The sequence below is a fragment of the Carcharhinus amblyrhynchos genome, chromosome 7 (genome assembly GCF_965287045.1).
Source record: "Carcharhinus amblyrhynchos chromosome 7, sCarAmb.v2.hapA, whole genome shotgun sequence".
Taxonomy (NCBI): Eukaryota; Metazoa; Chordata; class Chondrichthyes; order Carcharhiniformes; family Carcharhinidae; genus Carcharhinus; species Carcharhinus amblyrhynchos.
The window spans coordinates 4663995-4736083 of NC_137330.1; the positions used below are offsets into that span (position 1 = coordinate 4663995).

At 41.5% G+C, this 72089-nt stretch overlaps 3 protein-coding genes across 5 annotated transcripts in view; 1 reads left to right on the plus strand and 2 right to left on the minus strand.

Moving 5' to 3' along the window:
- Nucleotides 1-413: 413 nt before the first annotated feature.
- Nucleotides 414-12008, minus strand: LOC145344732 (uncharacterized). Of its 3 annotated transcripts, none has more exons than XR_013886969.1 (3): nucleotides 11940-12008; nucleotides 5255-7703; nucleotides 414-3542 (listed from the first exon to the last, which is right to left on the minus strand). XR_013886969.1 is itself a non-coding variant. In XM_080191839.1 (2 exons), exon 2 carries the CDS (start codon nucleotides 7398-7400, stop codon nucleotides 6162-6164), a length of 1239 nt encoding a protein of 412 aa, XP_080047965.1. In that variant the 5' UTR covers nucleotides 7401-7703; nucleotides 11940-12008; the 3' UTR covers nucleotides 5019-6161. The 3 variants fall into 3 exon arrangements, 1 of the variants encoding a protein (XP_080047965.1); XR_013886970.1 differs by having other exon boundaries at nucleotides 5255-7657; nucleotides 11940-12002; XM_080191839.1 differs by lacking the exon at nucleotides 414-3542 and having other exon boundaries at nucleotides 5019-7703.
- Nucleotides 12009-22170: 10162 nt separating this feature from the next.
- Nucleotides 22171-23572, minus strand: LOC145345334 (putative G-protein coupled receptor 139). The gene is made up of 2 exons (XM_080193149.1): nucleotides 23503-23572; nucleotides 22171-23081 (listed from the first exon to the last, which is right to left on the minus strand). The coding sequence occupies exons 1-2, from the start codon at nucleotides 23570-23572 to the stop codon at nucleotides 22171-22173; spliced, it is 981 nt and encodes a 326-aa protein (XP_080049275.1).
- Nucleotides 23573-72080: 48508 nt separating this feature from the next.
- Nucleotides 72081-72089, plus strand: part of LOC145345335 (putative G-protein coupled receptor 139) — a 6279-nt gene continuing 6270 nt past the window's right edge. The window contains exon 1 of the mRNA XM_080193150.1: nucleotides 72081-72089. This exon is cut by the window's right edge and continues 61 nt beyond it. Within this exon, the coding sequence (XP_080049276.1) occupies nucleotides 72081-72089 (9 nt within the window).

Sequence of the window (72089 nt, forward strand, 5' to 3'; positions counted from 1 at the left end):
TAGCTCTGCATTCAAAATATTCAAAGGTTTTGCTTGACCTACATTTTGGGGACAAGAGCTCCTGAGACTCGTGACACAAATTTCTCCTCATCTGCGTCTGAAATGAATTTCAGACGCAGATTACGTTTTAAACAGTGACTCCCTAGTTCCAAAATCTTCAACAAGAGGAGACATCCACTCCACAGACACTCTCTCAAGAACCAGCCAGGATCATATATGTTTCAATCAAGTTACCTCTTACTGTTTTAACTCCAATAGATACAAGCCGTGCTTAAGGAGTCATGAGAGTCCCTTTCAGAGTCTCAGGTTGGAATTCATTTTCTGGATGTAACAGGAATGAGTGACTTTGACACGTATTGTTATAAGTATCACTTTTATTGAATACTGAATAACAATTATAATGATAATGGTAACATCACAATAAAAATTGATCATATGTGTATAGCAATATACAAGAAAGAGAGTCTTAAAGTTTTGCAGAACTGAAATAGGCCCTTCAGCCCATCACTTCTGTGCAAGCACCTATCTATTGTAATCCCAATTTCGTGCACTTGGTGTGTAGCCTTGTATGCTGGCATTTGAAGTGCTCACATATAAACTTCCCCAATATTGTGAGGGTTCACACGTATACCACCCTTTCAGGCAGTGAAACCCAGATACCCAGCACCTTCTGGGTGAAAAAACCTTTCCTCAAATCTGCTTTAAATCTATGCCCCCTGATAATTGACCCTTCCATGAAGGGAAATAGGGGATATTCCTAACTACTCTATGTCCTTTATAATTTTGTACACCTCGATAAGGTCACCCCTCAGCCTGCTCTGCAATAAGAAAACAACAGCAGTCTAACCAGCCTCTCTTCATAGCTGAATGCCCCAGCCCAGGCAATATCCCAGTGAATGTCCCCTGCACTCTTTCTAGTGCACTCACATCCTTCCTATAGTGTGGTGACCAGAACTACACACAATTCCCTAGCTGTGACCTGATGAGCTTCTTGTATTGCTCCAGCATAACCTGCCAAATCGACAATAACATTCAATTTAGGCCGTAGCATGACAATTCCTCCAAGGATGGTCGACCCATAACCCTTCGCATCAGTATATAAATTATTAAATGATGATTGTGTAACCCCAATAGGTGCCCACTACAGTCAGTCACTCCATTTCTGACCCTTCCTTCCCTGGTCTGTGACTGACTATTCCACCGTGGCTGCAGCGCTGACAAGAAGTAATGGCTCTTTATTCTGGATTCCTGGCTCTGTTTTAGTCTCTTAAATCCACAAATATTTTTCCCCCAAAACAAATCACAGCTCTTATCAGATTTTCGCATAGGATATGATGTTCTTGAGGATTTCGTATCATGTACCACATTCAGATGTTATATACATTGACTAAACATCGCTTTCTGAAGTTTCACATGAGAACAGCAGACAGGATTACACTGTGACTTGGTCTGCTGTCCTAGATTCACATAATGCCATAGCACAGCACTTCTGATAAACAAAATATAACTTAAATTAGTGTTCTAAGCTTGTCAAAATGGGGAACCACAACTTAATCTAAACAACTATTGTGCAGAACAATGCAAAGAGAAAACAAGAACTAGAAAAAAAGTTCACTGCTGCTTATTATTAATTAAAGCACAATCAAGCTGAATTCCATCAGTTTCTAATAGGTGGAAAACTACAAAATTACTTTCAATATTAAGAATCAAAACAAAGCAGAAATAAAATGCAAAATTCAGAAGAGTAAACATTAGTGGCTGCACTCATCAGTCCTAGATTAGCCTGGCAATGTTTCCTCATAAAACAACCCATCCATTTCTGATACTGGCCTGGTTAAACCTTCTCTGAACTGTTTCCAACTTAGAAATGAGAAGACAAATACTCACTGGTACCCTGTATAACTAAAGCAGATCTCGCCACTTTTGTAATCAATTCTCCTCAAAATAAGCACTAACATTTGATTAGCTTTCCAGATTACTTGCTGCATCTATATAGTAGTCATTTATGATTCATGCACCAGCACATTCAGATCCCCAGTCCAATGCTGGCAGCCCCACATCATTCAATCTGTCACCAAATGCACAGGGCGTCAGAGATACAGCAACCCCGAGTCTGGCATGGGAATTTTGAAGAAATGTTGCAGAAGTGTCTAAAGTGACAAAGTGTCTGTAAGTGACAACATTGCCTCTTTATTCATTAAACTTCATTGTAAAATGCAACAAAGGTATAGGAGTCAAACTAGTTAACTTCAGCAGTTTATTTCAACGTATTTAGTGTGTTGCTCTGCAGTGCAGAGGTGCTCACACTATGGTTTGTTAGGGAGTTCCAGAGGTTCTTCTGTGCACCATTAACAAGATTCTGTGGAAGCAAGTGGCATACGACGTGGTGGGGGAACAGAATTCTGACAAAGATGGTGGACTACATGCGGCAATTGAGTTAGACACAGAATTTAAACTCCTATCCTGAACCCTAACCACACTTCTGGCTGTTACTCTAATCAGTTTGCAGTGGTATTTGCAGAATTAAGGAGGATGGGTTAGTGATAGAATTTAACAATCTTCTTTGGACGCTTTTCCTGAAACATTTCTTCACAATTCCCATGTCAGACACGGGGTTGCTGTGTCTCTGACCCCTGTGTATCTTATCCATGGTGACAGAATGAATGATGTGAAGATGCTGACATTGGACTGGAGTAAGGACAGTAAGATGTCTCACAACACCAGGTTAAAGTCCAACAGGTTTATTTGGTAGCACAAGCTTTCTGAGTCATTTCTTCTTCAGGTGAGCGAGGAGCGTATTCACAAATAGGGCATATATAGACACAAACTCAATTTACAAGATAATGGTTGAAATGCAAGTCTTTACGGTTAATCAAGTCTTAAAGGAAGAGACAATGTGAGTGGAGAGACCGTTAAGCACAGGTTAAAGAGATGTGTGTTGTCTCCAGCCAGGACAGTTAGTGTGATTTTGCAAGCCCAGATAAGTTGTGGGAGTTACAGATAGTGTAACATGAACCCATGATCCCGGTTGAGGGCATCCTCATGTGCGGAACTTGGCTATCAATTTCTGCTCAGCCATTCTGTGTTGTCGTGTGTCATGAAGGCCGCCTTGGAAAACGCTTACCCAAAGATCAGAGGCTGAAAGTCTTTGACGACAGAAGTGTTCCTCGACAGGAAGCAAACTGTCCTGCCTGGTGATTGTCAAACAGTGTTCATTCATCTGTCGTCGTAACATCTGCATGGTCTTTCCAATGTAACATACCTCGAAGCATCCTCTCCTGCAGCGTATCAGGCAGACAACGTTGGACTGAATGACATAATTCTCCCAGGAAACATCAGCCAGATTTTTGTTAATCTGGTATATATTTATGACCATATGTCTGATTCTGCCTTCAGATTAAAATGCTTCAGAAGGTCTCATGAAAATAATTGGCTCCCAGGTATTCCCATGTCTTTGAGGAGAAATATATGACAATAAATGATCGCTGAACATTGGATCATGGCACTGGGGATGAAGCTGGTGATGTTGAACTTTATTAGATCTGTAATGAATGGTAGGTCTGTCAATGTTACACACTGTACACACAGACAATCACTGGGCACAGATCATTATCCGGAACCCATACTGATTAATCATAGTAAAAAAAAACTGGATCACTTGGCACTAACCACTATGGGGAACCCATACTGCTCGATCACAACAAAAAGTGGATCACTGATTACAGATGATTATCAGGCATACAGACTGATTGATTTCACTAACTAGAAGATCACTGGTTGCCGATCACTGCCATAAATCCAGACTGATTGATCACACTAACTTGTGGATCACTGGATATAGATCACTAGATATAGATCACTATCAGGAACCCAGACTGATTAATAACACTGACACATACCACTGTGTTTAATTCATCCATGATCGAATGTCTGGTTTATATGGAGTTGATGTCAGTGCCTTGACGATTTGAAGTGTTGTCTTCTCACCCCGCTGTTCACATTAACTACTCCATGTTACTCTGCTGTTCAGTAGCTAAGCATGTCTGGAACCCTGCTTCCAGTGCAGCTTAAGTATGCATTTCAGCATGTTAGCATTTCATATATAACAAATCACATCTAAACACGCACACCAACATCCCACTATCACGCACCACCTTCTACTGTCAGGTGACCTGAGCAAAATATAAAATCGGTTGTCAATCTGAAGATCATTGCTTACTCCCTCTGCCCATTCAAAATGCCTCAGGTAGTGACAAGAAAATCAAATGCAGTTTTCTTAAAAGTTCATCGGCAAGGATAGAAACATCTCCAGGAGAAAGCAAGGAAGTGACTAATCTCATCTACAAATACTTAAATTTCACCGCAATGTGCATGGATATCAGATTGATTTTTGCCATTAAATCATATGCAGGGATAGTTATTCCAATTCCTATTTGGTGATTTGATTTTCTCTATCTTTTTTTCTGAATGGAGCATCCCATTATTTCCGGTTCTATCTCACTCATCACCTCGGGAGTAATCTAAACATCCAAATTAATATTCTTACAATATCATAGTTCAGGTGAGAGACAGAAGTACTCACAGTCATTGAAACATAGGAAATAGTGTCAGGAGTAGCCTATTCGACCCTTTGAGCTTGCTCTGTCATTGAACTCGATCATGTTGATCCTCTGTCTCAACAACATACTCTCATATTTTCCCCATGCCCCTGCACACCTTCTGAAAAATCTGTTTCCTTCATAACTATATTCAGCAAGTTGGCCTCCACAGCCTTTTGTGATAGAAAATTTTTCAGCTTCACAACCCTTTGAGTGAAGAAGCATCTCTTCAGCTCTACCCTAAAAGGCATCCCCCGTATCTCGAGACTGTGACCACTTTTTTTAGGCCTCCTAGACAGAGGAAACATCCTCTCTACATCCTTTCTGCCCAGCGTTGCCAAGGATTCAGGCAAAATCCCTCTCAAATCTACTTCAACAGAGTGGCGACTGTGTCTAAACAAGGGAGAAATGCCACCCCCCCCACAATCCCCCAAAACACCCTGTTCATCTCAACTTTCAAACAGTCAGAATTTCAAGGGAAGAACAAATTTGAACATTTAAAAGGCACTCAAACTCTCCTTGAAGATCAGTGACTGTAATGAATGTGGGGAGTTGGCTACCAGTCATTCTGAACCTGTTCATCAAGCTGAATCTCGTTCTGAGCCCTAACGCCTTTTCAACGATGACGAGATGAAAGAGCATGAAGTAAATCTCACCTTGCAGATTGTTCTGTCCCAAATACTCAAAGATCTGTTGTGATTCAGCTGTTCAGTCACATGAAGAACCATGACAGAAACTCAATACCTTGAATAGATGCCCTCCAACAAAGCAGCAGATCATGAAGGTGTGGCAGCAAATGCAATATTATGTATGCTTAAGACGTTTGGCTGTAACTTCATCCTTGTTGGGCATTTTTCTGCCTGTGAAGGAATGCATGGCCTTTGCAAGCTCAGCTGATGGGGGCTCCTTGACCCACTCAAGTGTGACAGGAAGCTGTGAGACAGAGTAAAGTAGAAATTGGGAAGTATCACTCTTGATAATCAGTGAAACTTTTCAAACACTGATTTGTAGATTTTGCACCAAAATCAATTTAGGATTAAAGTAAAAGTCCATCATTTGATGGGAATAAATTCCTGTTGAAAGTTCTTGAGTGAAGGGTAAAGATCACACATGGTGCTTCAGAAACTGCAACACAGACATTAGTAACATAGCCACAACGCTAAACTCCAGGCAATTAGAGGATTGCTAACAGCAGCAAATATTATCAGACTATCAATCCTGAATGGGAATGCACATCAGCAAAAACAGCAAAATCCAACATTGACACTCACTTAGGCCATTGTTTATATGTCCCTCGCTAGAGTGAGTGTGCAGTTCACGAGAGATAAGGAGGAATTTCTTCTCTCTGAGGGGAGTGAATCTGTGGAATTCTTTGCCACAGACAGCTCTGGAGGCTGGGTTGTTAACGATGTTCAAGGCAGATTTTTACTCAGTAAGGGAATCTCGGGATAAGTTTGGAAAGTTGAGTTGGGGATTATCCCATTAGATCAATCATGATCGAATTGAATGATGGAGCAGACTGATGGGCTGAATGGTCTTTCTCAGCTCCTTTCTCCTGCGGCCTCAGAGGGTATCAGGACTCAGCGAAAGCTGTTCCACACCCACAGTGGGTGAACAGTCTTCTTGAGGATGAGTGCGTTGGTGTAACTGCAAGCTGCCGGACTGAGTGAATCCTTTCCCACACAATGAGCAGGTGAACGGTCTCTCCCCAGTGTGAGTGCGTTGGTGCATCAGCAGGTTGGCCGATTGAGTGAAAGCCTTCCCACACACCAAGCAGGTAAAGGGCCTCTCGCCAGTGTGAACGCGCTGGTGAGCGGTGAGGGTAGAGGACTGCCTGAAACTCTTCCCACAGTAAGTGCAGCTGAACGGCTTCTCCTTCGTGTGGATGCGCTGGTGGGACAGAAGGTTGGATGAGTGAGTGAATCCCTTCCCACATACAGAGCAGCTGAAGGGTCTCTCCCCAGTGTGAACCCGCTGGTGGGCACCTAGGGCAGTTGAATGCTTGAACCTCTTCCCACAAGAGGAGCAGATGAAGGGTTTCTCCTCGGTGTGAATTCTCTGGTGTGACTGGAGGCCGGATGAATAAGTGAATCCCTTCCCACACACAGAGCAGGTGAATGGCCTCTCCCCAGTGTGAATGCGCTGGTGAGCGATAAGGGTGGATGACTGTCTGAAACTCTTCCCACAGGCCTTGCAGCTGAATGGTTTCTCCTCGGTGTGAATTCTCTGGTGTGACTGGAGACCTGATGCCCCAGTGAATCCCTTCCCACACACAGAACAGGTGAACGGCCTCTCCCCAGTGTGAACCCGCTGGTGCGCAATGAGGGTGGACGCCTGCTTAAAGCTCTTCCCACAGGACGTGCAGCTGTATGGCCTCTCCTCACTGTGGGTCTGGCGGTGTTTCAGCAGGTCAGAGGATCCTGTGAAGCCCTTCCCACACACGGAGCAGATGAATGGCCTCTCCGCAGAGTGAACCCGTTGGTGTCCGCTGAGGTTGGCCGAACAACTGAACCTCTTCCCACAGGTAGAGCAACAGAACGGTCTCTCCTCAGTGTGAATGCGTTGGTGCAACATAAGGTTGGCAGACTGAGTGAACGCCTTGTCACACACCGAGCAAGTGAACGGCCTCTCGCCTGTGTGATTACGTCGATGGTATTCCAGCAGATATCGATGATTGAATCCTTTACCACAATCATCACATTTCCATGGCCTCTCGCCAGTGTGAATGCGTCGATGGTATTCTAGGCGGGAGTGGCAACTGAATTCTTTACCACAGTGCTCACATTTCCACGGATTCTCCATAGCACTGATGTCCTTGTGTGTTTTCAATCAATTGAAACCTTAACCACACACACAACTGGGTATACTTTCTCCCCACGCGATGATGTAATGAGGCCTTGCAACTGGTTAAAAACTTGTCCACAATCAATGTACTGGACAGTTCGCGTTCAGGTCCGTGTACGTGCCTCAATGCTTTTCCAGTCACGATGGTGATAGAAATCTTTTCTCAAAGAGAACAATCTGTCCATTTCAAAGGCAAATGAATCGACGTGTTAGATCTTGAGATGAAGTTTGGTTTGAGATTCCAGATTGGTAAATCCTCACCTTCAACACACAGGAAAATGGGTTTACATTGTAAGTACAGGGAAGAAATTCAGAAAACATAACTCTCATTAGTATGGATATTTTATCCCTTATTTCCAAAAAACTGCAAATCTCTCCACACTCACTTTCCCCCCTTACACTGAATTCCAAACACATCACACAATTTCCAACATTACTTTATGCTACTCCCAATTTTCTCCCTCTCTCTGCTCTGGCTAGGATTGCCAACTCTGATTGGGTCTATTCCTGGAGGGTTCATTACATGATCCGCTGTTTCCAAATACTACTGCCCCTGCCGCCGAATCACTCCTCACCCATCTATTTGGTGGCTCGCCTTCCCACAGTGATTCAGAAAGTGCACAAGTTTTTAAAATCAGTCGTTTGGCAGATACACAAGTGTCAAACAGATCCATCCCAGCTCCAATATTTTCATGTCTAATTAACTATAGAGGCGGGTAGAATTTTGTCTTTTAAAAAGTATTTGTACAGTTATATGTATAAGGTAGGTATAGAGAGATATGGGTGTGGCAGGATAGAATTTTAACATGCTGAATGATCTTCAATCAAGCAAACCTGATTATTTGTTTAATTTTTTTTCACCATGCTGGGATTTCTTGTAAGAAGTCTCACAACACCAGGTTAAAGTCAAACGGGTTCATTTGGTAGCAAACACCACTAGCTTTCAGGGCTCCAAAAGTCCAAAAGCTAGTAGCGCTTGCTACCAAATAAACCTGTTGGACTTTAACCTGATGTTGTGAGACTTCTTACTGTGTTTACCCCAGTCTAATACCAGCATCTCCACATCGGGATTTTTTTGTGGCCAACGAAACTTGTCAAAGGACAGAAAGTGTCAGACTTTTGGAGCCAGTGTTCCTTATCTAGGCATTGGAATGTAAACAGTATGCATGTAAGGGGTGTCGGTATGATGGGGTCTGGAGTGATACAATTACTCTGGCCATATTTGATTGGCCTAACCAAATGGGGTTTCTGACCAATTCATTGGCTGGTTACCAAGGTACTTTTGGAGTTTTAACTTTGCTAACGCAAAAGAGTTTGTTCAGAAAGGCAGTGTGAAGAACCCAGGAAACAAGCTCAGGAGGCAAGACAACATCTGGAAGAACAGGACCATGAACTGATTCCATGTGGCAACAAAATCCGGGCCAGGTTTTAACTGCAAGTAGAAATCAACCATAAATTAAGTCATAGAACAGATAGTGAGTGTTTGCTTTATGCATTGCAAGTTTTTACTGTTGTTTCAGTAGCTGCAGAATAATGGAAATTATGTTTAAGTATTTAATGTCGACTTTGTGTTTTTATTCGCTTCAGAGTTTAAAACACACAGGTTTGAACAACATGGACCAAGTGAGAGCAACTGGGACTAATTTAGTGGTAAAACTGGGCAGCATGTTCAAGTTGTGCCAAAAGGCCTGTTTTCATATTGTGAAGACCAAAGCATTCAAGGACATTTTTTTTTAAAAAAAGACACAATCTTCCTTAATGCCTCAATGGCTTTTGTATCTGGCCATATGCTGGATACGATACAAAGATAGCTGGAGGAACAGGTGGTATCGAGGAAGCAGGGAGATTGCAGAAGGACGTGGACAAGTTAAGAGAGTGAGCAAAGTGGTAGATAGAACACATTGTGTCTTTATTATTCTTACCAAAGTGCCTCACCTCACAATTTCCCACCGACAATTTTTTAAACGGAGAGATGATTCAGAAATCGGAAACAGAAAGGGACTTGGCAATCCTAGTTCAGCTACTAGTCCGACCAAAGTGCATGTACTTCTGAGGTTTCACAACACTCTGGTCAGGCCACACTTGAAATACTGTGAGCAATTTTAGGTTCTGTAACTAAGGAAGGATGTGGAAAGGCTACAGAGGAGGTGCACAGTAATGATCTCGGGAATGACACGCTTGACATACGAGAAGCGTTTGAGAATGCTGGGTCTGTACTTGATGGAGTTTACAAGGATGAGGAGGGATGTCGTTGAAACTTCAGAATACTAAAAGGTTTGGATGGACTGGACGTATGAAAGAAATTTCCATGTGTGGAAGCGAGATGGCAGAGCTTCAGAGTAAAAGGACAACCTTTTAGAATGGAGATGAGAAATTTCTTCAGCCAGATCACTGAGAGTTTTTAAGACAGAAATAGGTTCTTGATTAGTAAGGAGATCAAAGGTAATGGGGGAAGAATGGCAGAATGGGTTTGAGAAGCCATAATAGAATGGAGGAGCAGACTTGCTAGGCCAAGTGGCTTAATTTTGCTCCTGTATCTTATGGTCTTATGGAGATGAGTTTATGCCCTAGTCACTCCAAACTTCCTAGAGAAGGTTTAAATTAACCCAAGCTTACTGCCACATAAGAACCTTACCAAATATCTGCTACTTACCTTCCAACTCACTGGCCTATAAGGCTAAATGCACCATGCCCTATGTCCAGCAGCCAGAGGAAATGGGCAAGGTATTAAATGAGTACCTTGCGTCAGTATTCACCAAAGAGAAGGACTTGCTGGATAATGAGTCTGGGAAAGGGTATGTAGATAGTTTGAGTCGTGGCAAGATCAAAAAGTAGTACTGGGGTTCTTGAGAAACATCAAGGTAGACAAATCTTCATGGCCTGTTGGGATACATCCCAGAATACTGACAGAGGAAGTTGCTGGGGCCTTGAGAGAAATCTTTGTATCTTCATTAGCTATAGGGGAGGTCATGATGTGGAGATGCCGGCGTTAGACTGGGGTAAGCACAGTAAGGAGTCTCATTGCACCAGATTAAAATCCAACAGGTTTATTTGGTAGCACAACTCACAAGCTTTCAGGGTGCAGCTCCTTCATCAGGTGAGTGATCTAGTACAAATAAGGAATAAATGACAGAACCCTTAAGAGAATTGCAAAGGGATCTGGGTGTACAGGTATATAGGTCACTGAAAGTAGCAATGCAGGTAGAAAAGGTAGTCAAGAAGGCATACTGCATGCTTGCCTTCATCGGCCAGGGTATTGAGTTTAAAAATTGGCAAATGAAGTGGCAGTTTTATAGAACCTCAGTTAGGCCACATTTTCGAATAGTGTTCATTTCGCCACACTACCAGAACGATATGGAGGCTTTGGAGAGGATACAGGAAAGATTTACCAGGATGTCACCTGGTATGGAGGGCATTAGCTATGAGAGGTTGGAGAAACTTAGTTTGTTCTCACTGGAATGACAGAGGATATAAGTCTACAAGATTATGAAAGACATAGATAATCAGAAGCTTTTTTCCTTGGTGGAAGAGTCAATTACTGCGGGGCACAGGTTTGGGGTGCAAGGGGCAAGTTGTAAAGGAGATGTATGAGGCAGATTTGTTACACAGAGGGTGGTGGGTGCCTGCAACTTGTTGCCGGGGGAGGTAGTGGATACAGTAGTGTTTTTGAAGGGGCGTCTTGACAAATACATGAATAGGATGGGAATAGTGGGATATGATCCCTCGAAGGATAGAGCGTTTTAGATAATTCAGGCAGCATGGTCGGTGTAGGCTTAGAGGGCTGAAAGGCCTGTTCCTTTGCTGGAAGTTTCTTTGTTCGTGATCTTTTGAATGGGGGGGGGGGTGTCGCACGCGCATGTGCTGGGGGGGGGTCACACACGCAAGCGCTGGGGGGGGGATCGCACACGTGTGTATGTGTGCTGGGATTTTGTGTAGTTATGGGATGTGTGTGTGCACGTGTTTATGTGTGCGTGTGTGTGTGTCTGCACGCTGGGTGTGGGCACGCGTGCACTGGGGGTATGTGTGCTGTGGGGGCGTTGTGTGCTGTGGAGGGTGGTGTGTGCTGGGGGGTGGTGTGTGTGCTGGGGGGTGGTGTGTGTGTTATTGCTTAGGATGAGGGGGGGTGTGTGTGCTGGGGGGGTATATGTGTGTGTGCTGGGGGGTGGTGTGTGTGTTATTGCTTAGGATGAGGGGGGGGGTGTGTGCTGGGGGGTGGTGTGTGTGTTATTGCTTAGGATGAGGGTGGTGTGTGTGCTGGGGGGGTATATGTGTGTGTGCTGGGGGGTGGTGTGTGTGTTATTGCTTAGGATGAGGGGGGTGTGTATGTGCTTGCGGGGGGGAGGTGTGTGCTGGAGGAGGGGTGTGCTGGGTGGGCGGTGGTGCGTGTGCGTGCTTAGGGTGAGGGGGTGTGTGTGTGTGTGTGTGTGCTAGGGCGGGGGGGTGGTGGTGGAAGCAGGATTTGCGTCTTTCCCAATGCCCCGGGAATCCCTTCCTTACCGGGGCTCCGCAGCGGCCGCTTCCTCCCAGGACTCTCTCTCGGACTCTGTAAACGTCCGCTAGCGCCAGCGCTCATTCAGTCACTGCGCATGCTCCCATTCTGGGGCGGCCCTGCGATTGCGCGCTGCCGCCCTGTTTTGCGGATAGAGGGCATCCCCAGGCGCGACGACCGCCGGGTAAAAACTCCACCATTGCCCATCCCAAATCCTGTTCCTTCTTGTATTTGTTCTCCGCTCTACAGTGGGAATATAATTAAATGAAACATTGTCTGTATTTCATTCTCGGGATTTGGGTCTCTATAGCTAGGTCAGCGTTCGTTGCATATCCTTACTAATCTCTTGAAAATAATGTGATGAACTGTTTTCTTGAACCATTGCAGTACCTGTGGTTTTTGAAGTTTATTTATTTGTATTACAAGTAAGTTTACATCAATACTGCAATGAACTTGTCAAGAAAATCCCCTCCTTGCCAAACTCTGGAGCTTGTCTGTATACCATGAAGGAGAATTTAGCATGGCCAATGCATGTATTTCAGACTGTGGGAAGAAATCAGAGGACCTGGTGGAAACCCACGCGGACACGGAGAGAACGTGCCGAATCCACACAAATAGTGCCCCAAGCTAGGAATGAAACCCACGTCCCAGGTGTTGTGATACAACACTGCTGACCACTGTGCCACCATATCGCCCGTTGTAAGTCCACCCACAATGCTGCTAAGGAGGAAGTTCCAGCATTTTAATCCAGTGACATTGAAAGGATGGCTGTTGTATTCCCCATTCAAGGTGATGGGTGACTTTGAGCAGATTTTCCATCTGCTGCCCTTGTTCTTCTACATGGTAGTGGTCTTGGGTTTGGATGTGTTGTGAAAAGAGGCATGGAGAGTTCTTGTGGTACATCTTGTAGTTCTTTTTGGTAGAGTTCTTGTGGTACATCTTGTAGTTCTTCTTTTTGGTAGAGTTCTTGTGGTACATCTTGTAATTGGTTCACATGGCTTAGAAAAGAACAAAATACTGATAATACTGGTGCTGTGATGGAAATGACACTCAGCAAGTAACCTTGCATTCCTTGATCATAGAGGTGCTTTGCTGACAATGACACTGAGAAAGTCACCAAGCTTACTTCCAAATTTGCATGCAGTGATCATACTGCTGGTGTGATGGCGACGTTAGTGGACTATGAACCACATGTCTGCACTCAAATGTTCTTCCACTGATGATAGTCTTGCTGTGATGGAAATGACACTCAACTGTTAACCACCAGCCTTGATTTCTCTGATCATAGTGGGCTAAAAACAGAACGCCCATGTAAATCTTGCTTTGCATGACCTCAATGGTGCTGCAATGGTGATCATACTGAGCTGGTATCAAAAAGGCCCATAATCAACCTTTCTTTACCTCATGATATAAATGTTGTGATGGAGATGTTCCTTACTTTGTAATCAGTGGCCCACATTAAATTTGCTTTCCCTTATCATGATAGTGCCAAGATGTTAATGTTGTTGATTTATTGATGTCATCATTGAAATTAGAAAATCCACAGTGAAGTTTTATGAAGACAGTCTGAATCATAACCTTTGCATCTTGAATTTGGCTCGGATAAGCCTGATCAGTTCCACTTCAAGTGAGGTTCAAAAGGCCACTCAGGATCTTTTATCAAACAAAGTTTATTTAAGAACATAGTTAACATGTATGGAAAGAAAATTAGCACAACTTCCAAGAACTACAAGCAAAAAAACCCCACAACAATATATAGCTTTTAATGAATATATAAGAGTTGTCCCAATCAAACCAGCCTCCATAAACAATTATTGAAACTGGTTCAAGGCTCATGTGATAGTGGGATTGAGGTCTTTAGTTAAATTCTGCAGTCAAATGTTCCTGACACTCAGAACAATTTGCAGACAAGACAATTCCCCAAAACACCAGAGACTCAGGTCCAGTCCCCAGCAACAGCAGGTGTTCAGTCTTCAGGAAAACAAGATCTTATTTTCAGCTAATCAATGTAATTTTGAAACCAACAGGGAGGGAGGGAAAGCACTTCTTTTTAGCTTGCTGTTCCTTCTAAAACTAAAAACGGAAACCTGCAGCTCCAAATTTAAACTGAAAACAAAATCCTTGACACCTAACCTACCCACAGTTTCATTTTTCTCCTCAAACAATGACCTAAGTCTGTGAGCATGAATTAAAAAAAACCTCTTAAAGATACATTAACATCACAGTAACCCAATGCCAATATTCAAACTTGCATTCCTTTATCAAAGCAATGCTGCTATGGCAACATTACTGGGATGGTAACCAAAGACTTACGTTCAAGATTACTTCCTCTCATCATAGTGGTGTTATGATGGCAATGTTACTGAGCTAATATCAAAAAAAACTTACAACCAACTTTGCTTTACCTAATTGAAGCAATGTTGTATTAGAGATGCTACTGACCTAATAAGCAAAGGCCTAAATTCAGCTTTGCTTCCGCTGATTATCTAAGCACTGTGAGGGTGATGTTACTTAGCTAAGGACCAAAGGCTAACATTTCACCTTGCTGCCCTGGAACATTATGTTGCAATGATGATGCTGAGGTCGATGTGTAAGTGATAAAAGTCCTACATTCAAAAAGGTCTGCATCCTTCTGGTCAAATTTTGGAAGTGCTTGTATGAATTTAAACATTTTGCCGTCATGGTTATGTATACAATTTCCTGTCTCCACCTGCTTTGATCTGCCTGTTCCCAGTGGTCACATTTGCAATTGAACTTCTATCTTCTCTTACACTCTCTGCCATTACTAAAATTTGTATTCCCAATACCTTGTAAAAAGGTGTCTGTTTTTTCTTTCCTTCTATTTTTCATTTCCTGCATTTTAGTATGGTGCAGTGGCACAATAGTTTGCACTATTATCAGAGCACCAAGGATGGGGTTCAATTCCTGACTCGGGTCACAGTCTGCACATTGTCCCACTGTCTGCATAAAGTTTCGGACAGTAAAATGCTTGAGTCTCCCTCTTTCAATGTTTGCCTCACCAACATTTTCCCTCATTAGTGAAATGGGTGGGAAGAGAGAGATAGGAAGGAGAGATTTATGGAAAACAGAAGAGAATAGTATTGTGGCAGCATGATGGCACAGTATTTATCACTGCTGCCTTACAGCACCAGGGACCCAGGTTCAATTCCAGTTTTGGGTCACTGTCTTTGTTGAGTTTGCACGTTCTCCCCATGCCTGTGTGCGTTCCCTCCGGGTGTTCTGGTTTCTTCTCACAGCCCAAAGTGCGGATTGAGTTGATTGGTAATGCTGAATTGACCCTAGTGTCAGGGGATTAGTAGAGTGAATATGTCGGGATACGGGAATAGGGCCTGGGTGGATAGAGGTTGGTGCAGATTCGAGAGCCAAATGGCCTCCTTCTGCATGGTAGGGATTCTATAGGTTCTATGAAGTAACTGTTATTTGTCTGTCTCTGTGTGACAGATGAAGCATGGATAGGGAAGCCAGATAAGGGGATCATCAATGTTGTGTCAGTCCCCAGCCACTAGTCTCTGGTAAAAAAATATTAAGTGAATTCTGAGCTGGGCTTGTGCAGGAGATGAAGAAATCTCAGTTTCACTAGAAGCAACAATGTTGTCATTTATTGTTTATTTCTCCTCAGACCCATCATTGCAATGTTCAAGTTGAGTGCATTGTAGAATATTAACCTTAAAGCTCTCTACCACACATCACATTCACCCATTCCTCCCCACCGCTCCCCCCCCCCCCCCCACTCCCTCGGGAGCTCAAGGGATTAAAATCACTGAATGCAATACCATTCCCTGTTAATTTAGTACAGCACAGAGAAACTGTTCTGATTATTTCGGCTGAAGTCAAAACAGCTGAAGATGCATTTATATTTCTGCAGAAATTTGGAACTTAAAAAAAATGTTTTGAATTGACAAATATATTCAAATGAATTAACCCATTGTGCTCCACACAAAATGCATCATGTATATGTTGCTTTACAGATAAGTGGAACTGGAGCAAAATTCACATTAGCTCCAATAACATGAGGAATGCATTTATAGACTTTCACTAATTCAGCAATGTCCAATCCGATCCGAAAACTAGTGAATTGGTTGGGGCGCAGCCATGCACTGAAGAGTAGCAACAGACCGAATGGATGGAGACATTTGCGTATTCACAAACCTTAAATAACTCTTCAGAACAACAACATTATGGGGACTTCCAGATTTAACTTACCCATTTTGAATGTACTGTCATAATAATGGAACTTACTGCACTACCATAGGGATCCCACAACATGGGGATCATAAGCGACTTAGGGCCTAGCACTCTAAAGGCAATCAACCTGACGTATTCAATCTTTCGAATGTACACTGTTGGCTTTTAAAGTAACTGGACCAATGACACTGTTTGGGGAGGTGATTCAACACACAGAGCAAACCCTCATACATGATTCTAAACATGGGAAAATTGAAAACGGTTTCAGACACTGAAAGGGCCCAATTGGAAATCCTGCTTCTCCTAATAAATGTGCAGATTAATATAGCTTGAGATGAGTAGAAATAACTCAGGAAATACCTGACCATTGAGGGAATGGGCCTTGTATGTAATTGTAATAATTTTACCGAGGTTATTTTCCCAGTTCGAGAAACAACATCGGGGATGCTTGACCATTGAAAGAACGAACGCTGTTTTTAATTATAGTCGTCTTACCGACACCCGTCTTCCGTCATAAATCACTCCCTATTTACACTGTGATCAAAATGTGTTCGGTGGCCACAGAGTGTAGGTTAGCCCTGAATCTTTCGGCAGACAGCGTGAGTGAAGTCAGCTGGTTTTACACCCGCTGCTACTCCTTCCCTTTTGGGCATGCCTCCACTTGGACTAATCGGGGAGCTTGTATTCTAGGAGATGACCAGAAGATTTGTTAACGGTCCCCCGTGACCAGCATGACAGTGACGGACAAGTGTGAGGTGAGGAAATGAATACGTCTAGAAAGGAGTAATTAAAGAAGGCCAAAGTAAACTTTTTTTTTGTCAATGGATTATGGCAGATTGAAAGGTGAGCCATGTATAGGATGGGCGATGTTTGAACAAGATGGGATAAAATTAATCTCAAAATCTATTTATTGGATTGCAATGCCCACTTTGATGATTAAAAAAGGGATTTAAAAAAAACACACACAGAGTGTGTTGGTGTATGAGTCACGTTTCCTTTGAAGAAGGGAGTCAATAACATTTATTGAAATCTTACAGCCCAATAACACTCTTGTTTTGAATTTGGACAATTCTGAAATTTGAAAATTGCGCTGAGAGCAAATTACATTTACATATGATATAAATTAGTACAAAGAAAAAACCATCGAGACAACACGTTATTGTCTAAAATCAATTTGCAATATTTATTTCTGTTTAGTGTTATTTCTGTTTAGAATATATTACTCAATTGCAATATTTATCAAGGACACGTGACTGCGATAGGATAATGAGTGGCTGCATCAAATTAGATAGAGTTAACTGAGGATAGAAGATGGAGACTGGAAATCAAAGCAACAAAGGTGATAATGGATGAAATTCAATGAAATATTTGAATCTGTTATTGATATATATTCTAGCATAAAGAAAGAACAGAAAACACTCGTAACTCGGCAGTTTTCACTTTTGTTATTTATATCCTTGACCATGTTTTAAGGTGAAAGAAAATAATGCTCTGGCTGCCACGTGAGGTATATCAATAACTAATATAGAGATAAGTAATAACTTTGTGATATTTTGATAAGGTCATGAAAATTAAGAACATGTAGCACGGCATGATAAGCTAAATGTGAAGTATCCAATATGCAGAGAAATCAAAGTGTTCAACGTACTTGCTGTAATTGCGTTGAAGAGCAGATCTCAGACTTGCAGACTAATTGACAAACAACATGGCATGAAATGGTTAATGGTGCCAATAAGGTGCAACCACAGTGCTAAATAAAGAAAAGAGTAATGCATACAACAAAACAAAGACTGGTTTTAAAACAATTGATTTGGAAGTAAACATGCCAATGCTTATCAAAATACACAAAATTAAAGTGAAATGATAAATAATTGTGGCTTGGAACAATCAAGGGCATAGTGGCAAGTCAATCTGGTGAGGATACAAGATTGATACAGATGAATGGAGAGTTGGAGAATATTTTGAGACTAAATCTGGTGTTATTTTGAAATGATATGGCATGAGATGCTCTAAGACTGTCAGGAAGAAAAAAAAATCTATCTGTGGTGACACGATCCAAAGATCACATTCAACTTAAAACAGAGCATGTAATATAATGGAATGTAACTTGGTGCACAAATCCCCAGTCAATGGCTAGGGAACACAAAGAAGTTCAGTAATAATCAAAAGACAAGGAGAACCTCAACTTTCAACAATGATACATTTTATACATGGCTCACAAGTTGAAATTGCATTCAATCCACAAATGAATTTATGAATATGATGAACAACATAGCAAAGGTCAAATTTTGTATTTTACAAATTATAGTAGCATAACTAATCGGTTTAGGAGTTACAGTGATACTGGTGAAGCTGGTCTAGTATGAAATCTTATAGAAGAAAACACAATGCTATTAATTTGACAGATAGCAGTTCAGCTATTATGAGGGACATTACGTGCCCAGGTAATCTTAGTCTTAAGTTAGGGTAAGCAAAGAGGGAAAGAAAAAATAGCAGTGACATTCAAACAGACTGTCCAATAGAGCTAATGATAAGGATCTTATTTAATATCAATTAAATTAGGTTTTGGGCGACATGCTCAATATATCAATTATAGGCACATGAACACCAGGCAATGGAAAATAACAAAACCTGCTTCTAAGCAAGAAGTAAATGAAATTAAAATAAGATAGTTAGTTTCAAACATAAGTCATATCTTAGAAAGTCAGCTGGGGGAACTGTGGGTCCCTGAGTTGCAAACAGGGGACTGTGGGAAATGATATCAATAGCTAACCATTATCCTGGAAAAATAAATTCGAAATCAATCATGCCCACTGGCTAATTACAAAATAACCTTGCCTCATTTAGGCCTATTTGAATGCAATCAATCATTACTAGTATCAAAGTCAATTGGTAGCCATTGCTGTTGAGTGTGAGAGGAACAAGGGGAGACAAATTTTCAAGTGCTCATTTGGTCAGTTTTTGGAAAGCCAGAAGACAACGCAGGACACTGAAGGACTCAAAATAATTGAAAGCAATAGAGTATCCTTGGGAATCAAGTACAACGTGATTCCCTGGCAAACAGTGGTGAGGATGCTTCAGTTCATTTCCCACGCTTACCAAAGGACACTACAAACAATCTGAAAAAGGAACATTGGGCGAGAACTCTAAGAGCCATGAACCATAATAATAGGATATTTGCGTTGTGTAAAGATGCAGGCATCTTTCGTTTAGAATCAATCATTATAATCAGATGAGTATATACAGGCTATAACTCATTAACTATATTCACCTGATAGAAATGAAGTTATCAGATCAAGGAGTACTAATTGGATATCAATCACTTGAGAATGAATGAATACTTGCGTTTGATATATGCGACTTACTTTTAAGATAAACAAACATATAACTATGCATGCCATGTATCACTGACCAAATCTGTATGCCACCTGATGGAGGCAGACTTGCTTGCAAGAGCATGAGTAAAAGGCCAATCTAGTGACACAGAGGCAAAGTTGTTGCCACTGCAGCTTCATAGCTCCAAGGACCCAAGTTCAATTCCGGCTTCGTTTGTGCATTGTTTCCTGTTTGTGTGGGTTTCCCCCAGATGCTTCGGTTTCCTCCCAGAGTCCAAAGATGAGTAGGTTAAGTGGATCATCCATACTGAATTGCTCTTTAGTGTGCCATGATGTGTATATTAGGGAGATTAGGCATGGTAAATGTGTGGTATCATGGGGATAGGGTAGTAGAGGGCCTGGGTAATATATTCCATCAGATAGTCACTGCAGACTCAATAGGCTAAATGGCTTCCTTCTGCATTGCAGAGATTTTATGATTCCAAAGCTCTAAATGTCTTGATTGACTACTGAGAGTCTGAGGTATATGCTTCACTGATAGCGACATATTTGAATGTGGGTTGACGGGAGAATGAGAGGAGTTTAAAGCTTTTTGATGGTGGACTACAGAAAAAAAACATGCTCAACCGCACTTTAATGTTTCACTCCGTCTGTATAGAAAGTAAAGAGTTAACATAGTTGCAAGCCAACTCAGAAATATATATGCTGTGGGAATCTAAGGCAGTTGTGTTTTGAACGAATTTGGCACCATATGAATAATCACTACGATAACAAGCTGATAGTGATCTTCGTGTATTGTGTCCAAACCTGTGTTTGGAACAAATCTCACGTACAATTATTTGCGCCACACAAATGATTCTACCACATTTGTGGTGGGTAATTCAATTCGAGTAAGTTGGACTTCTCCTTGGACCTGGATCTTGAATGTTTCTCATGGTGACTTTTTTCATTGCCGCTGATTTTTAAGAGAACAAAATTTGCTAATCTGACCACCACCCGAGGCATATGAAACGTAAGTGGAGAGAAGAGCAAAGCCTTCAAGATATTTGGATAAAATCACCAGAGAGGCAAGAATGTGTTGGCATGATATTGAGATATGGCAGAAGTGTGCAGATGAGTTACGCATGAAGCAACTAATTTGCAGGAAACACTCCATAATCACTCATTCAAAGGTCTGAACGTGCTTGCAATGAAACGTTGATACTCAGATCTCAGCATACTACTTCAAAAACAACATGACATAAAATGGTTAATGGACCAGTGGAGTCAAAAAAGCCATTAGATGATTGAGGCACTTAAACATACTACATAATTAAATCGATTTCAGAACAAGTGGGAGAGAATTAAACATACCAGTGCCTGGGACCAAGTGATAACATTAAAGTAGAAGGATAAATAATATGGATTGAAACTAATCAAGGGCGTGGTAGCAAGTAAATCTAATGAGAAATATCCATAAAATATTGATGGAAGAGCATGGAAGGTAGGATGCCCGAGGCAGTGGGAAGTGTACGCAGAGTCAATGAATGGGTAGTATAGTTGTCAGCTCTGCTACCTCACAGCACCAAGGACCCGGTTTGAATCCTGGCTTGGGTCACTTTCTGTGCAGAGTCTGCACATTCAGCCTGTGCCTGTGTGAGTTTCCTCCGGATGTTCCAGTTTCTTTCCACAGTCCAAAGGACATTTTGGTTAAGTGCATTGGCCATGGTAGGTTCTCCCTCAGTAAAACTAAACAGGCGTCAGAGTGTGGCAACTAGGGAATGTTCACAGTAATTCCATTGCAGTATTAATGTAAATCTACTTGTGACACTAATGAATAAACTTTAAAGTGGATGGGAGCCTGTCTTGTAGGATGGACTGGGGTACCTTCAAGACCCTTTGGACTTTCCCTGTGGTCTTTGTCAGAGCAGGGGCCATACCAAGCTCTGATACATCCAGAAAGGAAGCTTTCTATATTGCAAAAAATGGTAAGAGTCATAGTGGAAATGCCGAATTTCCTTAGCCTTCGCAGAAAGTAGGAGGTTGGTGACCATCCTTATCCACAAGATCAGCGTAGAGGGTTCAGGGCTGATTGTTGATGATCTGACAACCAGGAAACTTGAAGGTCTCAATAATTTCTGCTTTATCACCATTGATGTAGACAGATTCGTGTCCTCTGTTACGTTCCCTCAAGTCAATGATTATCTCTTTCATTTCAATGACACTGGGAAAGAATGATAGAATCTCTACACTACAGAGGAAGGCCAGTCGGCCCACCGAGTCTGCACCAAACATAATCCCACCCAGGCCCAATTCCCACAACTCTCATTTACCTTGCTAATCCCTGATACTATTGTCAAATTAGAATGGCCATTCAACCTAATCCACAAATCTTTGGACTGTGTGAGAAATCCAGAGCACCTGGACGAAATCCAACAGACAAGGGAGAATGTGCAAACTCCACTCAGACAGTGACCAGAGGTTAGAATTGAACCTGGGTCCCTGGCACTGTAAGGCAGCAGTGCTAATCACTGTGCCACCATGCCGCCATGATGCACCTTTTTACCATATTCTCCATATTTTACCTTAACTTAGTCACATTATTGGTTAAGAGGCGACACATTACAATACTGCCATGTGCAAACTTGAAAATGGAGCTACTTAATTATGTATCTCACGTTTGCAATAAAATGTACATTGCAAAATGACGGCGCTAAATTCATCCTAATTTCCTCGATAATCTCATTAATAGAGTCCACGGAATTTTGACCATATTTATCAGCTGTTCTCGAAACCTCCTCTGTGTCGCTGTATAAATGCACGGATTTTGCAGACAACTTAAAAACTTCAGGATAGTTCCAGTTTCAGTAGCGATATATGCAGGTTTTGTGCGGTCTCCTCGATAATAAGCAATGTTTGTTATCCTGCTGGCTGCAAAGCTCACGGCAGCTGTCAGCCACAGCACTATAAACATAGCTGATATAGAGAAGAGTAAAATGATGGATTTCCTTCTGCCCTCCATCTCTGTATCGTGGTGATCTTCACCTCTCTGAACCTGCAATCTCCGGCGGGCTTTATTGGCCATGAAAATACGACAGACGGTTAAAGAATTAAATAAAAGAATGAGAGTAAAAGGAAGCCAAACGACCCAGGCGCTGTGAAACCAGACGAAGGCTGTGCCCAGTGGTGAAGTGAAAAATCTGACACTAGGCTGGCACCCCCAATGCACCCTGTTAATTATTTGCTGATTTTCATATGCGAACAGAAAGATAATATCCTTGAAAAAGCTATAAACAGAGAAAGCTGTTATAACTATTACTGCATTTCTCTGGGTGCAATATCTTGTCTTAATACTCCGACAACAGAGAGCAACAAAACGGTCAAATGTGAAGGAGACGGTGAACCAAACCGACAAGTCGAAGGTGACAGCAGTTATATATATAATGAACTTGCAGACCGATGTGAGACTTAGCAATGAATGTGGAAAATAATAGCTGAAAATCTGATAGATAAGTACATTGAGGATCATGACCAGTAGATCTGCTGTTGCCATGCTCACCATATAGACAGTAATGCACTTTGAAAGGCCGCAGTTTCCTCGAGAAAGGATCACAATTGTTAACAGGTTCACTGTAAGGAGATAGGTAATGTTGCAGTGTCAGTTGCAAATAAATATAAAGGTATGAGCATATGTCACTCTATTCTTTTTCAGATGAATTATCAATACAGAACTCTGTGAGAAAATGAATAACATTGGAGCCTTAATCGGGAAATCAATTTAACATTTCACAAATGGCTGCAACAGGATGATAGTCTATCAGATAATGTGATGGAACCCTTTCACTGGAGACTCAGAGAACATTGAAACAAAAATAAAGATCATGGATTAATGGGAATGAGAAAAGTGTGAACACCTGACTCAACAGTTTGTTTCGTTAAGTAGCAAATCTGTCATGTCGGCACCAGCAGAACATGGTATTTTATTTGCCATGCAGTTTGATGGTGAAACTAGTTAACAGTGATCAACAATGAAGAAATTGCAATGGCTTACCGAGGACACCAACAGCTGAGAGAATTGGGTAATAAATCTCTCGAACTAGGAGAATAACTGGTCGCTTCATTTCTTTTTCGAGCCAGACAAGATATATCAGACTGAAACACTGGTGTGAGAAAATGGAAGGGAGCTTACATTTATACTCACATCACTTCTCCAGGGAGTTAATCAGATTTAAGCATTATTGGCACCTGTTGCAATCATTAACACATATGTGTTGTGGATCACGTTGGGAAGCTCAGTTGCTACTGGCACGATGTCGCAATGGTTAGCACTGCTGCCTCACAGCGCCAGGAACCTAGGTTCAATCCCTAGCTTGGGTCACGGTCTGTGTGGAGTTTGCACATTCTCCCCGTGTCCGCGTGGGTTTCCTCCAGGTGCCCCGGTTTCTTCCCACAGTCCAAAGATGTGCAGGTTGGTTGCAATGGCCATGTTGAATTCTCCCTCAGTATACATGAATGGCGCCAGTTAGTGACGACTAGGGGATGTTCACAGTAACTTTATTACAATGTTATTGTAAGCTTACTTATGACTTAATAATAAACGTTACTCTTCTCTTTCCTGTGACAATTTGGGTTTTTAAATTCCTGTTGCTGTCAGGAGTTTACCTTCAATTATGGCAGGAGGTTCAACTCCATTTCCATCAGATTGATGAGCAGAAATTGCTGTCACTATGTATGTATGTATATTTGCACCTTCTTTGAGTGTTTTGAAAGCTTTGTGGGGTGATAGTCAATCTTGCTAGGCAGCAATATGAATGTGCCTTTCAAATAGTGCCCCACTCCAGCTTTATTCCCTACTGCCCACAACACCTCGTAAAATAAACACACTCTAGGAAGCTGTCTTCCTTTTTGTGGTCTGATGCATCAGTTTAAGAGAAAAGGTTGACATGGAAATTAGAAACATTTAAGATGAAAAGAAAAACAAATAAATCATTGTTCGCAAGTCAAAAGTGAAATATCCCTGAAGAATGGGTAAAAAAAAACTTCCAGTTACTTATCATCCTGCCTAGCCCTTGACTCACTGCTTGTGTCTCAATTCCGTCACGTGAAACTGTGGAAGGAATGCGTGTGATACCCTTGGAACTGCATTGTTGGAGATGATGACTCTTTAAATACTAATGTGATTGCTGCACTTAAGGCAAAGGTGAGAAATGTCCTTAGTATTCACCTCTGGTGTGAGTTGTTGTATTGTTGGAGAAGTCAAAGCTCTCTTCAACTGCCAATAATGCAAATATACATTTATTGCATTTTTATAACTTTAACTAAAAACAAATTCGAGTCTGTCAGTGCAATAAAATCACACATGTAAATGTGTGCAGTATCTGGGCAGTTATCTTTCAAAAATATAGATAATTGTTCTGTGCTATTCCAGAGAAATAATGTTTGTTTAAAATTCAGTGCTGTTCTTGAGCCCAGATTTGAATTTGATCAACCCCTGGGTGTCTTGAAGTTTCGAATATCAAGCACCATCACAATCAACAACAATGCTTTTGAACCGAGGCCTCAGAAACATTGGATTACAAATCAAATTGGTACATACAGTATACAATTGGTACATGTGGGCGGCATGGTAGCACAGTGGTTAGCACTGCTGCTCCACAGCTCCAAAAACCTGGGTTCGATTCTCGACTTGGGTCACTGCCTGTGTGGAGATTGCACATTCTCCTCGTGTCTCTGTGGGTTTCCTCCGGGTGCTCCGGTTTCCTCCCACAGTCCAAAGATGTGCGGGTTAGGTTGATTGGCCATGCTAAAATCGCCCCTTAGTGTCCTCAGATGCTTAGGTTAGCGGTATTAGCGGGTAAATATGGAGGGATATGGGGGTAGGGCCTGGGTGGGATTGTGGTTGGTGCAGACTCGATGGGCCGAAGGGCCTCTTTCTGCACTGTAAATTCTATGATTCTATGTTCTTCAGCCTTCGGCATGACCCCAGTCTTGTTGCGACCTACACAGAGGCAATTGGACAACAAACCAAATCCAATTAATATTCACTGAATTGAGACATTCTTCAGGGGAGTAAACTGCACCACTGTACAACTGGATCAACATTGAGGTGATCACAACCAACGACATCTAGGCTTCTGTTTTATTTCCCCATTTCAGTCATTTTGGAGTGATTTGCCTTCAAAGGTACCCCAGTCAATGATATCTTTTGATTTTCAGTGCATATTACCCAGTAAATTAAGGCTGACAGGAAGATGTGTACCAGTAATGAACAGATTGCTAATGCATAGAGTACACCTAGATTTGATGACACCCACTCAAAATTACAGCTTGCTCTTTCCCATCACTGCTATTCGCTTAATGATATAATCACTTTTCTTTCAAAAAGCTTTAAATTTAAAGCCTTTCCCATTTCCCGCATTTTTCCTAACGAAGGGGGAGATCAAACCTGCTGGGGACACTGACAAAATAGTAGACCCGTCTTTTCTAATTTGGCATTTGAACCTGTTCTCATTGTTACGAGATGGAAAGAGGAAAACTCTTCAAAGTTATGTCGAGTAAATTGAGGACCACTCACCTTAACAAGTGCATGGGCGGCCAGGAAGAAACGTTACCCTGTCCCACTTGTACTTTGAGTGTGATCAATGTATATACACAGCAGTTGACGATGTCTGCTCACTTTAAATTAGCTTTGGGAAGGAGGAAAACAAATCAAACCGTGTTTTTGGGGGTTGAAAATGATATTGCACCGTTTAATTGCTGACACAAATAACATCAAATTCAGGAGCTGCTGAACGGTACTATGCTTTCCGACATATTACCCAAATACACGTTGGGAGAAGCAGCGATAAATGACGGTGCTTATTGTGTGTGTTTCTGCACAGAGAAACGCAATTAGACCAGATTTCACACAAATTGCTTAAGTCTTGTTTAATGGGACATGTTTAAACCGTTTTGTAGCCAATGGAGTGATATGGATACTAGTATACACATTATGTGTATGAGAAAGAGCGATCAATTGATAGGCATATATGTATGCGAGGGAGAGTTGCGCGCATGTGTGGGGGATATTAGAGTATGGGAGCGACTGAGTGAGTGCAACACAGCTCAGCTGATTGAGCTCTACGTCTGTACAAATATTTCATCAAATTATGGAACGACTTTTTTAATACATGGTCATATTCCGAGCCAACAGCACTATTGCCCGTTTAACAATTTGATTAGAAAATGGGAGGTATTGCAAGATCCATTACTTGGCGGCGAAAGTAGAAAGTGGTCTGGTTCAAAATGTTCCATGAGGTCATGCTGGCTTTCAATTTAATCTGGTTTTTCTTGATCCTATATTTTTTTTTCAATTTAATTTGCAAGATTTTTTAAAGATTGCATTGACTGTCAAAGCCAAAATGCGCCTTAGTGCGAAGGCGAGTAGAAACCGTGCAAAATTGTCCTCTTTCAAGTAGCTCTTGTCCTCTTTCAAGACCGTGCAACATTGCATTTTAGCTGAGCTGTCTGCATTGTGTTTTTCGGGGATTAGTGCTTGCACCATTGAAGAATGAAGCATGAGGGAGCTCTTTGTGCCAACCTCATTACTTTCAAGTCACGTTGGGTAATTAACTTTACCTTGTGGTTTCATTGTTTTCCGGTTTATTTCAAACTGACTCTCGTAATATTATTGCTGTTAATTATGAAACTGAGCCGAAAATGTCATGAAATGCCAAGTTAGCAGAAAGAAAAGGAAGGGCGAGTTTGGAGCCACCTGCAGGCTGAACTTTGGGTGGGATCACGAGCTCATTATAAACAAGTGTTTACTGTCTAATGAATGGGATATGTTTCATAAATGTTGCTTCGTTTAAAGAAAAGCAAAAAAAACCTTCATCGAGGGAATATCCTGACTTTTCCTTTACTATTATGGCAGAATTTGTTCACACCAGGGGTGAACATTGACGAGACTGGCGTGACATCATTGGGACGAGACATCATATCATTGCGGATGACGCGGGATGCATCAGAAATTAAGGCGAGCAAAGAGCCCCAAGTTGTGTGATTCCACCACTGTGTCTGAGGAAAATTTATTCTCCGACCTGCATAGTTAGTTGACGTATCTAGGCACCATAACACGAAAACCTTTTAACATCCAGAGTTTTGCCAGTGAACAGATCTAATATTGGACTCACTCCAAGAGACAATGTGGTGCCTATTGTTGATGTCCATCTCTACATGTTTAGAACAATGCTGGTCGATATTCCAGAGACAAAAAAGAACGTTTCCACAAGTACTTAACATACTGTCCATCCTTAGCAAACTCGGAGATGAGGAATAAAGAATGCAACCAACTACAGAGAGGGAGATTGGACCTGAGGCCCCGGAGCAATGTTGCACGAATCACATCAGGGAATCACATCAATGTAACTGGTGCTGAATATCAACCGACCGTTTGTGGAAATTCTGCACTATAATTGCCAGTGAATTCGATGGAAATCAGCATGATGCAAACATGGGAAGTAAACCTCCCTCTTTGTTAGAACTGAAATCAAATGTTTAATAAATTCCTCACTGTGATGTGATTTGACGTGCCAGGGAAGAAATGGGGTGTAATGAATGTTTAGATTGGATGCCACATCGTGCATACATGAGATGGCAGTGCGGAATTTTAAATATCTTCATGTAAAATCGAGAGCCGTGTCTTCTAACGGACTGCAAATACAAATAATCAGGATCAGGTTGAACGTTTGCCCCTCAGCACGGTGGCACAAGTGTGGCATAGTGTCACAGGGGGTGGTATAGTGGCACAGTGGTTAACACAGCCGCTTCACAGTGCCAGGGACCCAGGCACAATTCGGCCTTGAGTGACTGTGTGGACTTTGTACGTTCTCTCCATGTCTGCGTTGGTTTCTTTTTGTTGCTCCCGCTTCCTCCCAAACTCTAAAGAGGTGGAGATTGGGTTGATTCGCCATGCTAAATTGTCCCTTAATGTCAATTTTTATAATTCAGGTCAGAAACTCCAATGTGATTCATGGAGTCTGCCTGGTTCATATGCTTTGCAATCAGAGGTTCGCCTGGTTAAGCATGAAATATTTCACTTCAGGTATGATTCAAATGACCAACTAAGGAGAATTTATCAAACAAAGTTTATTTAAGAATACAAGTAACATATATAGAAAGAAACTTAGTAATACAATTTAACAATAAAAACAAGAAAAAAACAATGTTATAGTAAACTTTAACAGCAAAATACTATTCGAACCAAACATATTTCAATAACCCCTGCCACAAGTTTAGCACAGAAATAGAAGTGCTTACGTGATGGAGGATCTTGGTCATTTGGTTGAATGCTACAATTATTTTGATGGATGCACAAGCAAGCTTGAAGTCAGGACATCTTCCCAAAACACCAGGGAGAGAAAAAAAGAGGCTGTGTGCATTAACCAGCAAACAACCAGCAGCAGAATGTTCACTGTACGAAGGCCAGGAGACCTAATTCCAGCTATCCAGCAGAATTTACAAACCAGGGCGTGAGAGAGAGAGATCTGTCTGCCACTTGACAACTGGGATAGCGTCTGGCTAAAATAGCAGCTAGCAGCCAAACTGAAATTGAACCTTTGAATTCACAATGAAAAATAACTATGCAAAACACAATACCTGGCACCCAGTCTTCCCTCGAACAAAGCAGGACACAAAACAAATCCCCAAAAGTGCCAGAGGCCGAGAGTGAAAATAAACAAAAAAACTAAGCTCTTAAAGCAGCAAAGACAGGACTTTAACAGACAGCTGGTGTCACAATGAAACCAAAAGGCCTGCTAACAACTGCAAACAACATGACTTTACAAAAAAAAATAAAAGTACACAAACCTCTAACCATCACACGCGGAATTAGCGGAGTAAATACGTGGGGTACAGGAACAGGGCTTGGTTGCGTTTTTTGTCCGTGCAGACTCGATGGTTCGAATGGCCATTTTCTGATCGGTAGGAATTCTACGATTCATTAAGGGCATGTAAATACAGAGTTATCTCTGCAATTGAAGCATTGCATCCGCAGTCAAACAAAACGGCCATTGATAACAGTGCAGTGCAAAGTACGGCATTCAAAATAAAGAAACTCAGCAATTCTAGAGGAGAGGCAATATCAACTCTGGTTTGCATGCAGCGTATCTGAGTTTAGTCTGTGTTCAATGTTGCTATTGGTAGTTGAAGAGCACATTGACTTTTTCCGGCAGTGTCGAAACTCAGACTAGAGGAGGATGGTCATCTTTAATCAAAGTGTAGTAGTCATGTTAATGATGACGGAATACTCAGCTTCAACAATGCAATTCTATGGTCACCACAGTTTTTTTTCACAGTCTTACCTGAAGGAGTTCAAGCACTGGCAGTGAGTTAAGAGTCGGGTAGAATGATTAGTAACTGGAAAGACCACCATTATCCGTTCTGTGGGAATATAGTCAGCACATTTTACTTTAGACTTGCAAACAATGCTTTATTTATCTTTTACGTCTGAGATGTACTAATCTCCATTTGAACGTTTTCTCCTAAAGTGACACATCAGAAAACAAAAAGGAAGACAACTCCCTAGGATTTCTTTAATAAGGTCTTGTGGACAGAGCAAGAATCTCAGGGTGTTAATTCAATTCAGACATGATGACTATGGAACTTGCAATCATATTTCTGCCAAGAAGATTAAATATCACCCTATAATATTACCCATGCGCTCTCAGGATACGTGCAACAAAGATAACATCATGTCAAAGATTCCTGCTTAGCCATTTGATAGAAACACAGTTGGACCCGCTGCGATCACTGCTTGAAAGTTCCTGACTGCAACATAAACGTAAAAAACTTGATTTGTAAGAGCAACTGAGCCTCTCATAGTTAACCACAACACATATTTGTTTAATGTCTGTAACTAATGCTAACAATGATTTATTCTGGTTGACTGCCTGGAGGAGTGATGTGTGTATACATGTACGTTCCCTCCCACTGTCTCATTTAGATGACAGCCTTGCAGTTCTGATGAAACTTACCTGTCCTTGAAAAAAGGGGGCGACCAGGTAGGAGGAGAAATTTATTATCCAATGTTTGGGGTTTGTGGTATCCTCGGGTAAAGTACTGCAATCGATTTATTATTAATTGCTGTTAACTTGTTTCCCCGTTAATCTCCATGGCGGATAACGCAACATGTTCCTCTGATGTCAACATTGGTTAGTATCTAGGCAGCATATATACACACTCTTCTCATTCTTCTGAATCTTAGGGACTTAATGATGTCGCAATGTTCTTTAAGTCTTCAGCACAAGGATTTTACCTGATTGCCTTATCACTTTATCATCCTTCTTCAGCCATCCATATAATTGTGAACAGGTTTCTCAGAAAATGGCTCCAATGTTCTGCATTGATAATTCAACTAACAAAATAAACGTACAATAAAATATACTAATATCTCCATATATATTTGAACCTGACGTTGCAACATTACCTTTGTCTTCTCTTTGTCACATTTTAATTGTTGACAATTGAGATCCTCGCCTGAAGGAATTACCGACTTTCCAAATGCACACTGCCTATGTGGTCAGAAACAGCAGATCTACAGCTCATGATCATCAATGTACTTAGTGATCAATCACATTTTCAACTAACCATTTTCAGCCGTCAGTTTGCAAGTTGATTATACACATGACTATTGTCACCTTCGACTTGTCTGTTTGGTTCAAAGTCTCTTTCGTATTTCTGTTGTTGATGGATTAACACAAGATATGACACCCAGAGAAGCGCGGTAATAAATATAACAGTGTTCTCTGTTTTTCGCTTTTTCAAGGATGTTACCTTCCTGCTTCCTTATGCAAACCAGCAAATAATTAGCAAGATGTTTTGAGGATGCCAGTCATGTGTCAATCTTTTCACTTCAACACTGAGTACAGTATCCGTCTGGTTTCACAGCGCCTGGGTCGTTTGTTTTACTTTACCCCAATTGCTTTATTTAATTCTTTAACTGTCTGGCGCATTTTGATGGGCAATTGAATCCGCAGGAGATTGCAGATTTACAGAGGCGAGGATCACAGCGGTACAGAGATGGAGAGCCAAAAACAAGTCCTGTGTTTTACTCTTCTCAATATCGGGTACGTTTATACTGCGATGGCTGCCAGCTGTTGTAACCTGCAGGCTAAAAATAACGCTTATATTGAGGAGACCCTTCGTATGTCGCCACTGAAGTTGGAACTAGTCTGACATTTTCGTGTTGTTTACTAAGCCCTTGTATTTACACGGCGACGTAGAGGAGATTTACAGAACAGCTGTAAATATGGTGTAATCTCATGGACTTAATCACGCGATTGTGCGTAAAATCCGGATAAAATAAGACAAATCCTTCTGTAGTACACTTTTTAACTTTAATGTTAGCTACAGAAAAATAAACTGTGAAGGAAGGATATATTTAACACACTTCAAGTTCGTGGATCAACACTATGGACACCAGAGAAAAGTGCCATAGGCTGCACAAATTGTCCCTTTAACAATCTCTTGGAATGTATCAGTGGTTGCCGCTGAAAATTAATATAAAGCCGTACGATTGCGCATTAGGGTGTCTTCTTTGAAACTTAGTTTTGATCCCTGTAGGTGCCAGCTTGGATAGTGGACAAAATCCTGAATCACAAATCGGATCCCATAATAATTGTTCAAAGGGACGAAACCATGAATATTTGATCGACTGGATTGACATTTCTGTCCGAGTCACAACGTTTTCTCCATTGAATTCACACAGGTGTTTCTCAATAATCAGTGAGATATCGTCTACTCTTCGTCCATGCTTTGGGTGAAAGCGTCACATATCTAGAGCAATATTACTGGTATTTCATCTCCCAAACCTAATAATAAAGGGACGGAAAATGAAAGATTTTTTCGTAACTTATTAAGTACTACACCAACTTAATGCATGTATGCAAATGAAACACTGTCAGAACTTCAGACAATTTTACCAGTATGTAACGTTCTGCGTTTGGTTCAACATCTTGAATATGGTGCATTTTCGTGACGACCATATTGAATATAGAAGGGGATGTCAAGAAGCAACTATGAAAAACAAATAGGATTATGAGAAGAAAAGCCTGGCAGCCAACATATTGGGCGCTCCAAAAAAGACTAATAGGCATATAAATTGTAAAAGCGTGGCATTGCGAGGAGTGGGGGAGAACAGATGTGGCTGAGGTATTCATTGATCACTTTGCCGCTATCTTTGCGAAGGAGGTATGTTCTACCCAGACAGAGGAGGGAACACTGCCACTGTCAAAATTAACAATGATAAGATAATCGGTAATCTTTCAGTTATTGATGTTCACAACGTACTGGAACTGGACGAGACAGACATTGCACGGCACTGGCCAAAACCTTACACTATTTTCTAGAATCAGGTATTCCCCGGAGACAAAGTAATTGCAAACATTGCGTCCTTGTCCAAAAAGTGCTGACAGGGTAAAAACAGTCATTAGCGTCAATTGTGGGTAGCCTCTTGACAAAAAAAAACAGATTACGAGTTTCATGGAGAAATGTGGCTGGATCAGGAAGAGCTGTTTCTGAGGAACTCTCTTGTGTCATTTCTTAAACCGTTAACAGAGAAAGTTGCCGGAGGAAATGTTATTGATTTGGTATACGCAAACTCCCAGAGACATTCAATATATTATCATGCAACATGCTTTTGAGAAGAGGTTATTGATCATGCAATTAACGGGACAATGGCAACGCCGAGACAGTTTTTTTTTGTGTGTGATGGGAAACTGAGAGTAGTGGTCAGTGGATTTTTCAGCCTCAAGAACCGTTTACAATTTAGTTCTCCGATGGTCGTTGTTGGGACCGTTGACATTCCAAATATGTGTCAATCATCGAGACATTGCTATCCAAGAGACAATTACTTCAAAGTTTGCTGATGATATGAAACTTGGCTGTACTGTAAATTGTGAGGAGGACACTGTAGAACTTAAAAGGGACATATACACTTCAGTGAAATGGGCAGAAATGGAAATTGAAGGTCAATACGGAAAAGCGTGAGGTGATTCCAATTGCTGGGAAGAACACGGTGACAACGTACAACAAGGAACACAATTCAAACTGTGTGCAAAAACAGATAGATCAGGGTATTATATGGCATAGATTAAACTGTAAAGTGGAAGAAGGAAGTGTAGAGGGGGACCTGGAGGTCCTTGTGCATAAGTCACTGAACATAAGCTTGCAAGAGCAGCAAGTGGCAAAGAAGGCAAATGATATGTTGGCCTTCATTTAGAGAGGTTTCAAGAACAGGAACAGTGATGTGTTGTTGCAATTATACAAGGCGTTAGTGAGGCCACACCTACCATACTGTATGCAGCTTTTGTCTCATTTTCTGAGGAAGAATGTTCTTGCTCTCCAGGAATGCAGCAAATGCTTACTAGGCTAATCCCGGGGATGGCGGAACTGATGTATGAAAATAGATTAACAAAGTTGGGATTGTTGTCACTGGATTTAGACGAATAAGTAGGGGGGGGGGGGCGGAATCTCATACAGACTTATGAATTTCTAACAGAACTAGACAGGGTAGATTCAGGAAGGATCTTCCCGACTGCTGTGCAATCTTGTTAAATGTGATTAAAGTGCTTTGATGCAAGTGTTTTCTTGAATTCTACATTTTTTCTTTAACTTCAATTTAGACTTGTCTGCCAATTTTGAAATTATCTTTTTGATTCCCAGTTTTTGTTGTCAATTGAGAAAAAGCAAAATCGCACCCTGTCCGCCTTGAAACAAAACTTCCATCAATCAGTGTAAACACCTGTTATGTCTGTGGCCTTTTTCCTGTTTCTGTGCATTGTACATCTTGTCACTTAACACTACTTGTTCTGGGTTTATGCTGCTTTTTTATATCTTACAGAATGCCATTTGGTAGCTGCGAAGTTTTTCATCTGTCACAATAATAGTACTTACTATTATTGATAATTCTTCAAATAGTTCAATAATAATGTTCAAGTTTAGCTATGTCTTGGGTACATGCAGTGACAGCTTATTCTATCTGTTGTGCTTTCAGTTTTTATTCCAGTGATGTTTCATACCATTGCAATCCGAACAGTGAGTTTGTGTTAACGTGTTTGTTATTGTTCTATATTATGTTTTAAATACAGCAAAAAAAATCGTTTCCTTTCAATACTTTGATCAAATGTTTAAAATTTTGTTTTAAAATTTGTTTAAAAAAGGCTGCAGGGAAAAGCCTAGGAACTACAGGCCAGTGAGCCTCATATCTGTGGTGGATAAGTTGTTGGAAGGTATTTTGAGAGACAGGATCTACAGGAATTTATAGACACAAGGACTGATTCGGGATAGTCAACATGGATTTGTGAGTGGAAACTCATGTTTCACAGATTTGATTGAGTTTTTTGAAGGGGTAACCAAGAAGTAGATGAGGGAAGTGAAATTGACGTTGCATATGTGGACTTTAGCAAAGTCTTTGACAAGGTACCGCATGGTAGGTTGTTGAATAAGGTTAATTCTCACAAGATCCAAGTTGAGGTAGCTAAATGGATACAAAATTGGCCTGATGACAAAAGCCAGAGAGTGGTTGTAGAGGGTTGTCTTTTAAACTGAGGCCTGTGACCAGAGGTGTGCCTCAGGCATTCGTGCTGGGTACACTGTTATTTGTCATTGATATTAATGATTTGGATGAGAATATAGGAGGCATGATTAGTAAGTTTGCAGATGACACCAGGATTGGTGGCACAGTGGACAGTGAATAAGGTTATCTCGGATTGCAACGGGATCTTGAACAATTGGGCCAGTGGGCTTACGAATGGTAGATGGAGTTTAATTTATATAAATGCAAGGTGATGCATTTGGTTGATTGAACCAGGGCAAGACTTATTCAGTTAATGGTAGGGCGTTGGCGAGGGTTACAGAGCAAAGAGATCTAGGGGTACAGGTTCATAGTTCCTTGAAAGTGGAGTCACAGGTGGACAGAGTGGTGAAGAAGGCATTCGGCATGCTAGTTTTCATTGTTGAGGACATTGAATACAGGAGTTGGAACGTCTTGTTGAAGTTGTGCAAGACATTGTAAGGCCACAATTGTAATATTGTGTACGGTTCTGGTCACCCTATTATAGAAAAGATATTACCAAACTAGGAGGAGTGCAGAAAAGATTTACTAGGATGCTACTGGGACCTGATGGTTTGAGTTGTAAGGCAAGACTGGATAGACTAGGACTTTCTTTTTCTCTCTGGAGCATAGCAGGCTGATCTTATAGTGGTCTACAAAATAATGAGGACCACGGATCAGCTGGATAGTCAACATATTTTCCCAAAGTTGGGAAGTCTAAAACTAGAGGAAATAGTTTTAAGATGAGAGGGGAGAGATACAAGAATGTCCAGAGGGGCATTTGTTTCACACAGATGGTAGTGAGTGTCTGGAATAAACTGCCAAGTGGCAACAGTAGAGGCAGGTGCAATTTTGTCTTTTAAAAAGCATTTAGACAGTTACATGGTAATGTGGGTATAGAGGGATATGGGCTAAATGAGGGTAATTTGGAGTAGCTTAGGGGTTTAAAAAAGGGCGGCATGGACAATTTGGACTGAATGGCCTATTCGCATGCTGTAAACCTCTATGACTACGACCATTAAGGAAAATATATCCGTCCTTCCATTTTCTCTAATATTTTGATATATTTTGGTGCAATCCATAAAAAGCAAAGATTTTACATACTTTTTTAATTATTTTGACAAATGGTTAACTTCAAAGTGTTGAAGTTTCCATTCTCATGCATTCACTATTACTTGACAGCTTATACCGTTCCCTCAGATTTCCCCTCCTTGTGCTCTGAATCCAAACAGATCTATTCAGTCTTCACTGACAGACCTGTAATACTAATGATTGTTTATCCCTGCTGGAGCTCCGAACGGTGTTCCAGAAATAAAGTTCCATTCCTTTCCCTGCCAGCTTGTTCCATTCTCCGACAAACTCCAATAAAGCCCAACTGTCCTTAGATTCAGAAGGGATGGGATTTTGTCTGGGTGACACGATGAATCCTGATCTGAGCAGTTTTCCTCCAGCATCTCCTGCCGAATGTTCCTTGGATCACATTCACATTGCAACACTTTCCTCGTTGATTGATATCTGTCGATGGAAATGATCTTATACAATCCACAACCTCACATAAACTGAAATGTGATGCTTACTCGCTACTTTGCACAATTCACGCAATCTGACTTTCAGGACTGTACTCACTTACAAATTCTGACCTCACACAATCCACACATTCAGAAAGGTTCACACAATCTTCAGACACAGGCGGGCTCATACACTCCACACAATCACAAAGGCCACTGAATCCATATATTCACGCAGATTCAGACAGACACCCACTGAAATGCACACATCCTCTCTTGAACACTCTCCAACACACGTAATCATACAGATGTGCACTTTCACATCTATCGCATACTGTCAGAGTCTCACTTAAATAAACAAATACATGTAGCCACTCAAGCTCACAAACTTACACTCTTACGAAGTATTGCCCTCTCTCACACACGAATTGACACTACATCTTTCTGCAATCTTTCACTACGTAGTAATATGCTTTTTTATCCTCTCTAGCTGAAATGACATTATAATGCAGTTTATAATTATACATTTGACATCCACAACCTAATGTAAAAAAACAAACATCCCCACCAATTATTTATATAGTTTTATAAAGTTGGGGTGTTACACCACAGATCCCGTGGCAAATCCATTGCCATATCATGATAAGTAAAATACACAATTCATGTCTGTTAGCTTCTGCCTTTGCTTCATGTCAATATGATGCCCCATTATACAATGAGCTATTATTTTTCGAAATAGGCTTTGAAAAAAAAAACAGATTATCACTACTTTCTGGAAATCTATTTTCAGTAAATTCAATGGGTCCCTTTAATGTACAGCAGATGCTATTTCTTCAAATGAGTCGAATATATTTTTCAGCAAAATTTCCCTTGTCCAAACCCACGTTCACTCTTTCGGATTCCAGTTGTTTTTTTCTTGAATTGTTCTGTGTTTAATAACATTTACTAGTGCGTTCCGATAAAGGATGTTAAGGTAATTAAGTGTAGTTACCTGATTTCTGTGTTCCTGTTATTCCTGTGTAGAATACAGGGCTACACTCACAATTTTCCAGTCAGCTGGGAGTGTCACTTAATGTAGGTATTGTTGGAGAACTGAAAATTTAAATCAAGACAACGATTATCTTTCTGCTGTTCATGAGCCCGACTAATTATCCTTATCGGTTAGGATCTCCAGCTCCATTGCCCGCTAGCCACAGACCCTTTTGCACTTGATAGTGGTTTGCAGCTTTGACATCGTCCATAAAGGAAAGCGCCTGCATAAAGGAAAGCAAAATATGAAGCCTTAGCATTAATGGTGGCAGGAACAGTGCCATCTAAGGAAGGGTTGGGCTGCCAGGCAGGAATGAAAGGGGAGAAACTGCCGAAGAATGTCAAAGGCACAGGGCTAGAAAGGCATCAGAAATATATCCGTTAAGCAAGTGCGAGGCAGGAACAAACAATATTATCATTTTGTTTTCAATCCAGAAGTCAAATGAAAGGAAATTGGCACATAAGATGTGCTGGAATTGAAGGAGGAGCTGCAAACAAATCACTGTATTGAGAGGAACGTTTCTTTGACAAAAACCTTGAACATCACGGGCAGCAGTCACACACCCATGACTCATATCCGATGGCATTTTGGTTCAGATGGACATAAACAAGGAATGGTTCCGATCCTTGAGACAAATAATCCATTGGCAGCGTTCAGTTCTCAGCCAGTGTTCAATTCGCGCTCGTATTTCTATGACTTAATCATGCAACACTGGAATGGAATCAATCATGCACAAATTCTGAAACTACAGTGGGTGGTCCCATGGCACTGGATGTTCTAGATGTGGGGACAGGTCTATTGAACATGGCTCAGGAATGTACTCATTGAGGCGCTAATCCGGGAAAGGATATGAACTTGAGTATGTCTGAAGTGCTTTATTTTCCAATTTTTATTCATGCATTCAAAGGATGCAGGCTTCAATAGTTCGGCCAGCACGCATTGCCTGTCACTCGTGATCATTTTTGGTGAACAAACTTGATGAAGTGGGTGGGCCATATGCTGCAGGTATGGATGAAGAAAGGGAGCTCAAAGATGTTCACTCAACGACAGTGGTGGAAGTGTAGTACGCACTCCAAGCCAGGGTGGTGCGTGAGGACACCTGGAACTTACAGATGGTGGCACATCCTGTATCTGCTGAAGTCTTTTTTTTTCATTCAGAGGATGACGACATCGCTGGCGAGAAAACCTGAAATGATTTCTTGGTCATCATTAAACTTTTAAGTCTAAAACCTCATCCAGAATTCAAATTTCACCATCTGCCATGGTGCGATTTGAACATACACTATTCCTCCAGGTCTCTGGATTTATGTTCAGCCAACATCACTGATCCACTCCAATTGCAGGTTGTTTGAATGTTAGTGGCTCTGGGCTGGACTTGGCTATCTAAGAACTCTTGTTGAGGTGCAACAGTGCACCTTGTGCTCAATGCACTTTGCTGCTACATAGCGTCGGTGATGGAGTGACTAAAAGTTTGTGGTTGGGGTGCTAACGAAGCGGATTGCATTTTGTATCCGGATGTTGTCAAGAGTGTTGGTGGAGCTGCACTCATCCACATAAGCTAAGAGCTTTCCATCACAGTCCAAACATGAGCCTTGTTGATTGTGGACAATACAGGTGACAGCAGCAAAATAACTTGGAGTTTTCTAAGGTGTTATTTTATTCACAATCAACATTTGACTGGTACAGGTTATTTTCTAATGCATTTGAATCAGAGTTTCTTCATTATCCAGCAAAATGTGTAGCACCTTCCACAGAACAGACAAATCTTTTGGAGTTTTAAATGGACTTTGTTCATGTGAGAAAATCTGCCACACACAACGTTGCATATATGCTTACTGGGTGATATATGGCATGGATAAATACACACACACACACACACACTCACATACATTTGTTCATCTTACATGTGATTTACATATGCTAATCACATGTGTACGAGTTAACCAATTGCAGCCACTATATTCTTGTGTAATTTTTATGATTGATCACTAATGAAAAACGCCTGCACAGGTATGTAATTTAAATAGGAAACGTGATGAGTTCCCATACCCCAGCGCTGTACCCCCTCCCCACTTCATCTCCTTCCACCAGCTTGTTTCTTCAGGTCATATGTAAGTGTAAGAGTATATTCACAGCAGCTACCCGGGGTAAACTGTACTGTACTCAATTCACAGGGGAACTCCGCTATATTCAATATCTTTAGACTTTTTCATTCTTTCACATATTACCACTCACCCTGTTAATAGTTGGGAAGCTAGATATGGAAATCGCGTTGAATATGAATGGTTCGATTCTGTCATATTGATGATAACTCTCAGTTCACCTCTCGTGTTCCACTACTTACCCCATGTTTGAACGATGATTATAACGAGGTCCACAGCTCAGTGACCCCAGGGTCACACAGTTTCAGTGTCACCGTGCAGATTAATGTTGAGCAAGAGCCAGTTAATGCACTGTTGATGACCTATTTTCATCACTTTATTGATGAGCAAGAGCAAATTGATGCAATGCTGTATGACCTGGCTGAATTTATTCACGTCTATAGTTACGGTTCGAGTTGGGACAACTTTGCACATTGTTGGTTAAATGGCAGTGCTGTATTTGTACTGGAATAAATTGTTTAGCGATGAGGCAAATGTGAAAGCATGAATCTTCAGTCCTATAACTGGCATGTGTCAGGATACATAACTTTGCAGTATCTAATTTCCTTCCATGTTTCCTGATATCACGTGATGTGATGCTTATTGACTGATGCCTGCTGCAGACCTCAGGAATAAGTCGAGGTTTTCCATCAACAAGTACTTCTGAATAAGGGTTGCAAAAAAAAGCATAAGTCAACCTTTTCCTTTGCACTGAAATTCTGTGCTCCAGGACGTTTCGTGAAACCATTATTTGGGGAGGCACCTCCTCCAGTGAGTCTTGTTTTCATTTGCCCACCATCATTTATATATGACTGTGACAGGACTGCAGAGCTTATATCTGAATCCTTGTCTGTGAGATCACTAAGCTACATTGGTACTGTGCTGTATAATATTTGGCATGCAGGTAGTCAAGAGATGTAGCTTCGTTATTTTGATACCTCATTGTCACTTATATCTGGTGCCCCTGTTGCATTATCTCGTTGGGAGGATCCTTTCCAAGTATGGGGGTGCTCATACTGTAGGATCAAAATAGTAAACAAGTGGGTCACAAGACATACACATGGCCATTCACAGAAGGTCCAATCACGTGTTTGGCGCATGCTCGGGTATTATGAGGTAGGACACTTCCCATCTCCATCCTGCATACACTTGTGTCGACTGTTGAGGTGGTATACAAAATACAGATGATCACATTCGAACTCAGTAAAACAGGTGAAATGAGAGAATTACACATTAAACAATGAGGTAAAATTACTTATCAGCTAAACTGGAACAGTTACTTAAAGATGTGTTTTCTGACTCATTCAAAGTAAAATAGGGACGTGGATTGAGATAGATGCTGGGATTTTGTTAAGCTTTGTTCCAAAACTTTGCCTGAAAATGAGAATGTATCTTCAGTAATATCCAATCACTTCCTTCTCTCTCTCTCTTCCCCTCTTGCAGCTAACTTACTGGGAATTGTGATCCTATTGCGGGGAAAGTGTGTCCTCTCTACATGCACATCTCGCTACCTGGTTGCCATGGCAGAAGCTGATCTACTATTTCTTATTAGCCAGGTCATACTGAATTACATGAAGATGTATTACTTCCCAAACAGTTTCCTGAACATCACTGCTGTTTGTCGTGTTCATACTGTCCTCATGGCAGTAGCTCGGGACTGGTCTGTCTGGTTTACTGTCACTTTTTCTTTGGATCGCTTTGTGGCCATTCGTTGCCAGATGCTGAAAACAAAATATTGTACTGGGATGACTGCTGTTGTGGTTCTAGCAACAACTGGAATTTTGCTCTGTTTGAAAAATGTCCCTTGGTATTTTACTTTGAAACCCAGGTGGATAATCGACAGTGTGCCTTGGCGCTGTGTTAGAAAGATAATCTTTGCTACTGACCCGGGATGGATTGGGTTTTCCTGGTTTAATAAGGTTCTAACCCCATTGCTTCCATTTGGTTTAATTCTGTTGCTCAACACTCTGACAGTTCATCACATTTTAGTTACCAGTCGAGTGCGTAAGGGACTGAGGGTTCACAGAACAGGAGAAAATCATAGTGACCCAGAGATGGAAAGCAGAAGGAAGTCAATGATTTTACTCTGCGCAATATCTGGCAGCTTCATTCTCCTGTGGTTGGTGAATGTGATGGAATTCTTATATTCTCAAATTGCAGGAGTAATCCATCCCAGCTATTATGAATATGTATTTGAAAGATTTGGATTTATGCTGCGGAGTCTAAGTTGCTGCACCAATATATTTATTTATGCACTGACTCAGTCCAAGTTCAGAGAAGAAATAAAAAATGGAGCAAAATATCCTCTTAAATCCATTACTCAGAAATTCAGCCAATCTGTGAGAAAGGCCTACTGACTGATAACTGGCACAGTCAATCAGGTCGCTGTAATGTGAGGCAGACAGCAGATATAGCCAATTGTGGAGTTCCACCATCTAATAGATAGCTGACCAAACTAATTGTAGACTGGTGCACACTGTGTCACCCAATTGTGAACATCCAACTGCTGACACACTGAGCTGAGGTGAGTAAAGCCCATTAAACGTTCCCCTCTGAAGCGAATCAAGGAGGCTCACCCAGTGTCAGACAAAAGGAGGCTAAGTGAGGCGGTCCGCCAGCTCACTGATAGCCTATTTATTGATATAAACTGATATGACCATTCATTTACCGTGGCTATGCCAAATATGGTAATACTACCAGACTCTCAATGGGCTCAACCAATCATAGAGCTTCATCCATTGATTAGTGACCGCGTCAGCGAATCCATGTCCCTTAGTGATTAATGACAGGCATATGAGGCATTAAGAGAGAGTTGACCCCTGACAAAAAAAACAGAAAATCAAGAGTATCGTTTGACTTGGAAGCTTTGAATGAAAAGAAGATGAAATGTTGTGTGAGATTGGAACCAAAAGAGAAAAAGCTTGAAATTTTCAGGTTGTCTGCCAGCATCTGTCAAACAAAAAAAGAGCTTACATTTCGAGTACCTTTGTCAAAATGTTGTGAGGTTGGAAGACTGAATAAGAAAATGGGGGCCGGGGGAGGAGGAGAAAAAGAGGGATAGAGAAAATGACTCTTTTGATCAAGGCACTAGTCACTTAAATATAGAATCATAAAATCCCTACAATACAGAAGGACGTCATACAGCCCATTAGTCTGCATCGAGCATAATCCCACCAAGGTCATTTTCCTGTAACTCCACACATTACATTGCTAATGCCCCTCACGCTCGGTTCAATTTAGTCAATTAACCTAACTGGCACATCTTTGGACTGTGTGAGGAAACCGGAACACCCAAAGGAAACTCAGGCAAACACTGGAAGAAAATGCAAACTCCACACTGACAGAGACCCGAGACTGAATTTGAACCTGGATCCCTGTGAGGCAGCAGTACTAGCTACTTTGCCACCGTGTGTGACAGAGTGGAGAGGAATGCGTCGATAGAGATAGGGAAATAGGTGACAGAGGCAGAGTAGGAAGAGCAGACTTAAGAAAGTTCCATAGATTCCGATGGCTTGGGGAGGTGCAGATGCAGAAAATGACTTTTGCATAGAGTGACAGTCAGAGGGGAAGAGAGAGACACAGGCAGAGGAAGACAAAGTGTGAGAGAGAAATTGAGGCAGACAGAGGAAGAATGTTTGTCTGTGTGTGTTGGGGGGGGGGGGGGTGTGGCCGTTGGAAGGAGACGAGAAGAAGAGACTGGCAGTAAGAGAAAATTAATTCGTGAAGCAATGAGAAGACGGAGAGATATTGATTTTGAGTTAAATATACTGGCAGAGAACAAGGTGAAGATTCAGGAGATAAGCGGAGGAGATGGGGGAGAGACAAGAAAGAAGGACAGGAGGAGACTGGAGAGCGTAGGGCCATGGAAGGAGTGAGAAAGGCATCTGGAGACTGACGAGAATTTCAGAGACACACGACTCAGAGGACAGAATCCCTTCTGAAAAGTGTTTTGGGGATCGTAGGAGAGACAATACTCATATTTTCTGTGGGTGGAAAGTGCAGACAAATATGGTGAACTGATAGTTTCAACGTTCTGCGAAGGAGACAAAGTTTGGGGGGAGGGCGTGCAGGAAAAATGTATATAATGGAAGGAAGTGTGGCAGAATGGGGGGATGGGGGAAAGACTTGTGGTGGATTTGGGACTGCAAACGTGTGCTTATGGAAACGGCAGTAGAATACAAGACGAAATAAGAAAGGAGATACAAAGATCGAGAAGGCAAAGACCCTCTGAGGGAGAAAGTGAAGAAAGCGAAAAACTGGACTTGCAAGGCAGAGTGTTGATTGGGTAAAGAAAAGAGACTGGTACACAGACAATGTTCCACTGGAGAGAGATAAGGTGACATTTGAAATACTGTGAGAGGGGAAGGGGGTGAATAGAGAGAGATAGAGAGAAAGAGAGAGAAAGAGAAACAAAGAAATACAGAGGGAGATAGTGAAACAGAGAGGCAGAGAGAAACAAAGAGAGAGAGAAAAGAGAAAGATAGTGAGAGTCAGAGAGTGAAAGAGAGAAAGACAGATATAAAGGGAAAGATAGAGAAACAGACTGAGAGGCACAAACAAGAACAGAGAAAGAGATGATCAGAGAGAGAGAGACCCAAAAAATAGAGAAAAAAGACAGAGAAAGAGAGAGAGATTTGAAACTGGAGAGGATAAAAATATATGCTGAGAAGAGAGTGCTTGACTGGAAGAGATGCTGCATAAAGAAACATATATTGGGGGACAGAAAGAGCTTGTGGTAGAGAAAACTAAGAGGAAAGAAAATTCTGCATATAAAGCAAACGCATGAGAGGTGGTTAGTGGTGGTGGAGATTGGGGCTGGGGGTGGGGGTGGTGAGCTGGCGAAGAGAATAGGGACAGGGGAAGCTAGATATTGAATGAGTGAGAGAGACGGGAATGCAGATGTAGAGAGAACTGACGTGAAATAGAATTTGGCAGTCACAATTGGAGTCAGTGAGTATTTCAGCATATACTGAATTCTAGTTCTTCATAATCTTCTACAATTTCTGGATAAAGGACATTTTTTCTTGAACCAGTGAGAGGCAACTCTCTCAATCCCTCTCCAGTGATTGTTAGTTATGGTGGCAGAGGAATGACTGCTAGTCTGCCATTGGCATAGGAAGGTGAGTTCGGATTCTATCCCTCATCCCAGTCCTCCCTTTCTCTCACAACACTGGTTTCACTGCACCTCCATTGAACCCAAATTAGGAGTCAGGATGTTTGAATTCTCCATGGCTATTATCTGAATGGGTGCCGGGAGATCAGGATATAAACTTTCCAGTGCAGCTACCAGGGAAGACGTGGTGGACTGCAAATTGTTTTGTTGAATGATTTTGGTCTGTTGAAAATAAAGCAGTTGTTTTGTCCATTTTGTCATTAGTCTGAGCCTCCCACTATTTCTTAAAATGCAGGGAGCATCGGTTGGGATTCCACCTCGCTGCTGCATCTTTCCTGTTTAGTTACAATATTTTTGAGCTAAGTTGGGATACAGTGAGCCTTCCCCCGCCCCCCCGGCCCCGCCCCGCCCCACTTGATTCTGGATTTTTCTCTCTCGCCTTATCAACATTTATCATTTTGGCGTTCAGCGTGACGTTTGGTCTTGGTGACTTCTGCACGCTTTTTTTTCTTACAAAAGTCTGGGCCTTCCCCGTCATGTTATTACCCGTTCACTCCCCTCCTCTGGTCCACATTACTTTGGGTTCGGATTTTATTCCTTAATTCAACTACGACCAGTTTATGACAACACCCAGCTCTGGGTGTGATCGTTGGTACATACTCACCAAACAAAGGTGCCGTTACAGTTTCGTTTTCTGGCCAAAGCAAGTTGCATTTCTTCACCAATTTGTTACGTGGCTGTCACAATTGTTTTCTTGTATTTAAAAGCTGAACATTGTTCCCTTCTGTTAGCAGACAAAGCAATGCAGTGGTTTCAAGGTGGTTTATTGACATCTGCGGGGCCATATTGTTCTGATTAATTTATTCAAACCATTGAAAATGTAGAATTCAAAAATACACAAGCAATTATAGTTTGCAGTTTGATTAAAAGCAATTGGCATATCCCAATAAAAGTCCAATCTTTTCAACCACATGTATTGATTAAAGTTACATCATCTCTAAAGAACAGTTTTTAAAATCAATCACAATCACCTTACACTTGGTTAATTATAATAACCAATCGACGTTAGGTCTTTAATTGCAGCAATTGAGTCGTGTTTCAATTACCTTCAAACGTCTTAGCTGTGTCTGAGTGTTCCAATGCAAATCAACCTAAGGTCTGATTTAATGGCCTTTCCCCACTTTAAGACTTCTTCATTTCCCCGTCTTCTTGTCCTTTTCCTATCTGGAAGGACATTCACATACACAAATCAGCCTAACCTCTGCCTTCATAGCCTTCCTCATTGCTTATTGTCTGAACGGTGTATATATGTATATTGTTTCTAATACTTTCACTAGCCATATTTGCTTAACATGGCCACGGTTATCTTCCATAATTATTCGTATGGGTATTACTCCTCCACTTTAATATTCAGGTAAGTAGTTATTGTGTTACATTAAAAAAAATCAGTTGGTAAGGCTTAAAGTAATTCATTCGTTATATTTAAGCTGAATTTGGAAATAAAGTTGATTTGATAACAGCTTCCTTGCGTGTCAATAGAATGACGCCTGGAGTGAAACAAACGATCGTCACACTAATGGCAAAAAAAGTACTGGGGTCTGCTCGGGCTTCATAACATGCTTTGGGGTTTCTCAATCATAACTTAACAAAGTCAATGATTTAGATGAGGGAACAAAATGTAAAATCTCGAAATTTGCAGATGACACAAAGCTGGGTGGCAGGATGAGTTGTAAGGAGCAAACCGAAATGCTAAAATGTGACGTGGGCAAGTTTATTGAATGAGCAAATGCATGGCAGGGGAAATGTGATGTCTATAAACGTGAATTTAACCACTTTGCAAGCAAAACGGGGAAATTGATTATGATGTGAATCGCTAAAATTTAAATGGTGGAATATGAAGTGAGACTGCGTACCTGTTACAACATTCACTGAAGGAAAGCATGCAGATGCTGCAGTTGGGATTAGTGCAATTGGATAGTTGGCCTTTAAAGAGAAAGGAATCGCGTCCTTGAACAAGGGTGTATTTCTGCTATTGTATAGGGACTTGCTGAGTTCACACGTGGAATATTTTGTGCAGTTTGTATCTCCAAAACTGAGGATGGATGCTCTTGCTATAGAGGGAACACCAAACATCCTCGAATAGCTGAACTGATGTAAGAGAGAGACAGAGCCAGTTGGGAGCATATTCGCTGGACTTCAGAGTCCTTATAGAAATCTATAAACTTAAAGCAGGCCGAAAAAGGTTTGAGGCAGCAAGAGCATTCTCAATGGTGCGGAAATCCAAATCAGAGCTCATAGACTAAGTATACGGTGTAAATCTTTCTGGATTGAGATGAGGAAAAAAAAACTGTTCCCTCACAGAGTGGTTTGGCTGTGGAATTTCTTCCCACTGAAAACAGTTGAGTGGGAAATATTGTACGATTTAAGAAGGAGTTAGATATAGCACTTGTGGTGAATGGGATGAAGGATTATGGGTGGAAGGCTGCAACAAGCTATTGAGTTGGATGATGATCCATGAACATAATGAATAGCGGAGCAGCTTCAAAGAGCCAACTAACTTCTTCCTGCTTCTATTTTCTATGTTCCTATTTTCCTCTTTCAGCTCTGAGTTCAATTGAAATTAAATATTTTGGGAAGTGTTTGTGCAAACATTTAAATTGAAATAACAATTTTGTATGATTCGTTTTTCATTTTTAATGAATATTTATATTTAGTATTTAAAATTTTCAAATTGTCTTGACTTTTTTTTCCTATTGACATTGAAAAACATAGTAACATGCTCATCTTGAAAGAACAATAGCAAATTTTTAACGTTGATTGCCCCGTTGCTCAGTGAGAGTTTCTTTGTGAACACCGGCAAGTCCCATCAGTCACATCATAATGAAAGAAGAGACTGAAAGGTTATGATATTTGCCCTTATGCCCTTTGGACTCAGTCTGCCACCATTGCTGTCAGTGGATTGAGTGGTGCCAGTGGACTGAGTGCAATTCAGAAATGTTTTTTGATTATTCTGTCTTTCTTGGTCGGCAGCATATCAGGAAGGGCAAATTTTCAAGATTGCGTAATGGCGTCCAACAAGGTGAGGATATGTGTCATTTCAGCGATCAAGATTACAATATTAGGAGCAGGCTGTAGTTCCGAATATTTCACGCAAAAGTCTGAAAAATAACTACTACCATCAACATTTAACATTCTGTCCTTTAGAATATTGTGTTGATCAATGACAGATGAGGTGCTTCCATCATTTTTCATTCTACTGGGACAACCAGGATAAGTCTCCCCAGGAGATTTTATATTGGCCTGCAGTTGTAGGAGTTCTCTGTGCCCAACGTTACAATATGAAAAGGCGCTGGGAGTCCAATCAATAAATTATTTCAATGGTGCTTTGTGACTATGCGTGTTAAGTCAAAATGATAAATTTTCATGATGCTGGCAGGAACTTCCATACCCGCATTATGAAATGGGCAGCTGTTCTGACAACCTTCCAGCTTTCATAGACAACCAGAGCGTCCCTTGCCATCGATGAAGCCTTACCCCTTTCAAGCTAGCTCAAACGATCAAAAGTATAATTCCTTTCCTGAAAGGACTTCTGAGCACATGGTGCAGACAGCTGTAAACCTGTCAACGCACCCAGCTGCAAGATGATGCTGAAAACATGAATCAGCCATTACAATATAAGTCATTGAACCAATCCCAGGACCGCAATGCCACAAAAGAGTAACAAAAAGTGCATGGCTGAGACAATGGATAAGACAGATCAAAATTAAAGAGGGAGTCACGTTCAATTCCCCAAGGTTTTTGGTGGATGTGACACACAAACAAAAGCAAGTTCACATCAAGAGAGGGGGATCGTATATTCTCCTCCAAAATAATTATACAACCAAACGCCACTGACTACAACAGTTGGATAATTAATAGGGAGCGATTCCACTGAACACAACTATAGAAAGCCAACCTGAGGAATCAAACTAAACTTTGAAAACCAGAAGATATAAGCAAACATTCAAAGCAACCCAAATACACAGAGCCAACTATTCCCCCAAGATCAATATCTGAAATAATCAGCAAGCCCCCACGTCGCCAGCATATGTAAATCAGGGGCCCAACGGGCGTGTAATGTGAACCCTAATGACAAAGTAAATAAGCTGTGGACAATAAATAGACTTGTGTGCAAGGCAACATTGATTGAGCTCGTTGTTTCAGGTATGCACTGCATTTAAAAGCATAGATCTGACAGTTATGGTCTCTCAATTAGAAAGTTATTTGAAAACATACATACAATATTAAGGACAACTTTCTAAGTCTTCAGGAATAACAACTTAATCTAACAACAATTTATCTGTGGGGAATTTGAGGAAATTGAATTTTGTACTCACATTTATTGCCTCCTTGACGCTAATTTCAGCAATTCACTGCCACTCTGGGATGAACACAAACAACGATGGAATAGTAAACAAACAAAGTATATTTGACACAGGTAATTACAGCCATGCCACAAAAAATTGTATCAACTTGTTGCGGAAAGAAAATATAATCATCGAGTTGCTTTTGCACTTTCTCCCCTTCAAAAGACGAGACAAAGAATATTGGTGTTTTGAAATCGGCCTTCATTTCTTCGAGCTAAAGCAAGAGTTTGAAATAACAGCTCGTTGCACATCAGGGAACCCCGAATAAAACATTAGAAAGATGGTTACAATTTGATGTTCGGTTACGAATAATTAGCATATAACAATCAGAGATTTATATTTGCTCAGAAGTTATGTGCATCCGCTCACAATTAAAAGGACGGGTTGCACTTGAATCCCAGCGGGATCAATATCCTGACGGGGAGGTTTGCTAAGGCTAGTGGGGAGAGTATAAATTAGAAAGGTTGGGGGGTGGGAATCAAATTGAAGTGACTGGGAGAGAGTAGAAAAAGGTTGTCGATAGTGTGAGAGGGAGGATAGACAGGTGATAGAGAAGGGGAGCGCTCAGACCGAAGGTTTGAGGTGTGTCTATTTTAACACAAGGAGTGTTGTGAACAAACTGGATGAGCTGAGAGCGTGGATCACTATTTGGAAATGTGATGTGGTAGCCATTACAGAGACTTGGGGGACTCAGGGACAGGTTACTTCAAGTGTCGGGTTTCAGATGTTTGAGAAGGGACAGGGAGGGAGGCAAACGCGTTGGGGGAGTTGCATTGTTGATCAAAGATAGTATCACGGCTGCAGAAAAGATGGACACCTTGGAGGGATTGTCTACTGAGTCTCTGTGGGTGCAGGTTAGGAACAGGAAGGGGTCAATAACTTTACTGGGTGTTTTCTATAGGCCACCCAATAGTAACAGGGATGTTGAGGAGCAGATTGGGAAGCAGATTCTGGAAAGGCGTAATACAAACAGTTGTCGTGATGAGATGGAGTATAATGTTAGCAAGTGTGAAGTTATCCACTTTGGCAGAAATAATAGTAGGAGGGATTATTATTTAAAAGGCGAAAAGCTGCAGCATTCTACGGTGCAGAGAGACCTGGGGATCCTTGTGCATGAGTCGCAAAAACCCAGTCTGCAGGTGCAGCAGGTGATCAAGAAGGCAAATGGAATGCTGGCCTTTATAGCGAGGGGGATAGAATATAAAGCTAGGGAGGTCTTGCTGCAACTGTACAGGGTACTGGTGAGGCCGCAGCTGGAGTACTGTGTGAAGTTTTGGTCGCCGCACTTGCGGAAGATAAATTGGCCTTGGAGGGAGTGCAGAGGAGGTTCACTAGGCTGATACCGGGGATGAGGGGGTTGGACTATGAAGAGAGGCTAAATAGAGTAGATCTGTACTCGTTGGAGTTTAGAAGGATGAGGGGGGGTCTTATAGAGACGTGTAAGATAACGAAGATGATGGATAGCGCAGAGGTAGAGAGATTCTTCCCACTTAGAAAGTATAGCAGGACTAGAGGGCACAGCCTCAAGATAAGGGGAGGGGGCAGTTTAGATTAGAGTTGAGGAGGAACTTCTTCACTCAAAGGGTGGTGAATCTCTGGAACTCTCTGCCCGTTGGAGTGGTGGAGGCTACCTCGTTAAATATATTTAAGTCACGGGTAGATAGGTTTTTGATAGACAGGGGAATTAAAGCGTATGGGGAGAAAGCAGGAAAGTGGACCTGATCCACTTCAGATCAGCCATGATCTTATTGAATGGCGGAGCAGGCTCGAAGGGCTAGATGACCTACTCTTGCTCCTATTTCTTATGTTCTTATAAGAGATTTTAATTTCCCAAATATTGTTTGGAATCACCCTAGGGTAAGAGGTTTAGATGGGGAATAGTTTGTTAGGTGTGTTCAGGAGGGTTTCTTGAAACAGTATGTGGATAAGCCTACAAGAGGGGAGGCTGCACTTGATTTGGTATTGGGAAATGAATGTGGTCAGGCGTCAGTGGGAGAGCATTTTGGAGGTAGTGATCATAATTCTATCTTCTTTACAATATCATTGGAGAGAGATAGGACCAGACAAGTTTGAAAAGTGTTTAATTAGAGTAAGCAGAATTATGAGGCTATCAGGCAGGAAATTGGAGGCTTAAATTAGAAAGGGGTTTTATCAGCGAAATATATGGAAGAAATACAGCAAATTTTCAGGGAACATTTGTCTGGAGTTCTGCATAGCAAAATTCCAATGAGACAGGGAATTTCTGGTAGATTACAGGAACCATGGTGTACAAAGGCTGTAATAAATCTAGTCAAGGAGGAAAGAAAGGTTTACAAAAGATCCAGAGAGCAAGGTGATGTTAGAGATCTAGAAGAGTATAAGGCTAATAGGAAGGATCTTAAGAAGGTAATTAGGAGGGCCAGAAGGGATCATGAGAAGGCCTTGGCAGGCAGGATTAAGGAAAACCCCAAGGCATTCTACATGTATGTGAAGAGCAAGAGAAGACATGAAAGAATAGGACCTATCAAGTGTGACACTGGGAAAGTTTGTGTGGAACCGGAAGAAATATCAGGAGTACTTCATGAATACTTTATTCACTATGGAAAAGGATCTTGGTGGTTGTAGTGCTGTGGACTGAAACGCTTGAGCATGTAAATATTAGGAAAGAGGATGTGTTGGAGCTTTTGAAAAGCATAAAGTTAGATAAGTCACCGGGACTGGATGGGATGTAGCCCGGGCTACTGTGGGAGGCGAGGGAGGAGATTGCTGAGCCTCTGGCGATGATCTTTGCATCATCAATGGAGACGGGAGAGGTTCCAGAGGATTGGAGGATTGTGGACGTTGTTCCTTTATTCAAGAAAGGGAGTAGAGATAGTCCTGGAAATTACAGACCAGTGAGTCTAGCCTCAGTGGGTGGTAAGTTGATGGAGAAGTTCCTGGGAGGCAGGATTTATGAACATTTGGAGAGTATAATATGATTAAGAATAGTCAGCATGGCTTTGTCAAAGGCAGATCATGACTTATGAGCCTGATTGAATTTTTTGAAGATGCGACTAAACACATTGATGAAGGATAGGTGCCCCATGCGAGGCTAATTGAGAAAGTGAGGAGGCATGGGATCCAATGGGACATTGCTTTGTGGATCCAGAACTGGCTTGTCCACAGAAGGCAAATAGCAGTTATAGATGGCTCATAATCTGCATGGAGTTCGATCACCAATGGAGTGCCCCTGGGATCTGCTCTGGGACCCTTACTCGTTGTGATTTTTATAAATGACCTGGATTTAGAAGTGGATGGATGGATTGGTAAGTTTGCTGATGACAAAAAGGTTGGAGGTGTTGTGGATAGTGTGGAGGGATGTCAGAAGCTGCAGCAATATATTGATAAGATGCAAGACTGGGCTGAGAAGTGGCCGATGGAGTTCAACCCAGATAAGTGTGAAGTGGTTCATTTTGCAGGTCAAATAGGATGGCAGAATATACTATTAATAGTAGGACTCTTGGCAGTGTGGAAGATCAGAAGGATATTGGGGTCCAAGTTCATAGGACACTCAAAGCAGCTGCGAAGGTTGAAGCTGTGGTTAAGAAGGCATATGGTGTACTTGCCTTCATCGATCGAAGAATTGAGTTTAGGAGTCCAGAGATAATGTTGCAGCTATATTGGACCCTGGTCAGTCCCCACTTGGAGTACTGTGCTCAGTTCTGGCCGCCTCATTACAGGAAGGATGTGGAAGCCATAGAAAGGGTGCAGAGGAGATTTACGAGGATGTTACCTGGAATGGGGAGAATGCTTTATGAGGATAGGTTAAGGCTGAATTCCAAATCCATATGCTTTCACTAATTTTTGCTTTATTGTACTGGTCCCCTTGCCCTTTTCTCAATGTATCTCATCTACATATACTTTAAGATGTTGAATTGTTCTGCTATTTCCAATTTATATGAGTCAGGTTCTTTCTCGTTCTTTTAAAATAATCCTTCTCTAATTCAAAAGTGTCTTTCAGTTTGTTCTCCCCCACCCCAGAAGTAAAATCACGATCTCTGTGACACACTAGTCATCTCTCAAGCACATGGTCCAGTTGTTTCAAAACACGTGATAGAATAATGCCTCATGTCTGGTTGGGTCAAGAAGAAAAAGTTCAGTGAAGGTCTACTAAGCATACCTTAAAATTCCTGTTTCATGTTTATTCAATCGTCATCCGAATCCATGATTGGATAATTACATTCTCACAGTCTAAACACTGCATGATTAAGAGCAGCTCTCTGAGTTATCAGAACATCTGATTCATATATTAAGTTGATCTTTCTCTAGCTATGCAGCATGACTGTGACACCACATTCTGCACCATCTCCTTTCCTGCTCAATGATCGGTATGCTTTGTCTGTATAGCATACAATAAACAATACTATTCAATGTGTACCAAGACATACGACAATAATAAATGAAATAAAACCATCAACAGTGCCTCATTATTTGAATCCTATAAAATTATTACTTGGTATGATCTTATCTGTCTCATATTGAATACAAAAGGGTCTACACGTAAGAGTTTAAGGCATCATGGATTCAATCTTAAAGCATTTAAACATAATTGTCTCAATCTTTACAACTCAACACTTGTGGCCTCAGTTATAAATTATTCCGTCCAAAACTGCTCAGTTGTAATAACTTCGAAGCTTACTAAGTTCAATTCTAATCACGACAGCATAATTCCTGTCCTCTCGCGTTGCATCCATTCCCATTTCTGCAGGAGACTGAAATGTTCACTCCTGCTCCATGCATGATGACACTCATTGTTCCTACCTATTTCCATGTCTCTACTCTGACAAATACATGACACTACATATTTCAACCCATTATAACCCTGAGATTATTTGCCTTTATTCATCCCATAGCTTTTGAAAATCAGTCTCTATGACTTCATTGCCTACACTCAAACTGCTGCTGCTAGACAAGTGCACCATTACATTTTCACTGCCTGTTATCCCCCAGCTGTAAGCTCCGATTTGAATCTGATGGATACAGGTCCACACAATATCATCATGCGTGTATCTAACATTTTTTTTAAAAAAAAGAACGGCTGGAGGAACTAAAAAAAACAGATCAGTCTCACTGAAGTCCTCTTGAGTAGACATCCCTTATATACTCTGTGAAGTGGTCACGCGTGGCATTCTGTGGTATCAGTTTGGTTCAAGGCTACGAAACAGGTATGAAACCGGATGAATCGTTCAGAACCGGTTGTAAGAGTGGAGGCAACTTCCTGTCGACCATGCAATATCCCCTGGATTATCGTCTTGTGGTTTGTTACACGTTTGGGAGAGCTATCTCACCCTCATTATGCGTGTCATATTTGTGCTGATAGAAAATTATCTGAAAGAAAATGTCATGGGCACCACCATCACCATCCGTGTGTATGCCCTGTCTCACAGGCAGGATATTTCCAGCAGAGTTAACGGCACAATGGGACACAGTCTAGAGGGTGTTGCCTTGGGGGACTTTGATGTCGAGTGCAACCACATCAAGTGCCAGCAGCTAAATCGTGGCGAAGACATCATCATACTGATTGCCTCCTTCTGCTGGTGTTTCACCACTCCTCTGTGCAGAACGCAACTTGCAGGAAGCACTAATTGTGTGAAGGGGGGCAAAATGTACCGTGGCTAGGGACTAAAAGTATCATGTGTGGGGGACGTCAAACTCCATCACCACCAGGGGCTTGGTAGCCCCATTACCGGCCATTTGGTCGAATGCAATGTTAGATGGCAGCTAGACAAGTTACACAGCAGATGATGGTGGAACGAACACGAGAAAGGAAAACATTCTTAAAATTTCCATGTGGATTACTGAAAAATAAGGTTTCTAAATCATACCATGCCAAGTATTTTACAGGGTTTATTTCTTGAAAATTCTATTGCGAATTGGAAATCTAGCCTAATACGTTTACATTATCAGCTGTTGTGTCTGTTTTTTTTCTTGGAGTGTCTATTTAATTTCGAAGTTCATTTGTATGGTCTGTACCAGTTGCAGTTTGTACATGCATCATGTCCCGGATATCAGTTCGAAGATCTGTACATCCTGAAGGCCAAATGCTATTTGTAGTGGCTGTATCTGCTGAAAGCTCAGGTCAGTTGTAAGTCCAACTCGCTTTTTGCATCTTTTTCTGGTTGGAGGTTTGGACCAGGGGGCAGTTTTGCATCGGTTGGAAGGATTGTGTCAGTTTGATTGTATGCAGTAGTTGTGGTTGTTTTATCATTTGCTTCGACTACATCGGCACACTTCTTTTTGTAATCCGTAAGAAGGGGTGAATGTGCCCCATTGTCCATTGTGTTAAAAAAATTGGTGTGAAGCAATTAAATATAATGACCTGCGACAGATATTTAGTTCTGAAGTTGTGCCGGAAGATTTATGTGTTTAATTTTTGAATAATGGTCAGAACGTCCCACGTTTAATCACTCACAGGTATGACTACACTCAATATTACTGCTACATCTCCCTGTACAGTAAAACGACACTGAGCGAAACACCAACATTTTGTAGTTAGTTACTGAGTGGTCACAATCGATAGAAGGACATCACTGAAACAGCACGAGACATAGACATGCGAATAATCATGTTTAAGTGGACAAGCAACTTATTTTCTTTTGGATACAGCTGCTATTTTTAGTAGTTAATTTTGCTTTTCCAGAATTGTCAGACGCGGGGCATACATCGATTCTATCACCGAATACATGTCGTCATGTATTGCTCAATTAAAAAACACAGTCAGCTGAACAGTATTGCGACATTAGTAGTTTGAGGTGATCCCATCATATATAAATTTAAATGTTTGAGCACATGATGCCTCTGAGTTTAATACAGATCAACTGCAAGCGCTAAGAACGTACAAATCACTTCATCCAGGAAGATGCGGGAAACATTTGAAAGAGTTGCGAAAATATTCTACCTGATTTTGGCCATAATTGGTGTTCCAGGTAAGTGATTATAGCCATTGTACGTGTTAAAATCAGCGTATGGACTTTCCTCTGGTTTTACTCTGAGTCAAGCTGCTGCATGTTAATCTTTATGTCACTTTTTCCATCCATCCATTTGGTGATATAACTTCGCTGGGTGAAATATCTTCACTCATCTCTGTGATTCCATGCTACTTGCTCAGCTAAAAATTAAACTGAGTGATATTCTCAGACTCCCTGAATTATTATTTGCTGCATTTAGTAGAAGATCTTTCGATGTTGGACCAGGCCACAGTGAAAACAACTCAGTGAAGGTAAGCGTTAGTGGGAATCAGACTAAAATCACACTGAATATACAGCATAACACAGTGTGAAAAACCTGACATTACAGTAAAGTTATTACTGGGTTATACGCCAGTATAGAATTGTACTTAGTGCGAGTCCTTAACCAGAGTTCAATGCTTTTTCATAGTAACCACATAGTATCGACCCATCCGTGTGCAGTTTTGTACTGAGTTTAGATCACTGGCAGAGAAAAAAAAGAACACGCTATTTCTGTTTTTTAAACCATACATTTCATTGTTGCATAATATCATTAGTCCATGGGGTTATTTCTGAATTGTACCAAAGTAATTGTGAAAGCAGAAAAAAGATATTCTGTTGGTGATGGTGTATGACAATAGCGTGAAATGTCTCTATCACTCCGTGTTTTCTATTCAACTACTATGACATAAATCATTATGGGTTGCTTCCAGAACCCTCGCAAACTGCAAGCGTTGTTATAGTTTTCTATTACCCTTTGCATGTTTTGTGTTTCTCTTCGTAGCTCTTGAAATTAATTCTTTTTTTTTACTGATTACTCATGTCTAGTGTTGCTGTTTTAAATGTTTTTAGTGCGTTTCCCTAAAATGAAAATCCCGAGGCCTTGTTCAAACAATTAGTTCCCAAGAAATATTTGGAAAACTTAGTTGATGCTGAGCTATAGTGAACGTGGTTGAGCATTTGAAAGTTAATATTGTACGGTTGTTCATTATTATTTATGCCTTCAACTGTGCTGAGAAATCTTTGCTCTGTTTCTCAATATGGTTTGCCTGTTTTTTTTCCTGAAATTGCCTTTCTACTTCCAATCCCTACATCATTTATGTAAATGGTGAACAATTAGGATTAAGCTTGAAGGAATACAACTTCCGACTTTACACTAACCAGAATGAATACCTTCAGCGATTTTTTCCTGTGTTCTGTTTTTCTTTTTGGACCCAACTTGCTGTCCACTCTCTTTCCTGTCCCTAAATATGCTTTCGCTGAAATCAGTGGTTATTATATTATGTTGCAACTGATCAAATATGATTTTGGACAGTTAAACTGCTTGGCATTAGTCGAACTGAGATATTCTGCAATTTAGCACAGCCATAAAAATATTTCAATATTTTTGTTTAATTATAGCCTTACATGTCTGATGTGTCTTGATCACACGTTATAGTGCACTAACTATTCCACAGTTCAGCTGGCATGGTCTATCATCAGTTCCAAATAGAGTAATGACGTTAGCTGTGATTTAATGCTAAGATATTTTAAGTATGAATATTTGTAAGATAACAGTACCATAGATGTCCTGCGCCAGCATATATTATTTAAACATTGGGATCAGTCGATCTACATCATAGGTACTTCCCTCTGTGCAGATTTTTGGATTTAACTTTATCCTTTTCGTGAACAGTGTGGTTCATCAGCATCTCCCCCTCCCTCCATTACTGAACACCCTTCACCACCACCACATCACCCTGCGATCAGGTAGTGAATCCTCATCTAATGATGACTTGTTAGGCAAGCTACATAAACAGGAAGCAAATCCTCTCCTTCGGAGCTTGGAGCTCTGGTCGACCCTTTGGCACGGTGGCTAGCAGAGCTCGGGACGTGCGATCAATTCCGCACTTGGGTGACTGTTTTTGTGGCATGTGCACAGTCTCCTTGTGTCTGTATTGGTTTCCTCCAGATGTTCCAGTTTCCTTCCATTGTCCAAATACTAGTTAGTTGGATTGGCCACGCTAAATGTGCTCGATTGAATGGATAGGGTGGGAGTGTGACATCGGCCCTCTGCGCTCCAAAGCAACCCCAGGACGTTTTGTACCAAACAGTGGATGGAATATTGTCTTCCATGAATCAGATTTTTGATCAGTTTTCTTTCTTTATATTCTGCAGCTAAACATCCAAAGATACAATTTCTAAGATAACCATTTAATTTAATCTAATAAATCCCAGTCTTACTTGTGTGGAACTACGAATGTAACATTTGCAATATTCAATGATGGCATTGTCACATTCACAGACAACTATGTTTAACAACTATGATGTCCGTACTTGTTGAACATTTTTGGACAATGCCTTGCGCTTGTCTTGTCTTGGTGTGTCTTCTGACAGTGTTGGCACCACTCTGATATCTGATGCCCCTGTTATTCTTACTATATTGGTCTGTCATGACCTAACAATTCCTTGTTAAACACGTTGATTCTAATTTACATGGCTCTTTCTGTTTCATCCTCCATCTCTGATATTTAGATTCCCTTCATGACTTCAGAGAAAATTGGAATTTCACCATTATCTACCCTGTTCACCAAGATTTTCGATACTCACTATGGAGACACTGGGGAGGTTTTTCTGATATTGAATTTAGAGTCTGATTCTGAATTGCCGACTGATGCTTGAGTTGATTTATTGATACTCAAATTCTAGTTACAGGGATGGATTCTGATGATGAGGGGCCAGCAGCCAGGCAAAATGTGATTGATGTCATGCAATTAACTAAAACGAAAGGGATTCTGCTAGGAGGCCTAGTCCTGATTGATCCTGATTGGGATCTTAACTTATGGGTCCATCAACTCTGTGGGTGATCTGTCATCATATGTGCAGTCAAATCTTGAACTAAGGTACTGATCCGGATGCAGATCTAATTTGTGCTTGTTCATTTCTGAGGAGTTTCAAAATTTTCTGATCGCAATGTCAAGGTGTCTAGCCATCAGTCATGTTGTGATGATTAAAGTGTGTGATTCGAAGATCTGGTCTCAGTCAGATGGACTAACGCTGGGTGTGCCATATCTTGTGTAGGGGCTGTTATGGTGTCAAAGGAGATGTTGACTTAGTGACAGGCTGAAAATGGCCATGGGAACAGTGCTGGGGTTATCCTGACGCCGAATACATTTTGAGCAATGCATTGGGCATGCACTCAGTGAAATATTCTCTTCCCAAATGGATTTTAATCGAATGACATTATCCTTGTACGGACATTGTGCCAAATATGAATGGGAATTGATTGTTGGAGCAATGTAATCATGGCGATTAGGGAGGAGTGTGTGCTTGGGGCACGGGAGAATTTGGAAAGGAGGTGAGGCACGAGAATGAAATGTTTCTCGATACTAAAGGTTGGTCTGGCTTGAGTGTGCTCATCTCCATTGTGGGGGAGATGTGCACCTGATGATTGGGCTCTGGCCATGAGTTGTCATGATACTAAAGACAATAACATTCAGTCGGAGGCGGCAGTAAATCTGTGGATGGTCATAGAGTCATAGAGGTTTGCAGCATGGAAACAGGCCCTTTGGCCAAATTTGTTCATTCCACCCTTTTTTCTTCAAATCCTTAAGCTAGGCCCAATTGTCTGTATGTGGCCCATATCCCTATATACCCATTTTATTAATGTAACTGTCTAAAACAAAGATAAGCAGTCAGAGAATGATGGTGCGGGATTCTCTGAAACCTTGAGATCTGATCCTGAGTTCAATGATCGTGGGGAGATTCTGCGATCCTGTGTCGCCTCCTAAACAGAAGCGTTCTCTCTGAATCCGGGAGATGGCATAATCCTAAAATAGCCTTTACCTGAGGCGTTCCCTTATCCAGTGTATTTTCTGATCGACACATGTGTTCTGATACTGACGGGGAGACTGCAATAAGGCATGTCTGACCAAAAAGGATTCTTGATCCCAGGGAGGACACCAACACCTGATGTATTGTAAATCGATAGGCTGGTGGCCTGTCCTATGGGGGAGAAGGTTCCCAAGAAGTTGTATGATGCCATCCTTTACATGCTTCATGCTGGTTATGGAAGATAACAGGAACTGGATTCTGTTCCAGGTGAGGAAGATTGATCATGATCGGGTGTCTTATTCAGGAGGGAATACAATTTGACACTAAGTCTAGCTCTGGTATGTCCATTTTGCTTGCTGGCAGGGTCTGATCGTTTGTTCAAAATTCTGGCCTATGTAAGAGAATGGGGGTCTCATTAGGTGGTGGAGATGCTTTTCCCTTGGCACTGCTATTATCTGGGAGTGCAGAACCATCACTCAGAGGGTTCCATATTTGGTGTTAAGGTTGATGACTGAAATTGACAGTCCAGGGTGTCATTGTGCAGGATGTGGAATCTGAGGTGAAAACAGGGTCAGTCAGATTTAGAGCCTTAAACAGATTAAATCAGAAAATACCAATCTCATTAATATATTTAATTTTGCAATACATCTCCTGAGACTGACAGTCTGTCTAATACTCGTATAGATTGCAATAAACTGCGACAGAAACTATTTGATAATGAGCACTGGATTATGTTGAGTTTTTTTTACGAATATTTGAAGATCCTGAATATACGGATGGTTCGGCTATTCCTCCCGTAGACACTGCTGTACCATGCAAACTTTCGATCATTTACCTCTTACACAATTTTCCACAATATCCTCAAATCCATTTTTCATCATTAGTATCTCGAAATCTACTGATTTCTCTCTTAAATATGTTCAGTCAATTAAACGTACTGGATGTGAAGCATATAGTTTCACTAGCCTGAATGAATAAAAAGCTCCTGAACTCAGATTCAAACGCCAGCCAGGTATTCTGAGACTTTGACCCCGGTTCTAGAATTAGCAGCCAAGGGAACCATTCTACCGGGTGAAGCACAGAAGGAACTGTATAATAGTCAAGAACAACAACTGCTTTGCAACTCAAGAGAAAGGAAGTAGAGTTACCTCAGCCTTTCCTAAGAAGACAATTCCGCTGTCTCAAGTAGTAGTCCGAAAAACCAAAATTACAGGTCACTACATTAAGTAGATACATTAAGTAGAGAAGGAAACCAAACCTTTAAATAATGTCCAAACTGTGTTCTCAACAAGGCACTTTGGTTACAGCGGGACATATGCAATAATGGATAGCATTGCTGCCTCACAGCGCCAGGGACCCGGGTTCTACTTCCGACTTGGGTCACTGACTGTGTGCAGTTTGCACATTCTCCCCGCGTCTGCGCATGTTTCTTCTGGATGCTCCGGTTACTCCCACAGTGCGAAGGACGTATTTGTTTGGTGCGTTGACCATGCTAATTTCTGCCTCAATGTTTGCAAACAGCCATTGTGTGGCGACTAGAGGACTTCCACAGCAACTTTATTGCAGTGTTAATGTAAACCTATTTGTGACATGAACAAATACAATTTTGAAGTTTAAACTTTAATGCTTTAATGCAACTTGATTCCAAAATTAAGTGAATACTCTTCCGACTCTCTTTCTGATGTTTTGTTTGATTGCCTGCTGCATTTCTATTCTCATGAATAATAACAAATTCACAAAAAAAATAGAGATCCGTTTGGCATCAGCAATTTCCAATCTTTTTCTATTTAAGAAGTTGTTTGTCCCCTTTCATTATTTCTTCTAGCAAAGTGCAGTTTTTATTTGTGGGACATGGGCGTTGCTGGATAAGCTGGCATTTATTACAATCCCCACTTGTCATTGAGCTGCCTGCTTGTATCGCTGCAGCCCACGTGCTGTGGATGACCCACAATGCCGTTTGAGAGGGAACTCCAGTATTTTGACACAGCGTCTGTATTTCCAAGTTATGATGGTAAGTGGCTTGGAGAAAACCTCCAGGTAGTGGTATTCCCAAGCAGCTACTGCCCCCGTCCTTCAAATAGAAGTGATCGTTATTTGAAAGCTGTTATCTAGCGAATAGTCTCTGAGGTAGAAGTCCCAATTTTGGCACTTGCCCCCAGATGACAGTAGGGATTTATTTGCAATGCTGCTCTGTGTTGTTGTTGTCTTTTCCGGTGCCTAAGTCGATGAAATTTGATCTGTCTGCCCTGGTTTCTTTCCTGAATCTTTGTAAGGATGGAATGGTTTGTTGGATCATTTGAGAGCAGCTTAGAGTCAACTACACTGCTGTAGTTCTGGATTCACATGTAGGCTAGGCCAGGTGTGGATGGTAGATTTTATTCTCAAAAGTACATTAGTGTTTTTTTTTACAACGATCAGCCAAGGTGTCATGGTCATCAGTAGATTCTTAATGACAGATTTTTTTTCCCTTGAGCTCAATTTCCACCAGATGCCCTGGTGGAATTTGAACCCGGGTCCACTGCGCATGAATTGAGTATCTGCATTAATAGTCCAGCTATATTACTACAAGACCAGCGCAATTATTCTTATTGTATTCCATCTTCCATGAACTTGCACGTTCATTTCACTTCTCCATATTCCAGAGAAATCTAGTTTAATCCGTTTCACTTCTTGGTGGATGATGCATTTGAGAAAAGACGTGTAAATAGTTTCAGTCATGTTGAGGTCAAAAAGGAGGAGGTATTGGGGTCCTTGAGAAGCATTAAGGTAGATAAATCCCTAGGGCCTGGTGGGATATACTCCAGAATACTGAGAGAGGCATGGGGGAAAATGCTGGTGCCTTGAGAGAAATCTTTGTATCATTACTAGCTCAGGGGAAGTCCCAGAAGATTGGGGAATAGCCAATGCTGTTCTTTAGTTTACGAAGGGTGGCAAGAATAATCCAGTTAATTACAGGCCGATGAACCTTACATCAGCAGTAGTGAAATTATTGGAGAGGATTCTTCGAGACAGGATTCATTCCCACTTGGAAATAAGTGGACGCAATAGGGAGAGGCACCATGGTTTTGTGAAGGGGAAGTCGTGTCTCATGAACTTAACTGAGTTTTTCGAGGAAGTGACAAAGATGATTGATGAGGGTACGGGAATGAATGTTGTCTACACTTCAGTAAGGCCTTTGACAAGGTCCCTCATGGCAAACTGGTGCAGAAGGTGAAGTCGCACGGGGTCAGAGGTGAGCTGACAAGGAGGATACAAAACTGGCTCGGTCAAAGAAGACAGAGAGTAGTAGTAGAAGGGTGTGTTTCTGAATAGAGGGCTGTGACAAGTGGTGTTCCTCAGGGATCAGTATTGGGACCTTTGCTGTTTTTTATATATATATACATGATTTGGAGGAAAATGTAACTGGATTGATTAGTAAGTTTGCGGATGACACAAAGGTTGGTAGATTTGTGGATAGCGATAAGGACCATCAGAAAATACAGCAGAATATAGATCAGTTGGAAACTTGGGCAGAGAGATAGCATTTGGAGTTTAATCCGGATAAATGTAAGGTAATGTATTTTGGAATTTATAATACAGATAGAAAATATACAGTAAATGGCAGGACGCTTAAGAGTATTGGTTAGCAAAGGGATCTGGGTTACAGGTACAAAGGTCACTGAAAGTAGCCATGCAGGTAGAGAAGGTAATCAAGAAGGCATACGACTGGCTTGCCTTCATCAGCCGGAGTGCTGAGTTTAAGCATTGCCAAATCATGTTGCAGATTTATAGAATGTTAGTAAGGCCTCACTTGGAACATAGTGTTAATTTCTGGTTGCCACACTACCAGAAGGATGTGGAGATTTTGGAGAGGTACAAAAAAGATTTACCAGGATGCTGTCTGTTATGCAGGGCATTAGCTATGAGGAGAGGTTGGATAAACTTGGTTTGTTCTCACTGGAATGAAGGAGGTGAAGGGGGGCCTGACAGAAGTCTGCAAGACTATGACAGACATGGACAGCTTAGATAGCCAGAGCTTCTCCCCAGGGTGGAAGAGCTAATTACTAGGATTTAAGGTTTGAGAGGCAAGGTTTAAATGAGATGTATGAGGCAGACTGTTTTATATAGCGAGTACTGGGCACCTGGAACTCATTGCCAGGGGAGGTAGTGGAAGCGGATACTTTTAAGGGCGGTCTTGTCAAGTACATGAATAGGATGGGAATAGAGAGATATGGCCCCTGGAAGGGCAGGGGCTTTTAGTTAAGTCGGGTAGCATGGTCGGTGCAGGCTTGGAGGGCCGAAGGGCTTGGCCCTGTGCTGTCATGTTCTTCGTCCTATGTTCTTTGTTCTCATTCAATTCCAGACTGTCAAATTCATCCCAAAATTTACAATGTAGCGAAAAGAGTGACCTTGTTTGTATACCAGGATTATTTTCCTGAGACTGATCCATTTATTGCTCTTCTCTTTTGTTTGCATCTGGCAACCGTTTTTCACTCCATCACATCATATTATTCCGAAGTCGAAAAATTAGTAATGCTGCATGGAACATCATTTTAGTTAGCCTGAGAATATGAATGCACCAGATAGATTGGTGGTGTTCCATCAATCCTACAAATAACATGGTGAGATGTGTCAAATTTGTTTAATCGTTCCTAAATCCATGTTCCAGAGAAAATCATTATTTCATCGGTATCCACACATCATAGTATTCATAACATGTTTTGCTACTGAAGTCTAACTAAACGTCCTCAGTTTCAGGTTTACTCACCTATAGCAATCCTAAATCATGGGGTGATGTTTGCGAATTACAGTCTATTGTTTTAATCAATAATTCTCTCATTCCCTTTTCAACCCTCAACTTGTTAGGTTACTAGAATGCTTTTCATCATAATGTTTCTGTTCAGAGAATAATTGACATATAATTTTCAGTATATGAAACTTTCTGCCTCTTACAGTTAACATGTTGGCAATTCTGATCCTGTCCCGGGGAAATTGTGGCCTCTCGACCTGCACCACGTGCTACCTAGTGGCCATGGCAGCGGCAGATCTGTTGCTCATTATCACCGACGTCATTCTGAATCAGATCAATGCATATTATTTTCCACTGAATTTCCTGGAAATCACCCCTGTGTGCAGTGTTAAGGCTGTCCTGATGAGTGCCGCTAGAGACTGCTCTGTTTGGTTCACTGTCATTTTCACCTTTGATCGATACGTGGCCATCTGTTGCCAGAAGCTAAGAATCAAATATTGCACTGGGAAAACTGCAGCAGCAGTTCTAGGAACAACCGGTATAGTGCTCTGTTTAAAAAACATCCCGTGATACTTCACATTTGCACCTTATGCGACTGTTGACAATGTGCCTTGGCTCTGTTATACCAAGGTAATCACTTTGATTGACCCAGGATGGCAGGGAATTATTTGGTTTGACAGGGTATTAACACCATTGTTCCCGTTCACTTTAATTCTACTGCTCAACGCTTTGACTGTTCGATATATTTTAGTGTCCAGCAGGGTTCGTAAGAATCTTAGGGGTCAGAAAAAAGAAGATAATCGCAGTGACCCAGAGATGGACAGCCAAAGGAAGTCTATGATTTTACTCTTCAGCATATCTGGAAGCTTCATTCTGTTGTGGCTGCCGAATGTAACATATTTCATATATTGCAAAATTCGAAGTATAATTCATTACTCAGAATCTGAAGCTGTAGGTCAATATATTGGCTGGATGCTGCGAAATTCAAATTGCTGCACAAACACATTTATTTATGGGGTGACTCAGTCAAAGTTCAGAGAGCAGCTGAAGACAGCCGTAAAATATCCCTTTACATTAATTAATCAAGTCATTAACAAATAAAACTTTTCAGGAGGGCTCAGAAGTGAATTTCAGTTGATTCTATAAATGAATGGAATGTCTATCCATAAACACCCCATTGAGGCATGAGATGAAAAACCAACAATACTGAACCTTTGAGAAAATGCTGAGGGCTGGAGGCCCTCCACTGTGTAACTTCCACTGCTTCCCATCATTGACTGACAGAGTTCCCAGAGTTTCTCTGACAGAGATAGAGGTGGAGCACGCGTTGGCACAGGACACATATTACCAATAAGACTGATCACTTGGGTGACAGTTGGATGCTCAGACAGTCAGCGAACTCAAGCTGTCATCTTTAATCATCATTCAGAGAACTCTAAACATTTAATGTAGCTACCAATGTGATTGGCAGCTGTATCCAGAAAATATGATACTACATCCACCCAGCCAGATATGGAGCTTGGCCGTCTGAATAATACTCATTTCATATATTTGAACAGCTTCTCTTTGTGACCATAAGAAATCTTGAAGCTATTATGAATCTTTTTTATAAGTCTGGTGCACTGAAATTCAGTTGGCATCTGTAGACACAGTGCATTAATTTGTCTGTGTCCATTTCAGGCTCTACAATATCCTTATCACAGTTCACAATATATTCAAGATTCCGTTGCTTGTGAAGTTCCACTCAGAAGTAAATGTTTTTTTTCCAAAAATAGATCCATTATAGAAGTTTACCATGACTTTGTATGATGTGCATGAGTTATCATGTCAACTCCAAACTAAAAATAATTATATCTTCTGTCCAGTTGTTTTAAAACACATGACACAACAATGTCTCGTTTCTCGTTGAGTAGAAAACAAATAGTTCAGTGAAGGTCTCCTAAGTATACCTTAAAATTCCTGTTTGTGTATGTTCAGTCTTTATCCAAATCCATGACTGGATAATTAATTTCTCACAATCTAAACACTGCACAAATTAAGGACAGCTCTGTGAGTTATCAGAACATTTGATACTTTTATTAAATGGATCTTTCTCTAGCTATGCAGTACGACTGCGATATCACATTCTGCACCATCACCTTTCCTTCTCGATGATTGGTATTTTGTCCGTATAGCATGCAAGAAACAGTACCATTCACCGTGTAACAAGGCATGTGACATAATCAATCAAATCAAATCACCAACGATGCCGCATTATTTGAATCCTCTAAAATCAGTATTTAGCTTTATCCTATCTGTTTTATTCTCAGTACAAAAGGGTTCAGACATAATGGATGAAGACATCATGGGTTCACTGCTGTTAGCGGACAACAAATTTCTGAAATTAGGTTTATAATGTGAAACAGACTAAACTGCACTCAGAACCCCTCCATTAAAGATCACAAGGGAACAGATCCAGACAAGCAGGCAAAGGGCATGCTTTTAAAATGCAAACAAGGCCTAACACACAAAGGGAATAAGAACATAAGAACATAAGAAATAGGAGCAGGAGTAGGCCATCTAGCCCTTCGAGCCTGCCCCGCCATTCAATAAGATCATGGCTGATCTGTCGTGGCTCAGTTCTACATTCCCGCCCGCTCCCCATAACCTTAATACCCTCTCTTATCAAAAACCCATCAACCCGCGTCTTAAAAATATTTAGCGAGGTAGCCTCCACCACTTCAACGGGCAGAGAATTCCAGAGATTCACCACCCTTTGAGTGAAGAAGTTCCTCCTCAACTCCGTTCTAAACCGCCCCCCCCCCCTTTATCTTGAGGCTGTGCCCCCTAGTCCTACTGTCCTTTCTGAGCAGGAAGAGTCTCTCCACCTCTATCCTATCCATCCCATTCATCATCTTATACGTCTCAATGAGATCTCCCCTCATTCTTCTAAACTCTAACGAGTACAAGCCTAGTTTATTCAGCCTCTCCTCATAGCTCAACCCCCTCAACTCCGGCATCAGCCTAGTAAACCTCCTCTGCACTCCCTCCAAGGCCAAAATATCCTTGCATAAGTACGGCGCCCAAAACTGCACACAGTACTCCAGCTGCGGCCTCACCAATGCCCTATACAGCCGCAGCAAGACCTCCCTACTTTTATATTCAATCCCCCTCGCTATGAAGGCCAGCATCCCATTCACCTTCCTGACCACCTGCTGCACCTGCAAGCTGGGTTTTTGCGACTCATGCACAAGGACCCCAAGGTCCCTCTGCACCGTCGCCTGCTGCAGTTTTTCGCCATGTAAGTAATAATCCTTCCTACCATTATTCCTACCAAAGTGGACCACCTCGCACTTGCCAACATTAAATTCCATTTGCCATTTCCTGACCCATTCGCCCAGCCTATCTAGATCCTTCTGTAGACTCTCCACACCCTCCGCACAATTTGCCTTTCCACCAATCTTGGTGTCATCGGCAAATTTCGACACCCTACACTCGGTTCCCTCCTCCAGATCATCTATATAAATGGTAAATATCTGAGGCCCCAGCACCGACCCCTGAGGCACTCCACTAGTCACCATCCGCCAATCCGAATAGCACCCATTGACACCCACTCTCTGCCTCCTATTTGACAACCAATCCTCTATCCACGCTAACTCCCTACCCCCAACTCCATGTCCCCTGACCTTCTGCAATAACCTCCTGTGAGGTACCTTGTCAAACGCCTTCTGAAAATCCAGAAAGACCACATCCACCGGCTCTCCTCTATCCACCGCCCTGGACACATCCTCATAGAACTCCAATAAATTTGTCAGACACGGCTTCCCTTTAACGAAACCGTGCTGTGTCTGCTCTATCAAGCAATTCCCCTCAAGATGCCTCGCTATTTCCTCCTTGATGACGAATTCTAACATTTTACCTACAACAGACGTTAAACTAACCGGCCTATAATTCCCTGCCTTTTGCCTGGCACCCTTCTTAAACAACGGCGTAACATTAGCCGCTTTCCAATCTTCCGGCACTTCCCCGGAATCCAGCGACGTCTGGAAAATAACCACCAAGGCATCCACTATCACCTCCGCCATTTCTTTCAGAACCCTCGGATGCATTCCATCCGGTCCTGGCGACTTGTCCACAATCAGTCCCTCCAGTCTGTCGAGCACCTCCTCGCTAGTAACAGTAATGTCATTGAGACCCTCCAGTCCTACCACCTTTCCATCTCTAACACCCGGCAAATTATTCACGTCCTCCTCCGTGAAGACAGAAACAAAAATGTTATTCAGGACCTCAGCCATATCCCCATCCCCTACCACTAAGTCCCCCTTCTCATCCTCTAAGGGACCAACGTTCACCCTAGCCAGCCTCTTCCTTTTTATATATTTATAAAAACTCTTGCTATCCTTTTTTATATTAAGCGTAAGCCCAGCTTCGTAGTTTCTCCTACCCTTCTTTATCATCTTCTTTGTCAATCTTTGTTGACATTTAAACCTCTCCCAATCCTCTTCTCGCCCACTGCTCTTAGCTACTCTAAATTCCTCCGCTTTTAATTTAACACTTTCCTTCACCTCCTTCGTTATCCACGGCTTATTACCTCTCTTCCTACTGTCCTTTTTGACCATCGGAATAAATTTCTGCTGAGCACCAAGAAAGATCTCCTTAAAGATCCTCCACTGCTCCTCAGCGGACCTACCTTCCAACGCGCTCCCCCAGTCCACATTCGCCTATTCTTCGCTCATCCTACCGTCCTCCCCTCTGTTCAAACAAAGGACGCGTGTCCGGGAACCCACTTTCATGTGGAAGAGCGGAGAGTTAAAACTGTGGAATTGGAGGAGAATTATAAATTAGTTCATAAATCAATGTTTGGTTTCATAGAGTCATAGAAACCCTACAGCGCAGAAATAGACCATTCGGCTCATCGAGTCAGCACCGAACACAATCCCAGCCAGGTCCTGCTCCCAATTCCCTGCACGTTTAGCCGCTAATCCCTCTAATTCACACATCTCAGGATAATAAGGGACAATTTTAGCATGGCCAATCGACCTAACGCACACATCTTTGGAGCGTGGGAGAAAACCAGAACACCCGGAGGAAACCCGCACAGACATGAGGAGAATTTGCAAACTCCACACAGACAGTGACCCAAGCCGGGAATTGAACCCAGGTCCCTGAAGCTGTGAAGCAGCAGTGCTAACCACTGTGGTGCCCTGCCAGTTTCTGTCATCTGTTCAGCCCGTGAGGTACAGAAAACTGTGAAAAGGAGAAATCCGTTGGTGCTTGCAAATATTCCTGCTGACCTGTGAATCTGATCTCTAACACATGTAATACCCACACCTCTAATTTAACATGCTCTGGCCCGGAATCCTTTTTGTTTTCCTTAGAACACTCGCATGGTAATGATGATTTTTTTTATCTTTTAGTTCAGCCTTACCCAGAGTTTGCTCCGCAATTTATTAACAATGAATTGTATAAATCCGGAAGTTAACCATTGAGGAAAACATACCTTCATTTTAGGCGGGACGTCAGAATAGAAAACGTCACCCTGTCTTCAGGGACGGGAATAAAGCGGGAAAAATAAGAGAGTTTAAATCCGCCCCCCCCCCACCCCCTTACGCTCAATCACACACTCCTGTTATTTTTGTTGTAGTTCACGTTCCAACTAGTTTGACAGAATTGGTGGTGAGTTCCTTGCACCAAAACTCGCAGCCTGATCTCTCCTCGTAGCTGCAACATCTGTATCGCTGATCAACTTTACTTTCAGGTCACTGTTTTAATGCAGGTTATTGACTATTAGAGAATCAACGACAGTCATGTCAATGAATTTCAAATGGAGACATGTAGATTCACTGGCTGATAATGCTCACACCCTTGCAATAATGTGGTACGAATGTTACTTTCCATTTTGCAGTGCAAGTCTGAATGTCACCCAGAACTTTCTGCATAAGTACACGGGTTGTTTTGGTAGTTGCAAATTGGACATTTTTTTCTGAACTTTCTGAAATTATTAGCGGAAATCGTGGCTTCTGATTTGATGGTTCAGCCAAGATCATTGCTGAAGCAGCTGAAGATGATCGAGCCCAGTACACTGACTCAGCAACTGATGGAGAAATGCGGAGGGACTAGGAATATTTACTGAAAAATAACAGCACCCATCTTCCGTTTAATTATGACCAGCTGTTGGAGAAACGTTTGGGGGAAATGTTAGCTCTATGACAGTGCAAGTAGAACGAGTACAGAAATATAAACACATGTTAAAACAAAAATATTGTGCGCGCGTGTGTGTGTACCTGACAAAGAGAGACAGGGCGAAAGTATGTGTGCAGTTTGGATTGAAGGCGTTGGTTATTCACAGAGTGTGTTGTAACAAGCAGAAACACGGCTGAAACTCTTTGATGCCCTTCCTGGTTCCATCCACATGTTAACATGAACATGCATTGGAAAGTAACGAACTTCAACTGGTATGTGAAGAAGCTTCTCCTTGTGAATAGATTGCAAAGCCATATTTTTTAACCAAGTCCTTTTTTTATCAATATGGAAAGGTTTTAGGATTCTACATGATAAAATGCATTGAGGTTTGAAAACCTGAGACTTCATGATGGTACTTGTGGCCGTTTGATCCTTGATACCGTTTTTACCTCGGGGATTTTTTGAATAAGCTTTCGGATGTCCATTACTGTCAGCCCTGACAGTTCCAATTTTCTAAAGTCCACAGACATGTTTCTGAAACTGAAGTAAAACGAATATTTCATACATTGATCAGGAGTTGTGGAATGTCTTCACTGGAACTACCAATCTGTTTCGCTTGCACTGTAAGTGCTGGAAATATTTGTGACATGCAACGTTTTTGCTTATATTTCAGAATTACAGACTTTTCCCTCGTTCACTACTTGATTTCGATAAGCCTTGCTCCATGGTAGTATGCCTACTCAACCATTTGTACTGCATAAGTACCATTCTGCGTTGCATTAAAACAGTTAAAATTTTTACCAGTTTTACACTTTTATTCCTGGATGTTTTTATTACTGAGGTCAAATAGAAAAAAAACTGACCCAATACTGAATTCTTATGAACGCACTTTCTTGCTTCCATTTGAGAGAGAAATACATGTTTTCACTATGTTTTTTTTCAGTCAACTGCTCTCATATTCAAACAACATTTTAGAATGCACCACTTGTTTCCATTGAAATGTTGTAAAGCTTCTGAGCCGTGTTTGTTAAAATGGCTGTGGATAATCTGAATAGCCATGGGACAACTTTGCCTTCGAGATTTCACCAGCTGCATAAATAATAGGTTTCTTGTAGCTATCAACAGCAGACTTTGGTCATCCATTATAACAGGAATTATCACCAGTCATACTCAATGGGAACC

Bases quoted from the DNA above. Each gene is read 5' to 3' on its own strand.
- LOC145344732 (XM_080191839.1), bottom strand. From the start codon at position 7,400: ATGGAGAATCCGTGGAAATGTGAGCACTGTGGTAAAGAATTCAGTTGC.
- LOC145345334 (XM_080193149.1), bottom strand. From the start codon at position 23,572: ATGAAGCGACCAGTTATTCTCCTAGTTCGAGAGATTTATTACCCAATT. The intron at 23,082-23,502 runs GTAAGCCATTGC...ATCTCCTTACAG, and splicing joins CTCAGCTGTTGGTGTCCTCG to TGAACCTGTTAACAATTGTG.